The sequence below is a fragment of the Nyctereutes procyonoides genome, unplaced genomic scaffold, assembly GCF_905146905.1.
Source record: "Nyctereutes procyonoides isolate TBG_1078 unplaced genomic scaffold, NYPRO_anot_genome, whole genome shotgun sequence".
NCBI classification, from domain to species: Eukaryota; Metazoa; Chordata; class Mammalia; order Carnivora; family Canidae; genus Nyctereutes; species Nyctereutes procyonoides.
This window is the reverse complement of record NW_026575042.1, coordinates 45,967,985-46,040,073: the sequence shown is the minus strand read 5'-3', so window position 1 is coordinate 46,040,073 and position 72,089 is coordinate 45,967,985. Positions and strand designations below refer to the sequence as shown.

Below are 72,089 nucleotides of genomic sequence, written 5' to 3'. Positions count from 1 at the left end.
CATTTACATCAACATGGATGGAACTGGAAGGTATATGGTGAGTGAAATAAGTCAATTGTAGAAAGAGAATTATCATATGGTTTCACTCATTTGTGGAATATAAGAAATAGTGAAAGGGACCATAGGGAAGGGAAGGGAAGAAACTAAGTGGGGAAAAATTAGAAAGGAAGACAAACCATGAGAGACTTCTGACTCTGGGAAACAAAAAAAGAGTTGCAGAAGGGGAGGTTGGTGGGGGGATGGGGTAACTGGGTGATGGGCACTAAGGAGAGCATGTGATGTGATGAGCACTGGTGTTAGATGTTGTCAAATTGAATTTAAAACAAAACAAAACAAAAAACCACTGCCAAAAAGTTAAAAAAAATTACCTATTTGATGGTAAGTAGGTAGATACCACCAGAAATAGTCCTCTAAAGCTCCTGGGCTATTCCTGTATCAGTGGCATTTCAACATTTAAAAAGAAAAGAAAAGAAAAAGAAAGTGAGGCGATGGAGAAACATTTATCGTGCCAATGGATGCCAAAAGAAAGCTGGGGTAGCAATACTTCTATCAGATAAAATAGACTTTATAAAGATTTATTTATTTATTTATTTATTTATTTGAGAAAGAGAGAGCATGAACATGAGTGGGGGTGGGGGAAGAGGGTAGAGGGAGAGGAGAGAGAGAATCTCAAGCAGACTCCCTACTGAGCATAGAGCCCAAGGTGGGGCTCAATCCCATGATCCTGAGATCATAACCGGGGCTGAAATCAAGAGCCAGATGCTTAACTAACTGAGCCACCCAGGGGCCTCCAGATAAAATAGACTTTAAAGCAAAGACTGTAACAAGAGACAAGGAAAAACACTATATAATAATAAAAGGAATGTTCCAACAAGAAGATATAACAATTGTAAATACTTATGCATCCAATATAGGAGCACCCAAATACATAAAACAGTTAATAACAAGAAATAATCGATAGTAATACAATAATAGTAGGGGATCTTAACATCCCATTTACATCAGTGGACAGATCATCCAAATGGAAAATTAACAAGGAAACAGTGACTCTGAATGATACACTGGACCAGATGGGTTTAACAGACATATTCAGAACATTCCATCCTAAAACAGCAGAATACACATTCTTTTCAAGTATACATGGAATATTTTCCAGAAAAGAATCACATATTAAGCCACAAAATAAGTCTCAACAAATTTTAAAAAGTCAAAGTCATACCATGCATTGTTTTTTGACCACAAGGCTCTGAAACTAGAAACCAACCACAAGAAACAATCTGAGATGAGCACAAATACATGGAGGTTAGATAACATGCTAGTAAACAAAGAATGGGTCAACTAAGAAATCAAAGAAGAAATAAAAAAATTACATGGAAACAAAAGAAAATGAAAACACAATGGTCCAAAATCTTTGGGATTCAGGAAAAGTGGTTCTAAGAGGGAAGTTTATAACAACACAGGCCTATCTTGAGAAGCAAGAAAATCTCAAATAAACAACCTAGTCTTATACCTAAAGGAGCTAGAAAAAAGAAGAACAAATAAAACTCAAACCCAGCAAAACAAAGGAAATAATAAAGACTGGAGCAAAAAGAAATGATATAGAAACTAAACACACACACACACACACAACACAGATCAGTGAAACCAAGAGCAGCTTCTTTGAGAAGATTAACAAAATTGATAAACCTCTAGCAAGATTCATTTAAAAAAAAAAGAGAGAGCATCCAAACAAACAAAATTACTAATGAAAATTACACACAACAATCAAGACTACAGAAGTACAAACAATTGTAACAGAATGTATGAAAACTTACATGCAAACAAACTGGACAACTTAAGAAAAATGGACAAATTCCTAGAAACACATAACTTACCAAAACTAAAGCAGGAAGGAATAGAAAATTTGAACTGACCAGTAATGAAATGGAATCAGTAATCAAAAAACTTCCAACAAAATTTCAGGACCACCAGGCTTCATAGGTGAATTCTACCAAACATTTAAAGAAGAGCTAATATCCATTCTTCTCAACTATTCCAAAAAATACAAGAGGAAGGAAAACTTCTAAATTCATACTACGAGGCCAGTATCATCCTGATACCAAAACCAGATAATAAAACTGCAAAAAAGAGAACTACAGGCCCACATGTCCCATGAATATAGATGCAAAAATACTCAACAAAATATTAGCAAACAAAATCCAATAATACATTTTTAAAAAATCATTCTTCATCATCAAGGGGGATTTATTCCTGGGCTGTAAGGATGGTTTAATATTTGCAAAACAATCAACGTGATACATCACATCAATAAGAGACTGGATAAAAATCACATGATATCTTCAATAGATGCAGAAAAAGCATTTGACAAAGTATAACATCCATTCACAATAAAAACTCTCTGCAAAGTAGGTATAGAGGGAACATATCTCAACATAATAAAGGCTTTATATGAAAAACCCACAGCAAATGTCATACCCAATAGGGAAAAATGAGAGCTTTTTTCCTAAGGTCAGGAACAAGACAAGGATGTCCACTCTCTCTACCTTTATTCAAAATAGTATTGGAAGTCCTAGCCACAGAAATCAGACAAAAAAAATAAATAAAAGGCATCCATATTGGTAAGGAAAAAGTAAAACTCTATTTATATTTGACATGATCCTATATGCAGAAAACACCAAAGATTCCACCAAAAAACTACTAAAACTGATAAACAAATTCAATAAGGTCACAGACTACAAAAGCCATGTACATAAATCTGTTGCATTTCTATGCATTAATAATGAAGCAGCAGAAAGTGAAATTAAGGAAATAATCCCACTGACAATTGCACCAAAAATAATAAAATATCTAGGAATAAACTTAACCAAAGAGGTGAAAGGCTATATTCTGAAAACTATAAAACACCGATGAAAGAAATTCAAAACAGCAAACAAATGGAGAGCTATTCCATGCTCATGGATTAGGAGAATAAATATTGTTAAAACGTCCATACTACTCAAAGCATTCTACAGATTTAATGCAATCCCTACCAAAATAACAAGAGCATTTTTCACAGAGCTAGAAAAAAGAATCTTAAAATTTGTATGGAACCACAGAAGACCCTGAACAGCCAAAGCAATCTTAAAAAAGAAAAACAAAGCCAGAGGTATTACAATTCCAGGTTTCAAGTTACATTACAAAGCTGTAGTAACTAAAACAGTATGCTACTGGCATAAAAACGGACACATTTATCAATGGAACAGAACACAAAATCCAGAAATAAACCCATAATTATATGGTCAATTCGTCTTTAACAAAGGAGGAGAGAATATCCGATGGGAAAAAGACAGTTTCTTTAACAAAAAGTGTTGGGAAAACTGGACGGTCACATGCAAAACAATGAAACTGGACTACTTCCTGTCTCCATACACAAAAATAAACTCAAAATGGGTTCAAGACCTAAATGTCAGACCTGAAACCATAAAAATCCTTGAGGAGAGCACAGGCAGTAATCTCTCTGACATTGGCTGTAGCAACATTTTTCTAGGTACGTCTCCTGAGGCAAGGGAAATAAAAGCAAGAATAAACTATTGGGACTACAGCAAAATAAAAAGCTTCTGCACGGAGAAGGAAATCATTAACAAGACTACAAGGTAACCTACTGATTGGGAGAAGATATTTGCAAATGATATATCTGATAAGGGCTTAATATCCAAAATAAATAAAGAACGAATACAGGGGATCCCTGGGTGGCGCAGCGGTTTGGCGCCTGCCTTTGGCCCAGGGCGCGATCCTGGAGACCCGGGATCGAATCCCACGTCGGGCTCCCGGTGCATGGAGCCTGCTTCTCCCTCTGCCTGTGTCTCTGCCTCTCTCTCTCTCCCTGTGTGACTATCATAAATAAATAAAAATTAAAAAAAAGAAAGAACGAATACAACTCAATACCCCCAATACAAATAATCCGATTAAAAAATGGGCAGAAGACATAAATAGGCATTTCTCCAAAGAAGACATATAGATGGCCAACAGATACGTGAAAAAGTGCTCAACATTACTCATCTTTAGGGAAATGCGAATCAAAAGTACAATGAGATATTGCCTTATACCTGCCAGAGTGGCTAAAATAAAAAACGTAAGAAGCAACAGGTGTTGGCAAGAATGCAGAGACAAAGGGACCCTTGCTCACTGTTGGTGGGAATGCAAACTGGTGCAGCCACTCTGGAAAACAGTAAGGAGGTGCCTCAAAAAATTAAAAATAGAACTACCCTATAATCTAGGAATCACATTACTGGGTATTCACCCCAAGAATACAAAAACAGTAGTTCAAAAGGATAGATGCGCCCCTATGTTCATTGCAGCATTATTTACAATAGCCAACTCCGGAAGCAGCCCAGTGTCCATCGACTGATGAGTGGCTAAAGGACAGGTGTGTATACGTACAGTGGGGTATTACTCAGCCATAAAGAAGAATGAAATTTTGCCATTTGCAGTGACATGGATGGAGCTAGAAAGTAGAATGCTGAGTAACATAACTCTGTCAGAGAAAGATAAATACCAAATTATCTCACTCAAATGCGGAATTTGAGAAACAAAACAAATGAGCAAAGGAAGGAAAGAGAGAGAAACGAAGAAACAGGCTCTTAATCACAGAGAACGAATTGGTGGTTACCAGAGGGGAGGTTGGTGGGGGATGGGTTAAACAGAGGTGGAGATTAAAGAGTCCAGTTTTCCCACCACTTATCATGATGGAATAAAACCAAAATAATATGATTTAAAAAGTCTGTAAATAAGAATCTGCTCATCTCATCATTTTACAAAAATGACCTTCTCTGAGTATGAGGTGTGGCTATAATGCCAGGGTGTCCATTGGCTTGGATGCTGATAGCTTCCTCTAAATATTTCTTGGGACTTTACCCCAGTTCTTTATTGTGGTTATTTTTTGTTTGCTTGTTTGAAGGAACAGCTTTATTACGACCCAAACTAGGGGTACCTGGGGGCTCAGTCGGTTGAGTGTCCCACTCTTGATTTCGGCTCAGGTTGTGATCTTAGGGTCCGGAGATCCACCCCCTAGTTGGAGCGTGGAGTCTGCTGGAGCTTTTCTCTCCCTCTTCCTCTACCCCTCCCCCGGCTCACGAGCAAGCACACGCATTCTTCTCTCTCAAAATAAATAAAATCTTAAAAAAAAAAAAGATACACACACCCCCGCCCAGTGTTTACATGGTGCTCTTAGCTACCCTATTACCATCTTTCAACTTGATTACTTCCTTAATCCCCTTGTTTCTAGAAACTCTGGAGTTCTCAATCATGTCATGGGTCCCTAAGACCATCCCTACGTTCAGTGATTCACTAGTAGGACTCAAAGAATTCAGCAAATAATCACACTCGTGGCTACTGTTGATGATCCTGAAAGCATACAAAGTCAGCAAGGGGAAAAGGCACTTGAGGTGAAGTCTGAGGAAAAGTAGGCTCAATCTTCCAGGCACAAAAGAACCTCTCTCAGTGGAGTCACGCAGGATGCACTTAATTCCTCCCACAATGAGTTGTGACGTCAAGTGTGAAATGTTTTCCAAGGAAGCTCGTCAGAGACTCAGTGTCCAGGTTTTCACCAGGGGCTGGTCACATAGCCACCCCATGCATAGCACATACCGAAATTCTAGACCACCAGAGGGAAAGCAGGTGTTCAGACAGTGGAGGCCTACCGGGCTCCTCTTACCACTTTGTTTTCCATCAGCGTAGAGAACAGTTTACCATTTAATTCCTAGACACCAGCCAACGGCTCACTTTGCAAGAGGTCTTTCTAAGCGTGGCAGCCTCAGACCTGCTACGATAATTCTTTCCCTTTTAAAGTTTATTTATTTAACAATCTCTACATCCAACGTGGAGCTCAAACTCACAAACTCAAGATCAAGAATCCCATGCTCTTTAGACTGAGGCAGCGAGGTGCCCCTATGGTAATTATTTTCTGCACACTAACCTCATGAAGATATTTATTGGTTATAATTAATTGACTTGGCGATCCTGATCCTAGGGGCCCTAATCACTAAAATTATAATATAATATAATATAATATAATATAATATAATATAATATATATATATATATATATATATATATATATATATATATATGCTCTTAGTTGCCTAGTTGTTTACTTTTCTGTCTCTCCCGCTAGGATGTGAGCTCCTCTGTAAGGAGGGTAAGGGGCTTGTCATATTCCCTTCAGGATATTTAGCAGCTTGAACAGGGCATCCCCCATCACAGACACCAACAAATACTGGCTGGAGAGACAAACGATCAACAGTTAGGCCTAGACCGACCCCCTCGGAATATTCAGGGAGTTCATCGTCTCCACCAGTGGCCATGACTGTCGATGGGGCAAGAGCCTAAGGAGTGCTTTACAAAGGCAGTATTGTCATAATGAGTCCTGGCCTAGTGCCCTTTAAAGGCAATCTCTGGAGATCTCACCTGCAGCTGTAGGAGGAAGAAGACATAAGAATGTTCTATATCTGCTCATTCCCTGCCCCGCACCTTCTCCTAATAAAGATAAACACGGTGCTGGTGTTTTTCCTGTGTTCCTCCCCACTCTCAGAAACATTTCTAATGTCCAGATTAAGTATTTCCTAAGGGTAGAAAACACTATATTCGTTTTGAAAAACAGCCATCTGTGCAGCCTTGGCGAAACCCTAAAGGACTCATGAATGGAAAGGGATCTCTGGATTGAAGATCAGTTCTCTCTTAATGTCTTCTCTGGCTATTGCTCTGGCAGTCGAATGGGGTCAGGTTTTCATCTTATGTAATATGATGGGACAATTCAACCTCCAATGAGTGCAGCAAATTTCCCTAGAGCTACATAGGACAGAGCTAAGTGGTTACATAAACACATATGGAAACTTTAAAGAGAGGCTAAATACTCCGAGGGACGTGTCACCCCCAGGGGAAATTCACAGCAGGGTCAACAAGCAGAGCTCTTTTGCAAGGGACGCAGCAAGCCCATACAGGTTTATGACCGTGCTATGAGCTACGGGAGGAGTGAAGGACTTTAAGTACAGTTTTTGTGACTCACTCTGTGAAGAAAATAAGCAACACCTTCTATGTCAGGGCACCAGGGGGAAAGAGAAAGCAATATAGCCACACAGGACCATAGGCCATAGTATTTGGGGTCAGAACAAGGTATCCATCCGTTGGGACTCCAGCAGGAAACAGACACCCAGAAGGACTGGCTCAAAGGATTTTGTGAAGGGCCTGGTTATGGACGTGTGAACAGGTTAAGGGAACCAACAGGGGAGAGTGAGCCTAACAAGGAGCCAATGGCAGGAGGAAGTTGGTACCTCCTCTGAGGCCTGATGAGAGCAGAAGGTGGAAGTGGCATCATGGTACCCATCAAACTCCGCAGCCCAAGGAGAGGAGCTGTAGGTGTATGCAGAAGAGTCAGCACCAGAAGAAAACTGGGGGGGGGGGGGACGGTGATAGGAATCCTAGACTGTCCTTCTTCTTACCAAACTCCTGCCAATGGCTCATGCTGGCCGAAGCCACCAGGAAGCCAGGGCAAGGAAGTGTGTGTGTAAGGACAAAACACAGGGGTCAGCTTTGTGGGTGTGGAGCAAGTCAGAGAAGGGTGGAGAAGGTGTGGGTGAGCCGGAGAGGGCATGTGGACAGGAATCAGCACAGGTGTCTCTACCACCTGCCTTGCAACTCAACCGCCAACAGTGGTTATCATTGGTTGGATGGGTGAGGCACGGTCTTTTGTCCTCCGCAAGAACAGCATGCAATACTTGTGATTTACTATGAAAATAATCAGCTTGAAGCTTCAGGGCCTCTTACCTGCAGAGACATCTTTCAAGTTCCTTAGGGGGAACCTTCCAAAACTCATACTTTTGAAAAAATGTGCAAATGTTAAGATATATTGACCTTAATTCAGATTAGTATCTCTTTCCATTCAAACTTCCTTACCATCATGTATCCCCTCTTATCAGGGGGCACTGAGTGATCGGTGGGAATTTTCTGGATCTGGCTAATAAGAAGCTGAGTTGGATCACACTTAATTTGGAGCCAGTGGGATATTTTTGGGTGGCTTACAATCATCCTGGTGTAAGAAAGGCTTCCGGGAACGCCCCTTCTATCCACTGTGCTGATTGATCACGAACAAATCTTCAGGGACAGGGATCAGATCATGATGTGACACTGACCTATAACACATCACACTGGAGATGTGGCCGTTGGGGAGAAACAAGGGTTGAAAGAAACGGAGCCAAGGCTAGTTTCTGGAAAATTCTTCCAGTCGTCATATGTGTAAGATTGTAAGGGGAGGATTGAATTCTCAGCGATGCCTAGACACAATGGAAGAGGCAAGAATATAGCGTGTGATTCATTGCATTCAATTGTAGCATCATCATACTTTCCCCCTCTTTTTTGATGGGAATTGTGTGAAGCAGAATAGTAAAATTTTGTTCCTGTGGGGCATAAAACAGTATCAGCTCTGCTTACACGCAAGTGATTACAAATCCAATATATTTAAATGTATTTTGTAAGCCACCTCGGCAAAAACTAGAGAAAAATATACATGTAAATATATTCCAAAATATGTAATAACATTTCACATTTATGAGCATGTACCATGCATTCTGGTACTGCGCTGAGCATTAATAGATAATTTCTTTAGTCTTTACAGCAACCTTTTGAGGTAGGCATCACTCAGCTTTTCTGACCATTATTTGTAAAAGCCTAAACCCCTTGTTGAGACCAAAATTTGAGGTGAGAGAGGACTACTTTCCTGGGAAGCATGATTAAAGAAGGACTTTGCTTAGAATAAAGGCCCCAGGCACTGGAGCAGACCTCAGTGGTGGGGCCCCAACCTTCAGCCATGGTGTGCCAAGGGGCAGCAAGGCCAAAGCACGGTGTGGAAATAGCTGCATGCGTCCCTGGGGGACACACTTGGCCTGGGACGTGAGCACTTCAACAGAAATTAGCAGGATGCCTATCAGGATGGAGGCTTAACATAGGATTAAGTTGATGTATAGAAGTGATCGGACCTCTGAGTTTGAGGACTAAGATTTCTATCTGTATCTAAATGTGACTCTGTGAAAATTGAATCAAAGGAATTATATGCCTTGGCTTCACTGCCTTCAAAATCTGGGTTAACCACCAGAAGGAATACTGGCATTGGAGCCAGAAATAACTGGCTTTTTATCAGCCAAGCGCCCTTGAAAAATGTACAAAAATCATCACGAGTCTCTGTTTCCTCAACTGTAAAATGGGTATTGCTGTGGGAATTAACATAGGATGGTCTATCTGAAACTCTTAGCCTATTATCACATAACAGACAGTATCAGTCCTCTTTTCAAATGAAAATAAAATCTGAACACATTTTCTGGAAGAAAGTCTTGCAGAAGCACAAATTACACAGTCATGTTCCAACGCCGCCGAGCTAATGTGTCCTGTGAACAAACCCAACCATAATTTAAAAAATTTACAACTCGTCCAACATTTTGCCCCCGGCTTTCTGAAAACTGGAAAGCAAGCAGGTAATGTGCACCCATCTGTGCACCCACACCCTGCTGAATATGAAACTGATATAAGAGCTTTCTCGGTCTGTTTATACAGGCCTCGTTGGCTTTGAGGCAGATAGAGCTGCTTCAATTATAGAACCTAATCCTGCTCACCTCATACTTGTAATGCTCTCACTAAAACCAGTGAGAAAGAAAAACAATAGTCCATTTAATTAAATTATGCTAAAGTCTGGACTTAATCCATCGGTGAATTAAGAAGTAAGATTTTGAATATTGATTACTGTTGTCTGCACAAAAACTCCATTCCCTGCTCCCTACTCTCATCCCAATAAAAACGGTTTCTTCTTCCCTAACCCTCACCCCAGCAGTTTTTATGCTATTTAAAAACAAATGAAATAGGTCCAGTTTGGGACAAAAAGGAATTACATTGTCTCCCCTTTCCCATCCTGAAGCTTTCTGTTTCTGGCTTCTGGGACTTTCTGTGCTACCCTAACCACCCCATCACAGTGGCCACTTTTCTCCTGCTGCCCACTGTGGCTTCCATTCTTGGGGCAGCACTCTGGGCTGCCACCGTCTCTTTCTCTCCTCCTGCTCTCTTCCTTCTGCTAATAACCCCTAAGGGAAAGCCTGCTGTTGCCTGAGATCTCTTTTGAAGCTACAGCAGGCATTTCCTATTTTGGGTCCCCTAGAAGTTACACAAAGGGTTGTGTATGGAAACCGGAGGTGACTAATGCCCCACGTCTCATCTATGGGGATGATGATTTGGTGGCCCTTCTAGAATTGGCATCCCAGGCCAGCTCTGAATGAAGGTGCTCAGCAAATTTCTGACTCCATACTACTCTGCGTGGAAAGGTAAAGCCTACCCACTGCAGTAACTGGCTAAAGAGGAAGAATTGGGCTGACAGATTAGATTCAAGATTAGAGAATAGGACAGCTACTTGGCAAACCCGGCTGTACCATCAAATCATCCAGGGAGTCCTTACATAATATTGAAGTCCTATCCCCACCCTACCTGATTTAATTAATCCAATATGGGACTCAGGATAGGTACTTTTAAAAACTGTGGTAGAAAACACAATTTACCGTCAAAGCCATTTCTAAATGTACAGTTTCAGTGGTGGTAAGTATATTCACATTGTTGTGAATCAGACCTCCAGAACTTTTTCATCTTGCAAAACCAAAACCCATTAATTAATCTATACCCATTAAACAACTTCCTTTCCCCCCTCCTCCCAGACTCTGGTAGGTAATCGCTCTACTATTTTCTGTCTCTACGAATTTGACTGCTTCAGAAATATTATGTCCGTGAAATCATGCAATATTTGGTTTTTGTAATTGGTTTATTTCACCTAGCAGAATGTCCTCCAGGTTCACCCATAGGATAGCATGTGACAGGATTTACTTCCTTTTTGACACTGAAGAGTATTCCATTGTATGCATAGACCACATTTTGCTTATTCATTCATTTTTGGATGGACATTTGGTTTGCTTCCATCTCTTAGCTATCGGGGATGCTGCTATAAATTTGGGTGTGCAAATACCTCTTCAGAACTCTGCTTTGGATTTTTTGGGGGGTATATATCCAGAAGTGGGATTGCTGGATCATATATATTATCATATATTTTATTTTTAATTTTTGGAGAAAACTCCGTATCCTCTTCCACAGTGGCTGCACCATTTTACTTTCCCATCAACAGGACCCAAGACTTCCAATTTCTTCATGTTCTTGACAACGCTTGCTATTTTCTAGATAGTTTTGGTTTTTTGCTTCTGTTTTTGTTGTTTTTAATAGTAGAAATCCTAACGGGTGTGAGGAATTATAGAGATATCTCCCTGTGGTTTTGATTTGAATTTCTCTGATGATTAGTGATATTGAGCATCTTTTCATATGCCTGTTGGCTATTATATATCATCTTTGAAGAACTATCTATTCTAGTCTTTGGCTATTTTTAAATCAGGCTATTTGATTTTGTGATTATTGTTGAGTTGTAGGAGTTCTTTATATATTCTGAATATTAAATTCTTATCAGATGTATGATTTCCAAATATTTTCTCCCATTCCCTATGTTGTTTTACTCTGTTGATTAAATCCATTTTGAGTTAATTTTGTATAGGGTGTAAAATAAGGGTCCAACTCCATTTTTTAAAACACAGATATCTGATTGTCCTAATACCATTTGTTGAGGAGACTTCCTTTCTCCATTGTGTGGTCTTGGTACCCTTGTCAAAGATCAATTGACCAAAAGCAAGGGCTTATTTCTGAGCTCTCTGTTCTGTTTCACTGGTCTATATGTCTGCCTTTATGCCAATTTCACACTATTTGGATGACTATAGCTTCATAATATGTTTTGAGATCAGGAAGTGTAAGTTCTCCAACTATGTTGTTCTTTTTCAAAATTCTTTTGGCTATTCAAGGTCCCTTGAGATTCCACATACATTTTAGGATGAAATTTTTTATTTCTGAAAAAAATGCCTTTGGGATTTTCATAGGAATTACATTAAACTTGTAAATCACTTTGAACAGTGTCAACATCTTAATAATATTAAGTCTTCCACTCCATGAACACAGGATGTCTTTCCATTTATTTGTGGACCATCAGAGTTTGTATTTCCCCTGGGCACAGCAATTTCTTCAGAGATGGGCACATTGACTGGTTTGAGCCAATGAGACACAAGGAGAAATTTTTTTGAGATTTCTGGAGCAAATGTGAGCTCCATTCCCATGTCCCTTGAACCTGAGGGGATGTCTGAGAGACTGAAGCGATTGGCATCATGTAGCCATGAAGCCTGAGATGGAGGTCAACACGGTAAAAGGCTGAGACAAGGGATGGAGTGAAACTGAGCCAGGATGAGTTCCTCTGAACCCTGAAGCCATCGCTATTCCTGATAATTCCACTTATATGAGCCCAAACAATTCCCTTGATGCCTAAGCCAGTGTTTGGCATTTCCGTCACTTGCAACTAAGATCCTTGCTGATTTGGAAAATAAGACAGCTGGTCAGAGAGTGGGTGGCTAGGCAGTCACAACCCAACAAGCTGTCCTGAGCATGAGCCTTCAGCAACCATAATAATGCTGTCCCTGAGCAGAACGCTGGTTGAGGCCAGTCTGCAATTTAAAAAGTTGGCCCAGCTTGCAGCCTTGCAAAAAGGGCTGCATTCCCTGAATTGTCACATCTGACAATTCCTTATAAGCCACTCTTCTCTTCTGCCTCTGTCCCATAGGCCCCCAGCACCAACATTCTGCCCATTGTCACTGCTTTCAGGAGAAGATGTAGTTAAGTCACTCATTCTAAGGTTGACGTGACTTGTATGTTTCTAGTTGTTAGAACATCTAACACTTCGAAGGGACAAAGTATTCCAATAATGATAACATTTCTAGTGATGGAATTTTTTTAGACATATGAGCGTAGTCACTTAATATTTTAATTTGCCTTGGTTCACTGTACTGCTTTTGAAACCTAACTCATTGCAGACGATTGAATTTGTCTATGCTTATAAACCTCTATATTGATCATGTAACACAATGATACAGTACTTTATTAATCTTTATAGAATATAGCGATTCACAGTAGGCCTCACAGTACTTTATTAATCTTTATAGAATATAGCGATTCACAGGAGGATTTACCCTCCTCCTATGCAGAAAAGCGCCAAGTGCACTCAATAATGTCAAGGAAACATCATCACCATCATCAATATTTATTGAACATTTATTACATGTTCCATATGCTAGGCATTATTCTAAAAAGTCTCATACATTATCTGATCTAAGTCTCACCAAAACTCTATGAGGTAACCACATTATGCATCTCTTATTGCAGCAGCAGAGGAAGTTAAGGTGCAGAGAAGTTAGGCAACCTCTCAAAGTGGAACCATCACGAAGCTGAAGACAATAATGGAGCAAAAAAAGCATTAGTGGTGGCACTGGCCTCCGGGGTTGCTCCTAGGCTCCCCATGATCACAACATGGTGTCTAATGAAATGAGGAGCTGGAAAATAATGTTAGAATCACAGACCTTGGGAGTGTCCAGTGTGCCATTAAAGTGAGAGAAAAATAAGACCTAAGCCAGAATATTTGAAATGAAACTAGATCACATATCGAGTATTTTCTAGTCTATGCTGTCTAGATTCATTCCTTTACTCGCTCATTCACTCATTCATTTATTCAGCATCAGCATTCCAAAGAGAGTTCATCCCATTGGAAATGTTGGGCATGCCAAAATTAAAAACATAAACATAGAAGCAAAATAAACAAGACACAACAGTGTTGGGGAGAAGGGGTTAAGTCGTTATCATAGAGTATGAGAATACACTAATCAGTCACTTAGAGAAGGAGGAGTCAACTCCATCTCCCAGATGGAGGGAGGAAGACTTCACATGGGAATGAAGAGCAGGAGCTTTCAAAGGAAGCCAAGTCATGGAACAGCCATCAGGAAGACAAGTGAGACAGCGGGTAAAGCGTCCGGGGAACTGCCTGGTTGCAGAAAGTGAGGCTGGGAAGATGGGCACACAGGGTCGCAAGAGCCTCTCATGCCAGGCTGAGGAATAATTCATTTTCGGCGGCACAGGTGTTCTTGGTCAGATTTGTCATTGGAAGCAAATCAGAAAAAAATTTTAAGAGAAGAGAGAGTGGGTGGCACAGAGAGAGAGGGAGAATCTCAAGCAGACTCCCCACTGAGCATGGAGCCTGACTTGGGGCTCAATCCCACAACCCTGAGATGATGACCAGAGCCAAAATCAAGAGTCAAGACACTTAACTCACTGAGCCACCCAGGTGCCCCAAAAAATCAAAATTGTAAAAGTGGAGTAGGGGTTAGAGTAGGGTAGGCTTACGAGGCAGGGGATTTTAAGCATTAAAGGGACTTGGTCAGATTTGCTCTTGGGGTAGGGCCAGGTCGGGGTGTCTGTGAGGAGCTGAGAGGACACTAGATGGAGTTACAGGGAGTCAGGGTCAGAGCGTGCTGCATTGGAGGAGAGCCCAGGAGCACCTACCTTAAGCAGGACTGTGGTGATGAGGAGCTGAGGTGCATTTGAGAGGGATTTAGGAAAGAAATCCATAAGGCTTAATCACTGATCAGATAAGGGGATTGAAAGCAAGAAAAAAAAAAAGGCAAATCTGCCTCTCCGGTTTTGAGCTGGCCAACAGAGTGGATGATAGAGACTATGGTAGAGACTAGCACTTCTTTTCTGGAATAGATGCAGGTTGTAAACAATTCAATAATGCAGAAGAAGAAGAAGTAACTAGTGAAAGTCCTTTCTCCTCTTCCCCCTTCCCCCCAGAGCCATTCCCCGAGGCAAAGACACTGTTAATATTTTGGTGTGTTCCTTCAGATGGTCCTCCGTGCTCATGCCCAACTCAGTTAATTTTTTAAACACAGAGAGCACTTCTGCTACAAGACATCTTGCCAAATCATTCAAGATTCTAGAGAGAATGTTTGCAATCAACCATGAGTATTGCAGCACTGGGCAAAGTTTCAGGAAGCAGGACAGTTTCAGTGATGACACTTCTTCCAAAAACCACATCTCCGGGAGTTCATTCTGGGCTCTGTCACAGAGCCATGCAGCACAGTCATTCATAGAAACCAAAAAATTGCTGCCCAACATCCAAATATTAATGTACCAGCAATGAAATTGATAAACCTACCCTGTTAACAACTCCCCTATAATACAAGTACGTTCATCCCCTAAGTTAACTATAAGATATATTCTCTTTGATATTCAATGCCCTGGAAATGCCAACAGGACTATTTGTATGTGCATCAGCTTTCCCGTGGAGAATTAGCTACAGAAATTTTTCTTTCTCCTGTCACCTGGCTAATGTTACTTCTACAAACTAAAAATAAGACATATGTTACCGGATGTGAAGAGATGATTTTGATGGCATATGCAACTGCAGCTGAATGGGATCACTCACACACACACATACACAACTTTATATATATATATTTAAATATATATATAAATATATATTATATTATATATTATATGATATATGTTATATGTATTATATTTATATATAATATAAATATATAAATATATATATATATATTCGAATTTTCAGAGGAAAAACAAAGTCTACCTTGTTTTCAGGGAGGTAAAATACATCATATTGCACATAGCAAGGTCTTTCAAAAATGTAGGTCTATGTTAAATATGTTTAACTTGATCTAAAGATAGAAACTGGGACACCTGGGTGGCTCAGTGGTTGAATGTCTGCCTTTGGCTCAGGGCGTGATCCTGGAGTCCCAGGATCGAGTCCCACATCAGGCTTCCTACATGGAGCCTGCTTCTCCCTCTGCCTGTGTCTCTGCCTGCCTCTCTCTGTTTCTCTCATGAATAAATAAATAAAATCTTAAAAAAATAGGAACTAATATGTAGCAAATGTTAATTCTTGGTCTATTGGTTTTTCTTAAAATGTGCTTCATGTTTTAACTGTTTCCAATGAGGCATCTCCCCAGTTCAGAAAGTAATATGAACAATAATTATTAAATAATTAATAGGAATAGCTAACATTCTTGAGCATTTATTATGTGCTAGGCACTTTTTCAAGGTGTTCATGTTACTGTCCCATTCCACCTGCACAGTCTATTATTTCCCATGTTAAACATATGACCCTCCTGACTTCTGGTTACTATTGGGTAGTATAGATTCAAGGACTGCTTAACCAGGGTGTTGCTTTGGAGTGACAGGACACTGAATGATTTCAAAAATATTTAGGCAAGAAAATCCTGTTCAAATCAGATATTTGGAGCTGCTCCATAGCTGAGAGTAAATTGCCCAGATTGGTTATAGCACAAAGTAGATCGTAAGCTCTTGGTTCCATCCCCGGTGTTTGGGGAATCCAAACCTAGAAATTTTAGCCTTTTGTATCTTGGACTGGTGGTTGCCAGGAGAGGGTGTCCAATGAGGAAGCAGAGGAGAATTGCTTCTAGGTCTGGGATTAAGGAAAGAATGGGTACATCCTGGGAAGGTGCAGTAGGTGGCTGTGGCTACCTGTGTGGACAGGGCACTTGCATCGTCAATGAGATCCCACTCCAAACGGAGTTATTAAAAATTGAACTTGTTACTGTCAAACAATCAGATTCATTCATATGGATGTTTCCATTAGAATGTTCACAAAGACATTTTATTAAGTGAAAAGTCAGACGTAGAAGCCAGACGTAGAAGAGTTTGCAGGGCATATATCATTGGTTTATGAAGCAGGTGGTGGAGGAAAGATGTATTTACATCTATGCTAAGATGGCCAGAGGATATAACAGAAAAGTTGTATAAGAAATTACCTTGCAGGGATGCCTGAGTGGCTCAGCGGTTGAGCATTTGTCTTTGGCTCAGATCGTGATTCCGGGGTCCTGGGATCGAGTCCCACATCGGGCTTCCCGCAGGGAGCCTGCTTCTCCCTCTGCCTGTGTCTCTGCCTTTCTCTCCGTGTGTGTCTCTCATGAATAAATAAATAAAATCTTAAAAAAAAAAGAAATTACCTTGCAGAAGAGAGCCTGGGAGGCTAAAGGTCAGGGATAGGAGAACAATTGGTATTCCCTCTTTATACTTTTACCACTTAATTTTATAAACCGTTCATATGCTTTACTATTTCAGGTAGGCTAGATGGTAGGTAGATGGATAGATAGATATTGATAGTCAGCAGGATTTCTTAAATTTGCCCTTTCATATCCATTTTCTACTCTTCTCCAACTTTCTCTGTGCCTTGAGAGGCTAACCCTTGGTTTCCAGTTGGATTTGGCCCATGGGAGCACTAGGAGCAGATCGGAGGACAGGAAAGGAAGAGAGTCAAGGCAAAATAGTTATTGTCCCATCCCTTTTCCTGTGGGATCATGGCAGATTCCAGAAGTCAGCAAAAGAGCACAGTTGCTGTCTGGTGGCCCTCTCCACATGGCCTTCTCTATCTGTAGATTCTAAAAAATGTATCCTCCCTGGTCCCTTTCAGTTCTCATAGCAGATGGCATCATCCCTTGTCATTGCCCTAAACCCTGCCCGTACTTTTGTAAATGGTCTCTTTGTTAAAGTCTCCTGCTCAGATGACTATATTTGGGTGAGCCAAAGATTCCTTCTGAGACCCTAAGAAACAGATGATCATGATTAGATAGGATGGATGGATAGATAGATAGAATAGATAGATAGAAGATAGAAAGAAAGGGTGAGGAGGGAGAAAAGTAGAGGGAAAGAGTCATAACTAGAAGAAAATAAATGTGCAAGGCGGTGGTCCAGAGCTGTGATTTACCAAGGCACTATATTCCGGAGTCGGGTCCTCAGCACTACAGATGCATTAGCTTGATTTTGCTAGGGCTTTGAGAATACAGGTAGACTCCCACTAAGATCACACAAGACTGAAGAATAAAATCAACACACCAGGTTCCTTATTTAAAGCAAAAAGGCTAGAACTTCCAAAGGGACCCACCAATCGCCTGTGCCGGACAGCACCTTCTACTCAACAGAAGAATCCACACATACACTAGATTACCAGGACAGACAAGTGTGGTCAGAGAACAGAGTTTGCTGAGTCTCTTATTTAAAGGATCTAGCCATCCATCAGTCAGACATCCCCGAGTCAGGGACCCAATACATCAGGTTTAGGGACCCAAAGCTCCCTCTCCCAGGAACTGAATGTACGTTGCTAACTTTTTTCTTTCTGACAGTCTCTTCAATTTTTTTTTTTTGCTATTTCTTCTGATTGACACATTATTCTCTTTAGACATGTTAATGCCATTTACTCTGCAAAGGCTTTAGACAGACTATTACAGCCGGATTGCTTGCTCTTCTCACTTCTGATCTGGAGAAACATTTTGTCTTTAGGGGTCAGTTTGCATATATACATTCACTTATTCTGGCAGTTAATGGTATTTATTGATATGAGGGTCCACCCTGTGTCAGGAGATATCTGTCCCCTGCCCAGAAGGTATAATGGGGAATAAGGAAAGTTCCCTGTTGTCATGGAACTCACATTTACATGGAAAGACAGTAGTCACATTGACCAACAAATCAATCATATAATACAATTTTAGGTGGCAACATGAAGAAAATAAAACAGAGCAATGGGATAGAGAGCGGCTGGTCAAGGTGTGCTGTTTAGGTAGGGTGATCCAGGAAGAACCTCTGAGGTCATATTTGAGCTGAATTCTGCAAAGAGAGAAGGAACCAACTACTGGAAGTTCCGGGGGACAATGATTTCTAGCAGAGGGAAGGGCAAGGGCAAAGTCCCTGAGGTTGACCTAAACATAGAGTCCCAAAACAGAAAGTAGACTTATGTGCTGAGCCTATAGAGAGTGATAAGAGGAGATGTCTTGAGTAGATGGGCTGGACCACAGAGGGATTTGTAGACCATAGTAGAGTCCAGATTGCATTACCAGTGCAGTGGGAAGTCACCAGAATGCATCCATCAGGGGTGGGGTGGGATCTGATTTACATTTACATTTATAAAGAGCCACTGTGTCTCCTGAATTGAGAATGAATTGCACAAGGGGAAGATGTTAAGAAGCAAATGCAAGAGTCCAGGGCAGAGACAATAGTGATCAACACAAGGGTGATGGCAGGAGACACAGTAACACATGGTCAGGATCAGGGTACATTTGGAAGTGGCGCTGCAAGAAAGTGTTGATAGATTGTGGCGGAGTAGGGGGTGGTGGCAAAAATCAGGAACAACTCTTTAAGTCTTGGCTTGATCTGAACAGTGACAGGGGTGCCATTAATGAGAAGGGAAAGGCTCAGGATTGAGCAGAAGAAAGCTCTTCCCAATGACAGTGTCCCTTATTTGCACCCATACAGGCAGAGGAAAGGTTAAGAAATATGAATCATGTCGGGGTGCCTGGGTGGCTCAGTTGCTTAAGCATCTGCCTTCAGCTCAGGTCATGATCTTAGGGTCCTGGGAGCAAGCCCTGCATTGGGCTCCCAGCTCAGTGAGGCGTCTGCTTCTCTCTTTCCCTCTCCCCTCCCCCCTACTCATGCTCTCTCTCTCAAAGAAATAAAATCTTTTAAAAAAAGTATGAATCATGTCAAATCTACTTGTGGAAAGCAGGAAATATAAACACCAAAGAGGAAAGCTACTTGCCCATGGTCACAGGACCTACATAGTCCAACCCAGGTCTCCTGACTGTGCCACGTCTGCCAAAACACATTGGGTATTTATAGCAGAACAAATTTTGAAAGAAATATTTCTTGAATTATAATTCTTTTGGAAGCAGTGATTCCTGTGCATAGTGGTATACACAATAACTCTGTTAAGCAAAATATTAAGTTGACTAGAATATCCTGTTTTTCTATTCTAAGAAAGAGGTTAATTCATGTTTAACTTCTTGCATGAGAAAATATCTGGAGAGTTATATGCTAAGTGTTGGCATTGCAAGATATTCAAATGGTGTTCCCTTTTTTAGGGTCTAATTTACATGTAGTAGAATTCTCTCTTTTTAGGTACATGGTTCCGATTTTAACAAAAGTCAACAGAAGTTTTCAGGCATGTAACCCCGTCACAATCATCACCCCACGAAGTTCCCTCCTGCCCCTTAAGAGTCAACACCTTCCAGTCCCTTTTCCAGCCCCTGATGTTTATTATTTTTTTAAAAAAATTTTATTTATTTATTTGAGAGAGACTGAGAGAGCACAAGCAGGGTGAAGGGCAAAGGGAGAAGGAGAGGGAGAGGGAGAAGCAGACTCCCCGCTGAGCAGGGAGCCCAAGTAGGGCTCCATCCCAGGATTCTGAGATCATAACCTGAGCCGAAGGCAACACTTAACCAACTGAGCCATCCAGGGGTCCCAGTATCTGATAGTTACTGATATAATTTTTATCCCAATAGTTTTGCTCTTTCCAGGTGTCATAGAAATGAAGTCATACAGTTGAGTCTCTCTTCTGTCACTTGGCAAGACCAATTGAGATTCACCCATTTTGGTGCTTGTTAGTAGTTTGTTCCTTTTTATTCTTTTCTTTTTAAGATTTTATTTATTTATTCATGAGAAACACAGAGAGAGAGAGAGGCAGAGACACAGGCAGAGGGAGAAGCAGGCTCCCTGCTGAGCAAGGGGCCCGACTCTGGTCTCTATCCCAGGACCCTGGGATCACGACCTGAGCCGAAGGCAGACGCTCAACCGCTGAGCCACCCAGGTGCCCCTGTTCCTTTTTATTCCTGAGTAGTATTCCAGATGTACCACGGTTTGTTTATCTAGTCACAGTTGGTGGGCATTTGGGTTATTTCCATTTGGGGGCAATTACAAATAAAACCACTATAAGCATTTGTGTATATGTTTTTACACGGCCATATGCTTTCAGTTCTCTTTGGTAAATATGTGAAGTCTGATTACGGGTTATAAGTGAGTGTTTACATTTTTAAGGAATTCTAAAACTTTTCCAAAGCAGCTGTGCCGTTTTGCCATCCCATCAACATACAACATGAGTTCCAGTTGTTTTGCATTCTTGCCAGGACTTGGTATTGTCAGGTTGCTGTTTGTTTGTTTTAATTTAAATCATCTTAATAAGTGGGTTGTGGTATTCTATTGTGGTTTTATTTTGACTAATGATAATGAGCATATTTTCACGGGATTATTTGTCACCCGTATATCTTCTTTGATGAAGTGTCTATTAAAATATTTTGCCCACTTTTTAAAAATTGGGGTGTTTTCTGAGTTTTGAGTTTTTTTGTATATATTCTCTACACAAATCCTTTATCACATATGTATTTTTAATGTATTTTATCCCAGTCTATGGCTTATTTTTTCCTTTTTTTATAGTAGCTCTCAAAGAGCAGGAAATTTTATCAATTTTTAAAAAAATTTTACTGTTGATATTCTTTTTGTGTAAGACTCTTTACCTACCTTAAGTTCACAAAGATTTTCTTTTAAGTTAAATTAAAATAAATTTTATTTATATTTTACTTCAGACAAAGATTTTCTCCTGTTTTCATCTAGAGGTTTTATAGTTTAGGCTTTACATTGAGATCTATAATAAATTTCTAATTTTTTGATACAGTGTGGTTATTTTTTTTTCTTTTCTTTTCTTTTCTTTTGAGATTTATTTATTTATTTGGGAGAGAGAAAGGTGAGTATAAGCCGGGGGAGGGGCAGAGGGAGAAGAAGAGAGAGAATCCTTAAGTAGCCTCCCTACTGAGCCCTGAGCTTGACCCAGGTCTCAATCCCAGGACCCTGAGGTCACGACCTGAGCCCAAATCAAGAGTTGGACGCTTAACCCACTGAGCCACCCAGGTACCCCTGGAAAGAGACTTTAAAGATCAAGCATTCATAGCTCTCTACGTTGTTTTGTCTACAATTTGCCTTTGTTATTTTTCTCAAATAAGGACCATGCACAGAGAATATAGAGAGAGGAGTCAGAAAATTAATAAAGATCTTACATTCATTTCAATCTGAATTTCCTGGAAAGGGATTTTTAATCTTGAAATTTTGCTCTGCTTTATAAGTACTTAATGAAATGTCTTGGCCACCAGGTTTAAAATGTTTAGTTTTAACACTTCATGCCTTAATGACCAGCCTATGTTTTAGCATCCAAGGGGACAGTAGTGTTTTTTCTAAGGTGCATAAATATCCACTTCATTCAGGATCTTCTCATGCATGGATGAAATATTTATTTTTGCTGATTAAACTAGGGAAGAAAGACCAAAAAAGAGAGTGACAGAGAGAAGGGAAAATATTTGAAGGGTTCATTCATGTGTGATCTACCCTGAGTGGGGGCAGAAAGAGTCAGATCTGAGTAGGGCCTGCATACCCCTTGCAGATTTGCCGAAGGACACTGTTGTCTGGGAAGGTGAAGAAGAGGGAGGGACACAATAGTCAGGTGTGTTGGGAGCATCAGCTGGAGCTGGGGCCCAGAATGGCAGTCAAGTCCCATAATCACACTGTTATGCAGTCCTTCTCAGGGAGGCCAATGAGGCCCCCACGGGACAGCAGCCAGCACGCTGCCAGCACTGGACACACAGGAATCTGGCCTATCTGTGCTCCAGGACTCCACTGGGCCCTCCGCCTCCCCTCCATTCCTCTCCTAAAGTCAGTCCCAGGAAGTTCAGCAGTCCAGAGCCTTGTGATCCCTCTACACTGGGAGGGTGAGGCCCTGGGGAACCGTGAGGTAGCGACCTCAAGATAGGGAGTGCCCATGCCTGACAAAGGAGGGCCCAGACAAGACCAGCCTGAGTGGAGGCTCCCCACACAGCTAGGGCAGCGGTGGACACAGAGCCCCCAAGATTGGGGACGGTGGCACCGACATGTGGGTGATTGCACACCACATGTGGGGTCCGAGGCAGCCACCCCGTGTCCTTTGCTCAGATGACTGTCCAGCCAGCCTCCCCTGGTGCACTGCACCCACAACCAGATGGCAGGAAGAACTGAAGTCGATGCTTCTCAGGAGCTTTGTTCAGAAAACAAACAGGTAAGAGAGTAGGAATGCTTCGAAAGCAGAGCCCTACATTTGACTTCTGGGAAGAAGAAGGGTGACAGGGGGTAGAAAACCTGAGGAGGCAGCTTGGGAAGAGAGAGCAACTCAAGCCTTCTCTCTGGGACTAGACACTGCCTCCTCCTCCTCTCTGCAGACTGGCCTCCAGGTGCTTTGACCTTGCGTCTCTCAGGATCACTTGTCAACCTTCAGGAGATGGATTCTGAATGGCCCAGACATCCATTCCTAACCATAGCAGGCTGGGAAGCATGAGTTAGAGCGCAAAGGTAGCTGCCACAGAGCTCTTATCTGGGGGTATTAAAGGAATTTCACCAAGGAAGGACCCAGGGCTGGGCAATCACCCCGAAGGTGGATATCTCCCTGTAGTAACACTTGGCAATTGTCACTTCACACTGTTGGCTCCTGTCGAGCTCATTGTCTAGCTAATTGTCTTCTCACAGGAAGGCCTGCCAACCCAGATTCCCCCAGGCAATTACATTTTTAAACCTGAAGACATCTTGTTGCTTTGATCCTTAGGAACATGAAGACAATCTTGAATCTCCTTTTGGTCCTCCGTTATTTTTCACTGTCTCTGCCCATCGTCAGGGCTCAAATAAAGGTTTGATAGGAAGCTAAATTTTTGTATGAGATACAGGCTCTGTTTTTATGAGTCACTGATAATAATGCACGGGTGGATCGGTCCAAAGATGGCTCTAGCTAGCATAGCTCCGTAAGTCAACACTCCTCGCTTCCAGAGATTTGATGAGATATAAATCTGCCTCATTGTGCTATTATTCAGTTCTTCATCATGGGAATATTTTAGGAAATTTTGTAATCTATCTGGCTAAAAATTAAGCCATCCTACAGCCTCGTACATCTTAACAGAGGAGGGGCAGGTAACCCAGTAATTGCCCCGGTGTGTCTGAAAAGAAATGAGTTGATACATGGAGAGCACACAGGATTGAGTAAACCTCGATAGGGTTTATGTTTTTGTTAATATTGCTATTATTTTGATGTAAGTAATTAAAGAAATTATCAGTATTTCAAGTGTCACGCACCCACACAAAAGACAATATTTATACAATAATAGTGAGACAGAAATCAAACTGCTTCAAAGTTTGCCATCGCAACACATCTCCCCCAGGCCATATCAATGAGGAAAATTATCAATTTTCCTGTACTAGGAATCTGGTCCATCCTTTTTTTTTTTTTAATCTATTTATTCATGAGAGACACAAAGAGAGAGGCAGAGACATAGGCAGAGGGAGAAGCAGGCTCCATGTGGGGAGACTGATGCAGGACTTGATCCCAGGATCTTGGGATCACAACCTGAGCCCAAGGCAGATGTTCAACCACTGAGCCACCCTGGGCCCCTGGTTTATCTATTTTTGTTAAAGGAGGCGTCTCACATGGTGACTTCCTTCTCTCCTTCTTTAGGTAACTTTTCCTTCTTTCCTGTCAGGATGCTGGTAATTAAAGTTTAAGTATCACCAGAGCCACTGCATGAGAGACCAACAAGAAACCCAGAAAAATCAGAGGGTGTCACAGATCTTCTTTGATGGGGATGACAGCTTTCCTCCACCTCGGCTCTCTCCGTGGCTGCTCTGTTGTGGAAAGCCCAGCTCTTGCACTTACTTTAAAAGTCCTCACAATCATCATCAACTCTGAAAATCCCTGCACTGAATTCACCCTCTCAGTCCAAATCCACAGTGGCTTCATCTGTATTCCAGAAGAACTTTGTTTTCTTTTTCTTCCCTTCTCTCAACCCTTTTAATCCTCTAGTTCAAGCAATTAGCTCTACAAATATTAGCTGCAATCAAGGTCTAGCACATGTGGTAATTTTCCCCCTAATAAATCAATCAATTCTTTCTGTGGAGTGTTTTTTTTTTTTTTTTTTTACCCCTCACAGTCATTAGAGAATTACAATGCTACTTGAGGATCACCAGCAACTTGAATTAGTCAAGAAACGTCAATCAAATTTGCCAGATTTTGCTTTAAAGATGAGAGAAATGAAAGAGATTCACAAAGGCCTCTTGTCTTCGAATAGGAAGCTTGATAAACCCTTGTGGAATTCCTCTTAGAGAGGCCTTGGAGTATAATGATCCATTTGGAAGAAAATCAAAATCAGTATTACCGGTGACAAATTGGACAAAACCCCAGAAATTCTCATTTAAAAAATCTAAAAATTAGTAATTGGAATAATCAACCATCTAGTATCTCTAAGCAATACAATGTTCTATAATAGCGGCCAGTGTAGCAAAGAAAAAAAGAGAAATAATCTAGCAAATGGGCAAATTTGAAATCTTATCGCTTGCAAAAAAAAATTCAGTTTAAGGATCATCTGGCCCATGCTTATCATTGTGCAGCTCAGAGTTGACTTTAGGGTTGCAAATGGGGGCTTGTAGGGAAAAAGGAGTGAGGGGAGCCCATAGCACAGCTCCTTGATCCCTGCCCCTTCCAGTAGAGAAGCTCAATTTTTATCTCTTATTCTACCCAAAAGTTCAATTGAGGAAATGGTTTCTCTGGTTAAAAATAATTCAAGAATCACCTATGTAGCCAAGACCTCTCTTTTCATAAGGGAGTAAAATGAATGCTAGGGCGATTAGGGAATTCCTAACTTAGTGTTGGATCTGGAACCAGACCTTGGGTCAGTCACATCTTTCTCTCCAGTGCTCTTCCTCACGGCACTATGCTGTCTTCTTACTCTTGGGGAGCAAATCAGGTGAGAATTCCCACACCTTTGGATTTGGACCTTTTGTTTTTATTTTTATTTATTTATTTGCTTTTGTTTTTGAACAACCATAAGGAAAAAATACCAAGGAAGCCAAATTAGTATGAGAAGAGGCATAAATGTTATGTTGAAAGTAAAAGCATAATCTTCAGTTGCATTCCTTTGTCTATATTGTTTCCAGTCACACCGAAGAATCATATCATCAGCTAGCACCTGAAGGGGGTCATGAAGGAGGGTAGAGAGGCCTAGTTTCATTTTCTTATGTCACCAAATGTATTGCTGTTAAGATTGAGAGAAGTAAAGATTTCAGTAGGATACTTGGTGAAAACTTGCTGACATTAATGACTCAAATTCTCAGAGAGACTGCAAGGAAAATGGTGTCATCACTGTCATTCAAGACATTTAAGATGAAATTTCAAAAGGAGGCTGTCAAGCATAATGACTGCCAGGTTCTATTATATCATTCTCAGAGGGTGGATCACACACACTACTATTCAGCCTATTCAGCCTGTAGGTGGTTGATATTGAAGTTTGAAAGGAAGATGCAGAGAGGAGGTGGGGTGGGGGCGTAAGACCCAAGAGGGGCTGCTTCAGAACCCGGACACATCACCGTTGACATTCTCATGGTGACTTGGGGGTAAATCTATGGTCCAGGCCTGGTTTTTAGTCCTAGATATGCTGAGACCTGGCCCATCAGGGCATTTTTGGCAAGATCATGCTCTTGGTATGGAACAAAATTCAGGAGATTTGAGTTATAAACAGTAGCACCCATTTATTAATTTATAATAAGAATATTCCCCTCTAGTGCCTGGATGTTCATGTTTGCATGCACTGCAGGATCGAGATGCCTACAAGGCCTAGTTAGTGATTAGGAGGCAGCTGTGTGAGAAGAGCCCCAGTTTTCAACATTGACTGTCCACTGCAATCACCTAAGGTATTTTAACACTAGGCCTCACTCTAAAATCAAATAAATCTGAATCTCAAGGAATAGGATGCGGGCATTAGTATTTTTAAAATCTCCTCAAGTGATTCCAATGAATGCCCAAGTCTGAGAACCACTGGATTCGAGTAGAGGCCATCCATCCAGTTACCATGAGCCAGAGAACTCATCCTTTCCACACGACGGTCCATGCCTTTGCAACCAGTGGGATGTTGAAACTTGGAACAGATAGGCTTTGCAATTTTTTAATTTGCCAAGTAAGGATATTAAAAGTTCAACTATTATTATCTCATTAAAGAAGGGATTTTTTTAAAAAAAATCAGATTTATCGTTCAAAGCACAACCCTAAGCCAGCTGTTCCTCTGCTCAAAAACTTTTTTTTAAAGATTTTATTTTATTTTATTTTTTCATGAGAGACACACAGAGGCAGAGGAAGAAGCAGGCTCCATGCAGGGAGCCTGATGCAGGCCTCGATCCCAGGACCACAGCATCATGACCTGAACTAAAGACTCAACCACTGAGCCACCCAGGTGCCCCTCAAAAACTCTCTATAGCTGGGTATTTGTCCCCTGAATGAAGTCCAACTTTTTATAGCCGCATCAATGACCCTCCATGATTTGATTCTGGCTTACCTGTCCTGACTCGTCCCCCACGTCCCTTCATGCCCTAACCTGGGCAACCAGCCTTCATGTCCTCAAGGCTGTGGCTCTTTTCATCCCTCTACTGAGAAACCCAACATGCCTGCCTTTCATTCCCCACAGAACCTGCTACGAACCCTTCCCCGCTTCAAGAAATTTTAAGAACAAAAATTAAGGACACAATTTTATGATAAAAGAACTCACTATGTTATATTTCTTTTGCTCACGTTTCTCCAGATCCCAGGAAACGTCACCGACTGATGCACACAGAAGAACTGGTGTGATCGAACTGCTCTCTACACCCAGAGGCAGGGCTTTTTTTCTTGGACCTCTCTACACACACGTGGCTGGGTCTGGTTCATGAATCCACTGTCCTGTGTCAATGACTCCTCTCTTACCATGTCCTTTCTGTAGACGTACTAACAATATCGATTAAGTTGTGATTTCTGCTCCCAGGCTTGGAAGTGTTCGGTCTCTTCCAATTACAGAATATGTTGATTTAATTAGCATAGCTCTTCTCAGACATCTTACACTAAGGTTTCGGGACGGGGTGCAGCATGTGCATCCCCAGATAACTATTTACTGGGGCCATCGCTGCTCCCTTGTTTTGCTAGTGGACAATGATGGCAATTATTCTAAATCCAGTGGAGACTTCACTGGGAAAGCAGATAACCTGTGGTGAGTTGCTTATTGTGTGTCTCAAGGGCCATGACATAAAAAACCAAAAACTTACCTATATTGTAAACCTAATTTTGGGTGCCCATCTGGAATCTAAGGTGTGTTCTCTTCCTCTGTGGTCATGGTTAGTGTTGCCCCCTTTTTCCTTTGAAGGGACATTGGTATTTGGGGATCAGTTCTATACTTGGTTGTCTTTTTTTTTTTTTTAGATTTTATTTATTTCTTCGAGAGAGAGAGAGAGAGAGAGAGAGAGAGAGAGAGGCAGAGATATATACAGAGAGAGAAGCAGGTTCCATGCAGGGAGCCCAACATGGGACTCGATCCTGGGTCTCCAGGATCACGCCCTGGGCTGAAGGCAGTCGTTAAACTGCTGAGCCAATCAAGGGATCCCTTGACTGTCTATCTTTAAGAAGACAGACTTTGGCACCTAATTTCTCTTAAGCTGACATGCTTAAGGTGGATCAAGAGAATAGAGACAATATGTGCTTTTGACCAACTGGGAAAGTTCTGTTCGCAGATGTCGATATTCTCTAAGCACCAAGATACACAGTGAATAATGGGCTACTCTGCCTTTATTACTCCCAGGCCAACACAACCCTAAATGAAGAGCTTGTCTTCTCAAGGCCAAGGATTTTGCTTAGAATAGCGCATAAACCTCAAAATTAGAAGACCCAGATTTGAGAGCTGCCTGGGTGGCTCAGCCGGTTAAGTGTCTGACCCTTTGTTTCAGCTCAGGTCAGGATCTCAACTTCGGGAAATGGAGCCCTGCATCAGGCTCTGTGTTCAGCTCAATGTGGAATCTGCTTGAGATTCTCTCCCCTCCCTCTTCCTCCTCCTTTCCCTTACCCTCTGCTCCTCCCCCTGCTTGTGTTCTAATAAATAAATAAAAACTTAAAAAGAAAAGAAGAAGATCCGGATTTGAATACCAGCTCCAGTACTCTCTTGGGCAAGTTGCTTGGTCTCTCTGAGCCTCAGTTTCCTATCTATAAAATGGGGAGATCATTTCCATTCACCTTTCTCATCATTTTGTACGGTAATTGTGAGGACTAAATAAGATGATTTAGGTAAAATACTTAACAATGTACTATACATACCAAGTTCTCACTAAAAGTTAACTTTGTATGTCAGAGCCTAGCACAATAATGTGGCATATGATAGATATCCAACATACATCACACACACACACACACACACACACACACACACACACAACCTGTATCTGCAGAAGGAAAGATCTCATTGAGAATATTGAGTTAAAAAGCTGTTATGGGGCACCTAGTGGGCTCGGTCGGTTGACCATTGACTCTTGATTTCGCTCAGGTCATGATCTCAGGTCATGAGGTAGAGCCATGCGTAGAGCTCTATGCTCAGTGGGGCGTCTGCTGAAGATTCTCTCTCTGCCTCTGCCCCTCTCTCCAAATAAGTGAATAACATCTTTTTTTAAAAAAATAAAGAGCTATTACTAAATTCTGGACTTTAGTTTTCAGATCTTGACAATGTAACCGGACTCATTTTGCTATTTAATCTTGCTCATGACTTTGTCTCTTGTCTCCCTAACTCATGATTTCTGCTGGGATCCTTGCTTTTCTGTGATGAATTCTTAGAGCCGGCTATCTGAGCACAATCTCTTCTTTCCATGACAATGCTCTTGTCTTCTTTATAGGTTCTGATACTTCTCAGACCCAGAACCTCATTTCCTTGCTATAGTCCTGAAGCAGCCAAGCGTTGTGAAGGAAAGCTTTTAGAAATCTAGATATTTGCACCTGGGTGCCAGGAAAAATTGGAATCGACTTCTCTATTGACGCACTGATTCTAAATCATGGATCTGGGAGAAAAGAAGTTAGGATGACAAGCCCTGACGGTTGGTCTACGGCACCCACTTCAGTTTGAGATTTTATCCTGCTACAATGAACATTTTTCAAAATCAATTAATTGCCAATAAATAGACATCGGATCATCCTCTGTCCAAACTCCTCTTCAACCCCCCACCAAAAACAAAAACAAAAAAAATATGTCAATAAATGAGCTGCTCGAGTGGCTGAAAATTTACCATCAGAGCCAAGCCTTTTTCTGAAAGTCTCAACTCACCCAATCAGACAAAAGCCTGGGGAAAGGGGAGGCATTTATCAAGTTACAGGGAGGATTCCATCTGCTATCTTAGACCTTTGTTACCAAGTGACACAAGAGATACTCGAAGGCAGTGTGAACGCTCTGTTTCACAGATTCTTAGCCCAAAGATTCCAAATTAGAGAGAAGCAGCAGCAGGAGGAAAGGAGAAAAGTCAAGGAAGTGTGATGAAGCAGCCTCCATCCTCCAGGCGTTCTCCTGGCCAGAACCACCGACGCCGGTGAGGGTGCCTATGGGGCTGGGATCTGTCCTTTCAGCCACTCTAATAAATGCAGCCAAAGGGCCAGTCACTTCTCATCAGTCACCAAGGTCTCGTTTCTGAACCTCACCTTCACAGAAGCCATCTCTCATCATGCCAAACCAACAGAAGAAAGTCGTTTTTTGCACAGCTGGGGTGCTAAGCTTCGTGTGCGCCCTCGGAGTGGTGACAGCCCTGGGGACACCGTTGTGGATCAAAGCCACCTTCCTGTGCAAAACGGGGGCTCTGCTGGTCAATGCCTCTGGGCAGGAGCTGGACAAGTTCATGGGTGAAATGCAGTACGGGCTTTTCCACGGAGAGGGCGTCAGGCAGTGCGGGTTGGGAGCCAGGCCCTTTCGGTTCTCACGTAAGTAACAGTTGCATTTGAATTATTTAATACTTTAGGCGTACTCTTTCCACGGTTGCAAGGGATCTTTTTAAGAGCCTGGCCCTGTCTAGTACAGGCCTTCTAAAACAGACACGAACCTTTGGAAATGCCCAGGTCTTTTCCAAGCAATTTCCTCTCCCTGGTTTTTATGATTTTGTTTTTATTAATTACTTCATTCTGTTTTTATCATGACAGCATATGGTTAATGAGCCGCTATGGAATTCAACTTTGAAAGGATAAGCAATTTAATTCTGAAACATCAATATTTATGCTAGAAGTTTTGGTGTCATTTTAAAAGGGGAGAAGCAACTTAGAGGAATAGCTATGAGAGACGAGCTTCATTTTTTCCTTAAAAAAAAAAAAAAAAGAATCAGCGTCAAGGGCTCAGTAGCTGCTTTTCCACCTTGCTCATGACTTTGTACCCTGTCTATCTCTGTATGATCTCTGCTAGGACCTTTCCTGCTAATATTCTTGTTTGTTTGTTTGTTTTTTGTTTCCTTTTTTAACCAATTTGAATCACTTGGCCATAGAAATGTAAAATGATCTGCTATGCTAACTGGGAAAGAAATAGATGCCTATTTAGTATAGAAAATTTGCAACTGATTGACCTTCAAATCATGTAGGTACTATGGGATAGATTTTCCTGTTCAATTTTTGTGAAATGGAAGTGTTACCCACAGTATTTATAACCTGTTTATCTTAAGAAGGGAATTTTTAAAAATTACCATGTGAATAGGCAACTCATTAAATGAAAATTAATAAGAAGCCATTTGTTATATCTCTCACAACACACATTCAGAAATTATTATTATTTCAAAAGGGCTGGTTTGGAACAATCTTACGAAGAAACAGCCAGTAAATTACTGCATAAATCACTCTTCAGGAAAGGAGGTTACCAATTGAGGCATTTAAAATGAATTATTATTTGCCTGGGTATTTTTTTTTCTCTAGCATAGGTAGAAAGCTAAATTAATTGAATTTATTATTAACCTATGCGGTGTCTAATTAAATTTCAGTGCTGGCCTATTTCTATTTCTGCAGCATTCCTTGTATCTTCTTAACAGTCATTGGACACCAGCCTTCACTCACGTTGGTTATTAGGTGATATGAATTGTCACAGGGCTCCACAAAAATCCCCAAGAATTAGTCTTCAGCTTTTCAAAAAATTATCATCCCTAGATTTGATGAAATGAATACCAACTCTTTTCACTGAATGGCTTTAGTTCATTAAGGTAATGGGGCTGTTAGAGTTGCTTCGCTTTCCTTAGGGGGGGAAGAGAACAAAGCAGACTATCACATGATTTGCAACTGTATTAAAAAATAAAAAAGGAAAAAAGATGAGTGAAATGATTTAACCATGAGTCATTGGCAGCTAAAGCGCGAGTAAAGCTTCTCACAAATGAGTTTAGACAAAAGCAGGGAACAGACAGTGAATTTTCAGGAGCTTTTGCATTTGGTACAGTGAAATAGAGATGAACTTTACTCATACCACAGGACAGGTTTTGAAACAATACGTTCTCCGAAAACTTACTAGACACTACACATATTTTGTCTTATTTAATCCTCACACAGCTACATTCCTCAGCAGTTTGATGCGTGACTTTTTTATTTATGTGTGTGTTCTCTGCTGGCTCGGTCTGGGATGCAGTTGTTCTAATCAGGTGTCCTTCCCTTTGCTTTTGTGAGGATTCAGAGTCAGGTGAAGGTATGGTTTAAACCCCACTATCACAGAATTTCATTCGTCCCTATGACACTCTGAACATTTTCCCCCCAGCCTTGTGAAGAAGATCTGACATTTGTTTGTTGGTTCTGTAACGACAGCCTCTCTATAGACCCTCTCTAGGTGCTGGGCCTGTCAAAGCCTCATTAGTTTCAATGAGACCTAACAAGGTGTACTTACAATATCACTTTTTCTGCCTAAGCGTAGAAGTATTTCTTTCAGTGGAACAGAAGAGAAAGTGGGGAAAACTGAATACATCCAAATGATTCCCAAAAAGCATAATGTTCATTTAAATAAACAGCTTCCACACCACACCCTCCAAGTTTACACTCGTATTGCAAGATAGCTTCGTGGTCCATATCTTCCCATTTGAAATGCCGTCACCCTTCCAGCGATGTTCTAACAGCGTATTCTTGAAGGAAGGGAGCCCTCTGATCATCTCCCCGAGAGAAAAGTAGAACTTCATTAATAGAAGAGAAGGAGAGGCCTAACCCCGTTTCTCAATAATAGCACCCTTTGAGCAAAATCCAGGACCCTCAAATTGCTCAGGGAAGAAGATTTTCTATTTCTTGGGCCCAACTTATTATTAGGGCCCAACTCATTTCCCAGAATGTCCTCCTTTCTCGTTTTCCCTTTAGAAGGTTATGAAGCAAACATGTGGATTTTAAGAAACTTTCCAGGGTAGGAGGACTGGAAAAGGCAACTCATCAAAGCCTCAATCACTTCATGGCCAGTTTTCTTCATGTTGTCGTGTTATTGTCAGTTGATATGAATTTACATTTCAGTTCTGCGGAATGGCTAAATGCTACTTTGCTTACCAAAGTTTTCACTTAGATCAGTATTGGTCAACAGAAATACAACACGAGCCAAAAAATGCAAGCCGCATATGAGAAGCTTTAAAAGGTCTAGGAGCTGTATTAGAAGAGTAAAAGGAACCAAGTGAAATGAATTTTAATGATCCATTTCTTTTTTTTTTTTAAGATTTTATTTATTTATTCGTGAGAGACACACAGAGAAGCAGGCTCCCTGCAGGGAACCTGATGTGGGACTCAATCCTGGGACTGCAGGATCAGGCACTGGGCTGAAGGCAGGCGCTAAACCGCTGAGCCACTCAGGGATCCCCTGATCCAGTTCTTTATCCCAAGATATCCAGATGCCATTTTAACACGCAGGCAACGTAAGATATGAGATATTTTACCTTTTGTTCTTTTTTCTGATGCTAAGTCTTTGAAATCTAGTGTGTATTTTACACTTACAACCCCTCTCAATCCAAACTAGCCACATTTCAAATGCTCGCTGGCCATTTCGGTGTGGCTAACAGCTCACAACCGGACAGCGCCGATTTAGCTAGAGATTTACTCTGAGTAAATTGGGCATTGACCGTGTCCATATCCATATTCTAAATGAATTTCTGCTTGGTTCTGCCGTACAAGTTTACGTGTTATTTTTATGGGGAATGCATGTGTCACTTCTAAAACCCAGACACATAGTATAACATGAGGATAAAGAATGGACCAGAAAGATAGTTAGGCAATGTTGTCATGTTTGTTCCTATTAAATGTTCCCTGTTGACCACTCCATCTCTTTTAATTATAACAAGAATCTTCTCTGCCAGCATGCACAGTTATGCTGGGAAAACGTTTGCCTCGTTTACTCTGGCTGATTCTCATCCATTTATGGGTCAGCGCTTCATTTTCTAGAGGTCACTCGCATTCATACCTAGCGGACAATTTCATTCGTTATAATGAAGGACTGTTTTCCTTTCAAGGAAACACAACTGGTGGGCTTAATTTTTCCTGATATGTCACCTGTGAAATTTTAATGATGCTGTTTAAACTCTAACTGTAGCCATCAAGACAAAAAACTGCCGGTTTTGAGCTTGGTATGTGTGGGTGGGTTTCCGTCTTGGTGGTTTGAAACACCGCAGAACATCAACTATGATACCCAAGAATCATATGGTATCAATCATTCCTAGATATGCTGATCTATTTATTGCCAAGATAGTTCAATGAGCTGGTAAAAACATATGGAGTGTGTGTGTGTGTGTGTGTGTGTGTGTGTGTTTGAAACGTGAAAACTAAAATCTAACCAATCGTGTGTCACAGCTTACAACTTTAGTCATGCTTCTAAAGCATTTTAATTGGGACCTTATGATTGAAAATGTGTTAAAAAAGCTTAACAGAGATTTAGCCTACTTTATATTTTTAAAAAGCAGGCTTTCTTTACCAAATGAGGTACCTCACCCAGATTACACAGGGGATGTTGAAACTACTTGTGTCAGCAAGCAGGTAGCTTCTCAAACATATTTTGGGGTAGAATAGTTGAGACTGGGGTCTTTGCCACCACCACCGAGAATTGGCATTGTACCTCCGTGGTCTCCGGTGAGCGTGACCCCGCCACCTGCCCTGTCACCATCCGGCACATCCTCTTCTCTGCTGTCACCCCAGGTCTTTAGGTACCCTTCTGATAACACCGCCTGCCCTTCCTCCCTTCCTTAATGGGTGGTCTAGTTGGAGGGGAACCTACAGAGTTGACCAGGGAAGACTGATTCCCTGGTGGGAGGAGGGGGGAAAGATGGTCTCGTCATTTCACCTAGTTAATGTGGGCCTTCCTGCCTTTTAGCTCAGGATCCTCTTGTCTAGTCTCACTCACCCATTCAAATAGTCCAGCACATAGAGATTTTGTTTTCCTTCCACTGGGGGGGGAGGGAGGAGGTAATTGTGGGATAAAAGATAGTAATGGTTGAGGAACACTAACATGAAGAGAAAAATCTTCAACTTCTCTCAGCTAAATAATTGTCTCCTACTTTGTCCTTCGCTGACCTTGATGTTTACTCTGTTATTTCAAGTCACCTTGGATTATAAGTATTTGAGAATGTGTATTTCTCTGCAAGGAGATCCTGAGGCCTCAGAATACCCAGGGGCTGGGTATTATTCATTCTAGAACTCCCTCAAGCAGGACCGAGCACAGCGCATGTCACAAAGAGGTGCTCAATAAATGTTGGGTCAACAGACACTATGGAGGTCTGTGTTCCTCACTGGGGATTAGACTTGGAACAAATCACATTTCATTGGTTTTCCGTTCTTGCATCTGTAAAATGGGAGGTGAAACTAGGTGATTTTAACATTTCTTCTAGTTCAAACCTTTATGATCTATATATAATGAGGGGGCAGCTGTCCTAGACAAGGTCCTTCCAGCTTTAAAATCACTTGACCTTCTGCTCCGTCGCTTGAAGCCTCTGCTGACAGATTCCAGCCACTATCATTGAAGTGGTGAGTTTTGTGTGCCTTTACACTTTCCTCAAAGCTCATGATTTTTAAAGTATTCTGAAATGCCCACCATTCATCAGGACCCAAATGAATTTTATTATCAAAGCGAGTGCTTCTCTTCTTCCCCATCCAAACCTTTTACTATTTGTGTGGGAAACCACAGGTAAGAGGAGGAGAAAATGAAGAATGGAATGTTCTGGAATTCTAGGGACGTGGGTTAGCGGGTTGCAGAGAGCAGGGGCAGCCATAAACCCCCACATAGTCTAGATGGTATTATTCAGAAAGCAAAAGAGAAGATCAAAATACAAGGGAGAGGCTGACCTTCTACTTCCTCCATTTTTTCCTGGAAACTTCTCTTCTATCCTCACTGGAAAAACTCCTCTTTCCTGCATTTGATTTCATAAACTGATAATAGCAAGAAATTAGGAATGACCAGTATGTTTAACACTCAGGGTTTTCTTTACCCAAAGGAGGAACTGAGCAGACATCGTCCTCAAAATCATGAGAAATATTGGGAAAAGGCCACGGAGGAAAGGAACTTCTGGCTCTCCTGGTCTCAGCCAGGAAAAGATCTTTCTCCTTCCTTCCTAGCAACTACTTCCGGTAGCCTTACCAGGAAAAATTCCTCACAGAATCGGCTTCGTTCGACAATTATAGTTTTGCAAATATGCACGCACACATGCACGTGCACACACACACATACACACTCAAGCACTCACCTTCCGTACCTCGAAATTACTCTCTACTCTAAAAACCATTAAGTCACTGACCTGGGCTCACCTGAGACATGAAGCATGGAGCTTCTGGAACTTAAGCCTGGTATGTGTGAACCTCACCCCTTGGAGGAGGACTCCAAATCATTCTTACAATTTGCTGCTGTGCTTTCTCTTCTAATCTCTGAGAGTAACTTATCTTTCCCAAGGATGTTCAGACAACTCAGAAAAAAAAAAAACAAAAACTTATTTCAGCTGCCCAATTACTGGGTGCCTCAGAGGTGCCAGGCATGGTGCCTAGATCACCTCCAGCCCTTAAGTGGGAGGTGCAAAGATTCTATTCCTCTTGAATAAAAATGGAAACCATAAACTCAGAGAGGTCACAACTGTTTCAAAGTCACAGATCAAGTAGGTAGCCATCCTGAGATTGAAATTCAGACGCATAGGATGTGTATGACATCTGTCTCCTTACAATCTGCAAAAAGGATGCAAAGAAATGAAAAAGCATAAGAGTAAACTTCAGTTGCACCAGCTATTTAGACAATGATGCCGCTATTTTCTCATCAGCTGGATCTTGTATATCCATGTGCTAGCACTTGGCTTTATGAGTTGAGTTCATTTCCGTGTCCTTGATGTCTATCTAAGCCCTAATCTTTGACCTTTGAAAGGAAAAATCATCAAGTCAAGCCTGTTTAATAATCTAGGTTGAAAAGAAAAAAGTCTAGGTTGAGTGGGTCACATGCTTATGGCTGATCTTTGGCTTATGTGAGCATATTAATGTTGATAATTCATGCTGGACGTGGAAATATCTGATGCCACATGTGGCTAGCTGATGTAAGCTCCCTGCCAGTGAAAATCTTCATGGTATGATCTTCAGAGTTCGTTACCTGGACTGCAACCATTATTTTTCCGCAGCAATGACCAAAATGGCAGGCTCTTTCCTGAGTTGTCATGAGTGGTTTCAAAACAGGCAGGAACAAAAAGAAAAGCAGGTACGCAGCATTTGATTCACTTCAGAATCTGGTGTTTTATTTTGAGCCAATGGATCAGAATTACAGCGTAAATTAAAATCTCATTTAAAAAAAATGAAAAAGCTCATTTTTATCTCTGAAGAAGATCAGAGATTTCATAAAGTTAAAGACCTTTTTCTAAAACAGAAGTTATTTAAATTAAACAGTGACAAATTAGCCTTTCATCTAGTCATGCACCTAAACACCCAGGCTGGTTGGGAGATGATACACTTTTATTACAGGTATGATAGAGCTGAGTAATAGCAAACTGTACCTGGCAGTCTAATTTATGCAGGATTCGTATTTCGCTCCCTCTCAGCATGTTATAACTGTAGCAAAGCCATTCTCGGGAGTTATTACCCCAACGTAATCATACCCTGTGGATTTGGAGCAGTTAAACGGGTTCTGTTATCAGAGACACATATGCACCAAAGCAGCTGTCGTCCTGCAGCCACCATGGGTGATTAAGACTCACTGGTGGGGCTGCCTCTGAATCGGGTTGAGTCAGGTAGATAGACTTTGGCTGAGAGGAATTCAGGCAAGATACTGGAAAAAAAAAAAGGTATTTTAAACAGTTCTATCTTGCCATCACATCTCCTCCTCTGAAGTGCTGGGGTCACGGATTTCATTCTCCCTGACTATGCAGCCATCAGAAGGAAGCCTGCCTCAATACCTGGGTGTGAGATTATGGGGGATATTAAAGGAGGTGGATGCATTGAGCTTATGTCAGGAATGTCTTTTACTGGATTTTCATAATGACTGGCTGCAGATGGGCTGAGGGCAAAGTCAGATCAAGAGCATTTCTGATAAGAAGAAAGAAATCTTCCTTCTTATTCCCTTTCAAGAAAATGAATAGCTGAGCACCAAGGGGCCAAATACAACTTCTCTTTTTACACATCTTTTATGTGGAGGACGACAAGTTGAGAAGGAAAACAGGACCTCTGAAGCTACCATATGGCTTTAATCTAGGAATAAGTTGCTGCACCATTGCTGACATCATTATCAGAGGCTGGCTTCATTCTGGGAGCTTCCCAGATGGTGTTACCTGCATTTTACATCTGGCCAGCTGAAGGTGAAAAGGGTTGATGAAACCTACACCATTAGGTCAGTGGTCCGTAACCCTGGCTGCGCTTTAGAATCACCTGGAGAGTCTTTATAACTACGATGCCAAGGCTTCATCCCAGGCCAATGGAACCAGGATCTTGGGGTGGGGGTGGAGGGCATGAGAATTGGAATGGTTTAGAAGCTCCTCGGGTGATTCTAATGTGTATCCAAGGCTGAGAACTACTGAGGTGGATGATGGCCAAGACGGGTGGAAGTCGGTGAGGAGTCAGGAGTCTTCCATATTAGGGAAGGGCAAGACCACCAGAAGGAGAGCAGGAAGGAGCAGAGGTGTTTAGCATGGTTTCCACACATGCTAAGGTTTGGGGATCCTTAGCTTTACTCCTTTAGCTGCATATTTCCACTTTCCTTACACCTTTCTGGCCTCAGCAGGAATCAGAGATGTGATCGATGAGTTTGAGTAAGAAACCACATACTTGGCTCTCAGCCCTAGAGGCTTCCCCTCTTTCCGAGTCTGCCCACCAGTTATAGGAGCCTGCTCTCCACCTGGTCGGGATAGGGGAGGCAGGTTGGCCCTGGACTGGGAGGCTTTCAGCTGTCCAGCCCCTCCTATGCCTGGGTGGATGAGGCTGTCTAATTCAAAAGAACTTGATGGAAGATCTAAGCCACACTTTCCAGCACTTTAGCAGAAATAAAGCTAACATTTTGACCTTTACCTGCCCGTCTTCTGTGGAAGGGCTCTGGTCCTTCCAAAGAGAATATCAGGGGTCCTCTTTAGAGGTGTGCCATCAGCCTAAAAATCATTCAAGATAAGTCATTACAGAGAATGTCCAAGAATTGCACAAGGGAAATAGAAATGAGAATGAGAACGGTATATCAGATGCTGAGGAAAGTGTGTGACAGGTACCAAATAAGTAATTAGCTATAAATCTAAAGTTCCTGGATTATGTACAGAAATAGTCACCGCCTGGTCAGGGAGAGAAGGAAAAAGTAAAAATTTGAGCTACAAGATAGAAAGTTTGCCTGAATTCCATGTATCTAGGGACTCCTATGGAGGGATCTTTGGCCTCAGTGAACAGATAAGTGCTCTGACCACCTGTGAGCCACAGGAGTCCCTCCTACCCCCAATGACTGATCATGAGATTTGAAAATGCTGACACTCTCACAGCACTGGGCTCTTAGATCTCCTGTTGCCCTGGGTGGAAATACAATGCTCCTGCCCTTTAATCATGTTAGAAAAAATATTTAAGCAATTCCTTACAATTTACATAGAGCATCCATATAAATGACTTCACTTGCGTCTCTTGAAAGTTCTGTGACTTATTTCTGTCGCAACTCACATTTACACATAAGGAAGCTGAGGCATACAGAGGTCCACGTGAGAAGTAAATGGCAAAACCAGATTAATCCCCAACTTTCCTAACTCCAAATGCTATGCTTTTTTTTTTTTTTAACCTGCCATGTTGCCTTTCAGCTAATGCCTATTTGTCTCTCTTCCCACTAGCATCTCCGTTCTTCTTGTTTTGGCATTGCATGATATTCCAACTACCTAATATTCTTGGTTAATGCCCAAATACGGGTTTAGATGGGACTTACTAAATTCCTATTTAAGAAATTTAAAAATGTGACTGTTAGACTGGAATCCGTAATGGCTAAAAATGAGAACAAAGTTTCAGGATAAACTACAACAGAGGAACCCAGCAGATAGAAATAAATTTTAAGGCCACCAAAATGAAAGCCATACATTTAGAGATATCAAATAAAACATGGATTAATGGCAAGTAATAAAGGAACATACTTAGCAGTTTGTAAAAACAAATGATTTTTTTATCTTATTCTTGTTACTCTCCAATGATCTATTGAAAACAGCATGACTTTATACAAATTCTTTGTAAGTTAGGGTATGTGTGCCCTTACCACCCCAAGGCGGGGAAACTTCACTGGGGCCTATTATGTGCCTAAGCATTCCAGACTTTGCAGATATGAAGGGAGTGAAAGAAGGTACTTGTTTATAAATAATGAAGAATGTAGCAAGAGTGTTTTTAAATAACTGACAATTTGTAAAAGCCACACAGGTACGTCAGTCAAGATGGACTACGTTATGCTTTAATTACAAGTAAGTTCATACGTCATGGGGAAATCAAAGATCGATCTCTTGCTCATAGTACATATGCATCAGAGATCAGCTGCAGGTCCTTTCAAGGATGCAGCCACCATCTGGAATGTCGCCAGTTGTTATAACAGAGACCGAGGATTGTGGAGGCTCTCACTCTGGCAACTAAATCCTCTGACCCAGAACTGACCCATGCCACTTCCACTGATACCTTATTGGGCAAGGTTGTTACACAGCCACATCTAACTGCAAAGGGGCCAGGATGTGCAATCCTATCATGAGCTCTGGATGGGAAAGAACTGGAACTGTAGAAGGTTGAATAGCACTAATTACGATTGCAATTATTGTTTTTATTCAGGAAGCTCCAACAAGGAGATTTACTCTTTGTCAGGGCAAGGCACAGGGAAATTGGAAGAAAGTTCTTCAGAATTAGAAGTAGAGTTCACTTGATGGCATTGAAGAAGCCATTCTCAGCAAAGGAATATCATGAGCAAAGTTACAAAGAGCCTACTGTGGCCGGAGTACAGAGGATACTAGAGAAAGAAGAAGAAAGACAAGGCTGGGGAGAAGGCAGTGACCAGAATAGGAGAGACTTTGCTGTCCCGAAGCACTTGATTTGACCTTGTAGGCAATGGGAAGCCACTCAAGGGAAGTAAGTGGGTATGTGATGAAGCAGAAGATGGATTCAAAGACCAAAAGAGAAGTGAAGAGGCCAGTCAAGAGGCTCCTCCATCCAATATTTGGTGGCCCAAACCAAAGCATTGCCAGAGGGCTGCAAAGGAGGGGACATATTTGCAAAATAATCAGATGCAAAAAAAAAAAAAAAAGAAAAAAAAATCAACAGAACTTAGTGATAGGAGATGGGCCCCATTTTCTGCAGGATAGAGAGCTGTAGCAACTCCCTGAGATAAGGAATGCAGAAGGTCTAGAGGGAAGATGAAATTGTGTTCAGTCATATTTAGTGAGATCCATGTTTGGCCAGCAACCCGTGATGTCCATCAGTTGGGCAGATTTGGAGGTCATGTGAGTGGCCTGGAGTAGAGGCGGAGAGGTGGGAACCAGCCGATTAGAGGTGGTAGCGGGAGCTTCAATGCAAGGAGAGGTTCCTAGGGAGGCGAATCAAATAAGAAGGTAAAGGGGTGGGTTCTAGAAAACACCAATACTTAAGGGTTGAGGAGGAAGGACTGGCAAGGCAGGCTGAGGAGCGGAGGATCAGTGAGCTGCAGGGGGGACCAGCAGAGGGGAAGCCAAGGGAGGAGAAACTTTCAGAAGGCAGGAATTGTCAGCAGCCCCAAATGCCACTGAGATGTCAACTAAGAGATGGTGAAAATAGTCCCTTGAATTTTAACACTGTAAGGTCACAGGGGACCTTTTCTCAAGCAGTCCTGATAGAGGGATGGGAAGAGAGGCCCTTGTAGGAGCTGAGGAGGGAATGGAAGGCAAGGACTCAGAGCAAGGCTGTGGCCAGGCTCCTAGAAGAGAGGCCCATGGCTAGGAACATATGCGTGCATGCCTGTGTGTGTGTGTGTGTGTGTGTGTGTGTGTGTGTCCACGTGGATTGTGCATAGAAGGGTCTCGAGTGTGAGTCTATCCTGAGGAGATAAACTAGTAGGGAGGAATATGTTGAGGAGAGACAGGGGAGGTAATGGGCTGAGGAGGGACCCATGAGGTAGAAAAGGAGGAGTCTGACAACACAGGGAGAAGGCCAAACCATGAACAAGAGGAAAAAAATTTTCCTAAAACTGGCAGTGGGGAGCTGCAAGGTGAGGCAGTCCCCCTGATAACCTCACTTTTCTCTCTGAAATGGAGGCGTTCCACTCACTGGATGTTTTGGGGCCTTCTGTAAGCCAGGCGCACAAACGGGGGGGAGGAAATGGAGGCAGGGCGGCATGAGCGGAGGAGGCCCGGAATATCTGATGGGGGATGGAAGAGCCAAAGACTGGGGAAGACTTTGCAGAATGGCTGGGCTGTGGTAGGCCACAGGTCAGGGGCCCAGGTTGGAATGGGGTCACAGAGGTAAGGGACGGAGCCCAAAGAACAGAAGCCACCCCCAAATGACTGTGGGAGGAGGGTATGTTTCCTACGGAGAGCTCCCCTGGGGCTGCGTTTTCACTCCAGGCCATTCCCTTGTGACTTAGCTCGGTTTTGTAATTGCAAACTGTAGAACTGAGGGTGTGACAGCCTTGCTCTGTGCACTGGGCTGGTTATGCAATGTGGATTTCCTGCCCCCCTCCTCCACCCTTCTGTGACAGGTGCCTTCTATTCTGCTATTAGGAGAGTGACCTCAATGACTAGTTTCTTCTAGGTTTCTGTTTCTGAATAGCTATCTTGTCAGAAATCTCTGCCTGCAGACTGCAGGGAAGAGAAATCGAGCTTTGAACCAGGAGTTTAATGCGGATGTTATAAAATATAACCCGCCTTCTTGAGGTTATGTCTTATCAATACATGTACAGCATTCTTTTAGAAAGCACTCTGATCCGAGTGATTCCTTGCCTGGAAGTTCATCCAAAAAAGTTGGTCCTGCTCATCGTCCACACCCATGATTAAAAAAAAAAAAAAAAAAAGAAGAAGAGGAAGGAATGTGCTTGGAGATGTTCGCTACAGCGTTAGCCAGAACACTGAAACAATGGAAAGACAGCCTGACAGCAGCCTACAGTTTGATGGAAAAATCCATATTGGTACCTACATGAGTGATGAAGGCAACATGCCTGACATGAAAAAAAATGCTTATATGCTTATATTCGATATAGGAAGTACAGAATATAACCTCAAAACTGCATTATTATAATATAGGAAATGAATATTAAGATGGACAAAGATTTGAAGCAAATAAAAATAAAGGAAAATCTTACTTTTCTAGTGGTAGAATTATCTTAACTTCCATTTCATTGTTATAATGTTGCTCATTTATTTTTAAACAGTTCTCTATGAATAGTTGGACATTTGAACAGAAACACAGTGAGGAGCATGTCCATCTTCTCCTAATCCTCCTGCCTTGCTAACAAAAAAGGGCTTTGCTACATTCAGGGTTGAGATGAATTCTCTTACAAATCCCAAACTTTAAACCTTGTTATTAAACAGCCATCAGTTTCCATGTAACAGGTTGACAATCCCCCAAATATGTTGGATTAAAATTTTTCTTTTAATAAAGAGATTTGAAATTCTATTCCAGTTACCAACTAGGTCTTTCAACTTCTTTAAAAAAAAAAAAAAGGTTCCTATTATCCCTCTGGTGACTACTGTATTTTATCTCCATTGCCCCAGATTCTCTCCAAAAACTCTCTCAATCCAGTTTCTATTACCATCGGCAGCTTACATCAAGGTCAACGGTGACTGCTTGACTCTATGGTTAAATTCAAGTTTGTAACCAGAAATTCCCATTACACTTAAAGCAGTCAACCCCCTTTCTTCTCCTCTGGCCCGGGGTCACCAAATGGAGTATCCTCTCTTCCTCTTCTTCTTTCCCTTTTTTGACTTTGTGGCACTAATTCCCTTAGTAGAAACCACTGACTTCTGCCAAGAAACCCCAGACCTGCTAACCGCATCAGACTCCATCCCCACATCCTACTCCAAGCAAAATATATCCATCCAACATACTTGTGTCCAGCAGTTACATCATGTATTCTCAATGGCTGCCATAATCCCCCTAAGGGGGTGAAAATGGGTTCTTGGCGGTGAGAAAAGCTCTTACTCTTTAAAAAGTGTGTATGTATATTAAGCACAGGTATAAATCCAATACAGAAATCAATACACAGTATAACTGCGGTATTAAAATTTCACTGGGAAAGGGTGATTAGGAGAAATGTCTGAAAGGACTCCTGGAATGATGAGCAATAGTGAAATTAAAAAGTTGACAAATACTGATCTACACTGTGCCAGGCATGCTTAGGGGCTAGGAATACAGCAGTGAAGAAAACAGACCAACAAACAAGTCATGAGAGAAACAAGCAAAAATATAGAATTGGTCAGGTGATTAATAATTGCTAAGGAGAAAAGGAAATGCAAGAAAAGGGGTTGGAGAATTAGAAAGGGGAGACGTCTGGGCAGGAGGTGACAACTTTAAATACGGTGGTTAAGGAAGGCACTCCCAACAGAGTGGCATTTAAGTCAAGGCATGCAGGCGAGGGAGCAAGCCATGAGGATACCTAGGGGAATATCCGAGGGAACAGTATGTGCAAAGGCCCTGAGGTAGAAATGGTCCAGGCATGATTGAAGTACAGTAAGGAGGCCAGTGGCTAGGGCACACTGCTTAAGGAGATGGGTGGCAGATGAAGTCAGAGGTCTGGCAAGGAGTCCTACCATAGGTCCATTGTCATGAGTTGGCTTATACTCTGAATGGAGAGGAACCCACTGGAAGGGTCTAGGCAGGGAATTGACATACACCTGTTCAGTTTTTAAAGATCTCTCTGGCTGATGCACTGATAGGAGATCGTAAGGAGGAGTGGAAGCAGAGAGACCAGTCAGGAAGCCCTTGGGTGGGAGCTGATGGGCTGGACTGGAGGAACAGTGGGGATGGAGGGGAGCGGTCAGATTCTGAAGGGAGTGCCAGCAGGTTTTCCTCATGGACTTAACGTGAGGTGCGAGAGTAAGACTCCAGGACGACGCCAAGGCAACTGAGGCGAGGGAGGCTGAGGGAAGAGAGTGTGAGGAAGGGAAGACTATGGGTGTGGTTTGGGACACAGTGAGACGCCTCATATCTCCATCAAGATGTTCAGTAGGACGTTGAGGACCTACAAGTTTGGGATTCAAGGGGAATCCAGGCTGGAGATACCGGTCTGAAAGTGTTCCCATTAAAAGCCATGCTACTGGAGGAGCTCCAAGGAAGTGAGCCAAGAGGGAGAAGAGAGAAGGTACAAGAATGGAGTCATCCTCTAGAGGGATCCAGAGGTGAGGACAAACCCACAAGGTGGGTCAGGACAGCAGCCAGTGACATAGCAGAGCCCCAAGCGTGTCATGTCTGGGAGGCCGGGGAGGGAAGCATTTCCAGGAGGAGGGAGTGAGCCATTGAGCCAGATATAGATCAGGTGAGAGGGGAACAGAGACTGCCCCTTGGGTCTGGCAGCTTGAAGCTCCTCGGGGCCTCGGGAGATGCAGGGTGGGCGCAGTGGATTCAAGCGGGAATGTGGAGGGAGGGGAGGAGATGCTCAGAGTGCAGCTAAGTCCTGGGGAGGTTTTGCCAGAAGGGGAAATAGGAAAAAAAAAAAAGAGTAATAGCTGGAGGGCTTTGGTGAGATTTGCTTTTATGATTTTATTGATTGAAAGAGAGAGAGAGAGAGAGAGAGCGTGCAGGAGGAGGAGCAGAGGGAGAGGCCAAGGCCAATGCAGGGCTGGAGCTCACAACCCCGAGACCAGGCCCTGAGCTGAAATCTCGAGTCCGACGCCTAGCCGACTGAGCCACCCATCTTATTTAAGACGAGAAAAGGACAGTGAGTTACCTGCGTGCTGATGGGACTGATCTAAAGAAGGGGCGAGACTATGAGGCGGGGGGGGGGGGCACCTGTGCACAGGTGGGAAGGGAGGGCTTTGAATCCCGCAGAGCCGGCCCCGGAGGGGGCACCCCGCCAGACGTCCACCCAGCACCTGCCCTGAGCTAGTACTGCTCGCTCCGAGGCCGTGGAGGCCTTGCACAGTTGAGAGAAAGGTAAAATTTCATTTCCAGACAAGGAAATCAAGGGTTAGGGCGTAAGACTTAGCTAAGGAGCTGCAGTGTGAAGCTCTCCTGCATTCCAAGTGCCCGGTCCCTTCCCCGGTGGCCCCGTGGAACACTCTGTCTTCTAGGAGAAACAGGGACCCTTGCACCTGCTCAAGGTCACACGGTGGACTAGGCCCCGGCACCTGGCTCTTGGGCCTGTGTTACTTTTCTTCTCTTTTACGGAGCTTGTCCCTCTCTGGGCCAAATGGTCACAGTTGCTGAGGCCCCTGTTCACGTCTGGAAGAGCCTACTCAGCCCAGGCCTTACCCTCCCATTCTTTTTTGGCTTTACTCTGGTTTATTGAGGTTACACATATGATTACATACAGTGAGATTCCCCCTTCTTAGGTGCACGGGTCCATGAATTTGACTAATACATAATAAAGGCGAGTAAGTGCCACCACAGTCAAGATATAGAACACTTCGGGTGCCCGGGTGGCTCGGTGGTTGAGCATCTGCCTTCAGCCCAGGGTGTGACCCTGGGGTCCCGGGATCAAGTCCTGCATTGGGCTCCCTGCATGGAGCCTGCTTCTCCCTCTGCCTGGGTCTCTGCCTCTCTCTCTCTCTCTCTCTCTCTCTCTCTCTCTCTCTCTCTCTGTGTGTGTCTCTCATGAATAAATAAAAATCTTAAAAGAAAAAAAAAAGATATAGAACACTTCCATCACCCTCAAAATTTCCCCTGTGCCCCCTTTGTGGTCAATGTCCTCCTTTACAGCCAACCCTGGGCAAAAGCGGATTCTGTTTTCCATCCTTATTATTTCGTTCTTTCCAGAATGCCATACATATGGAATCATACAACATGCAGCCTTTTGAGTGTAGTTCATTTCAGTTAGCATGATGCATTTCAGATCCCTCCACGTTATCGTATGTACCAGTAGTCTGTTCCTTTTTATTACTGAGAAGTCTGTTATGTTACGGACAGGCCAAAGCTTGTTTATCCATTCACCAGTTGATAGATATTTAAGATGTCTCCAATTTGAGACAAATACAAATAAAGCCACTGTAAATATTTGCATACAGGTTTTTGCGTGGACCTATGGTTTTTTTTGTTGTTGTTGTTTTTTGTTTTTTTTTTCTTTTTTTGATTGCTCTTAGACAAATATCCAGAAATGTGATTGCTGGGTCATATGTTAAGTCTATGTTCAGCTTTTTAAACACTGAAACAATTCAATATCCATATGCAAAAAAAAAAAAGAAAATCAGCCTTGACCCTGTACAAAAAATAACTCATGATGGATCACAGACTGAAGTGGGAACCTAAAACTAAAAAAATGTCTAGAGGAAAAACACAGGCAAACCTATTTGTGACCTTGCATGAGGCAAAGACCTCTTAGATTTGACATCCATAACGTGATACATAAAAGAAAAACGACTGAGAAACTAGATTTCATAAAAATAAGAGCTGCCTTTCAAAAGGCACTGATAAGAGAATGAACAGACAAGCGGCATACTTGGAGAAAATATTTGCGAATTACTTATCTGATAAAGAGCTCATATCCAGCATGTGTAAAGAATTCTCAGAACTCAATAATAACAAGAAACAATCCGATTTAAAAAAATGCACAAAAGATATGAATGCACTTCACCCAAGAAGATATATAGAAGGCAAATAAACTCACAAAGTGACGCTCGGTATCATTAGTCACTTGGAAAACGCAAATTAAAACTCCAAGGAGGTAAACTACACACCTCTTTAAAGGGCTACAATTTTAAAACGCTGCCAAGTGCCAGCGAGGATGCGGAACGACGGGGACTCCTACACGGCTGGTGGGAGGGTGAAACGGCACAGTCACTCGGGGAAAACCAATTGGCAGTTTCTTGCAAAATTACACGTGCAGGAGCTGGTGGGGGAGAGGCGGCAGGTGGACTGCAGGGGGGAAGCTGCAAGTTTGGGGAATGGGGAAATTGTTCTCTGTGTCGATTGAGGTGGTGGTTCAGGGCTGAGTGTCAAAACTCACAGAAATAGACACTAAAAAGGGAGAATTTTTAAAGAAATAGACACTAAAAAGGGAGAATTTTTTTGCTGTGTTAATTTTACTCAAATCTTAAAAATGGGGGGGGGTTGGAGTCAAAAGCAAAGAAAGCAATGCCATGTGTGCCTAGGCAATTTAACTTCTCGATGCTTCAGGCTTGTTGTTGTTGGTTTTTTGTGTTTTTCTTTTTTAAATCTATACTGTAAGAATTAGAAGATTTAAGTCTGTCGTTTAGGTTTCACTGTATCTTGCAAGAATGAAAAGATTTGAGTCTCTATGCAATACAGCTAAAGACCCGGAACAGAGCAAGTGCTGTATCATTGTTGGCTGCTTGAGTCCTATCATCATTAGTCATGCATTGTTCTTTGAGGAAGTTGGGCGATGAAAGGACAGAAAAGAAGGGCTCTGGGGGTGTCTGAAGACGGGGAGAGGGAGGCCCTCTGCCTCCTGCAGAGAGCGGAGGAAATCCCGTGATAGGAGAACGAAGGCCGAGGACTGGTTCTGAATGCGCAGGCCAGTCCTGTACTACTACTGTGGCGTGGGCTGCCTGCCTCAATAAATAACTCCCTTTCACTTGTCAACAGCTAATTAAGTAATTTCTGGAGGCCAGAAGTAACTTGCCGGATTTAATGACAGCCCCTCCCCACCTCAAAATGTTCAAATCCTTTCTCTGCATTATAGCCTCCCAAACCCAAAAGAACAAGACCAAACCAATCCAGATACTCCATAGCCCATAGGGTTCAAGTGACACCTGCCCAGGTTTGTTTCAAAGGTCTGCTCTCAGCTTCCGCCAAGCAAAGTCACCTGAGCGTTGGTCGGAAAATGGAGGGTTATTACCAGGGTTCTGGGGGGTCAGTATAGACTCAGGGGATTTTCAGCAGAAATAGAAACCTGAGGGCGCTTGGGAGGCTCGGGTCATGATCCCAGGATTGAGCCCCACATGGGGTGCCCTGCTCAGTGGGGAGTCTGCTTCTCCCTCTCCCTCTGCTGCTTCCCTGCTTGTGCTCTCTGTCAAATAAATAAACAAACAAACAAAAACAAACCACCCCAAAAACCTGAGAAAATGTAAGTAACTATAACTCGCAGGGATTAGTGCCCCGCTGGGTCACTTTCTCACCAGAGTGGAAATTGGAAGAGACTTCTTAAGAATGGGAACACTCCATGTGACTATTATTTTACCGCCTAGCTTTTCTTTCTAGGAGGCAAAGCGGTGCAACTTTTCTTTCTGCCTTTGCTTCGTTTTGGTTAACAAGCCTGCGTTTTGGGACAGGCTTCCCCCAGCTAGCCACCCTATCAGAGACACGGAGGTTGCCACGGCTTTTAGTAGGTGGGGAGATAGATGGAGGCGGGTTTTTTGGTAACTGCTGGTAAGAACCAAAATCAACAGCTGATCTCGAGCCAAGAATAGCAGGTTGGGTCGATGGTGTGGTCTCAGCAGCTGGAAGCTCAGGAGGGCAGGGCACCGCAGAACAAGACCAGCTACCTCACTCTGTGCCCCCCAGAACATAGAACACCCCGTCCTGTGTTCTGGGGGGAGAACAGAGGCTCAGCACCTGCAAACTCTAAGATCTATATTGCCACTCTGCCATTCCTCCAAACAGCTGAGGAATTTCCTTATTTCACCCATCAACCTACCCATCTACATCATTTAAAATTGGTCAGGACTTTTAAAAGCACAAGCACGAAAAAGAAATAATTTAAAAAAAATTCCAACCATAATACCATGAACGTAACCAACGAAATCAATAATACTTATGTAATATCATCTACTATCCAGTCCATGTTCAATTTTCTCTGGTTTTCTCCAAAAATGACTTTTAGAAAGCATTTGTTCAATTTTTTTTTTTAGCAATAAGTCTCTGAAGCCGCCTCTGATCTAGAAAAGTCACAGAAGTTTTCAATCATTCATTCACTCATTCATTTTAGGTATTTCTGTTTTCATGGGATAGAGAATGCTTCCAAGGTGGTAGAAAAAAAAATACAAAAGCTACATAATGACGTATCCCTCAGTCTCCTTCTGCAGGAGCAATGTTATAAGTTTTGTGTGTAGCCTTCTAGAAATGGTGTCTGCCTGGATAAGCATGCCTGTCCCTGGAGCTGCTGTAGCACGGGGGTTAAGAGTACAGACAGGAGTTCAAATCTCTGCTACTGACTAAGCAAGTCAATCTTGGGTGTGTTACCTCACCCCTGAGCCCTGGTTTTCTCTGAGGTAGGTAGGTCGTTGAGAGAATTAAGTCAGGTAATTACATTAAATTAATTAATTATTTGTTACTATATACATTTCCCTTTGGCTTTTTCCCAAATGGTAGAATGGTACGCATTTCTATTTTTTCCCCCGAACATATTTTGATGATAATTCCATACCTGTTCTCATAGATTCACGTCATCGTGTTTGGAACGTTTTCTTCCGTTGGCTTCTTTGCTCTTCCATCTGTGGATTTGTTCCTAACTCAAAAATCTCTGTTTCTCAGGCTCCTTGGTTGGTTTCTCTTCTGTCCCTGGGGAGTATATGTAGGCGAGCCATAGGGCCCTTCTCCTCTAGTTACAGTTTCTCCACAGGTGGTGTCCATTTCTCTGGCTTTCCATATAAGGAGGAGGCTAAGGGAGCCCTACATCATAAAATCTAAAGAGATACTCACTCTCAGGGCTCATGCAAGAGGAGGTTAACCCCAGGGAGTGATGGTCCCTTTCAATTGCATGCCCCAGGCACCTTGCTCGCCTCAGCCTATTTCCACCTCCCTAAATACTTCCACCTTCTCCCTGGACCTCTGGACACATAAATCCCGTTTGGCACCTCTACTTGCATATCTTAGCTGCAACTCAAACTTTAAATATATAAAACAGAACACCTGCCTCACTTCCCACTCCCATGTTCAAATCCACACCTTCTACTTCTCTGTGTCAGTTAATAGCATCACCATTTATTCAGTTGCTTATCCTTGATTCCCTTCTTTCAACAAGTCCTATCTTCTATCTCCAAGATACATTCCAAATCTGATATCCACTCACCACCTCTACTGCTGCACATTAGACCAGGGCCCTGTCTCTTGCCACTGGGAATGCTCTTCCCCCCACACCCAGGTCTCCCTGCCCTCCTTCCTCTCCCTACCCCCTTCTACCTGCTAATCAGCAACCAGAGCCATCTTTTCACATCATTAAGGAGACTGGGTCCCTCTCTTACTTAAAACTCCCCACTGGCTTCCCAGTGAATTTAGAATTAAAAGCCAACTCCTTACCTTACCTGGTCAGGAGACCAGGACCCAGTGGATGCAAGAGTCTGATCTCAGACTTGCAATCACACGTCACCTCCTCTCGCTCACTAGACTCACCAACTCGCTGTCGCCCCACCTTACGCTCCTAACCCTGGAATGTTCTCCCCCAGATCTTTATACAACCAACCGCTCCCTTCCTGGCATTTAGGTTCCAGCTCAGGTGTAACTCTGCTGACCACCCACATCCATTCACTCAATCACTCAAAATTCCATTACCCTGTTTAGTTTCTCCATTAACAGCTGCGTTCTGTGAAAGTGTCTGGGCCAACCCAGGTTCAAGAGAATTGGGGAAAATAAATTCCTCTAAAGGGAAGTGACGTACATAGAAGGAGGGAAGGAATTGACGGTGGCCATCCTTGGAAATAAACTATGGAATTTATTGGTTTACTTGCTGTCTGTTAATTCCCATTAGGTTCTAATCTCCACAAGACAACACGGACCTTGTCTAATGGACCTTGTCTAATCTTGTTTTATGGCTCTATTTCCAGGGCCCAGAACAGTGCCTGGCACATACTAGGTGCTCAGTAAATAAGTTAAGATGCACTTGATCAATGTTTGGGAAACCAAAATGGACTGAACGAAACATCCCCAGGCTGGTCTTGCCAGGTTTGCTGATGGTATGCATACCGATGCCTCACTGGATAAGAGAAACCCTACATTTATAAAATATTTCATTTCTTCTGCAAACAAGAAAAACTTGCCCTGAACACAAAATCTAGAAATAGATTTGGCACATTTTCTAAATGGAAAATATTTCTTGTATCACCAGAAATTATTTTCCCACAGCTTGTGTGACATCAGAATATTGAAGTTGACCGAAAAATATCCCATTTTTAAATCTTGGTGTGGACTAGAAACATTTTTTTTCTTTTTTGGTAGCAAAGGAAATAGAAATACCTCCTGATGTTTGAACTAGCCCAGATAGCCCCAAACTGAAAATCTCATTTCAAGACAGATTAAAAAAAAAAAAAAGACAACTGAGAAAGGACAGTAGAAGTTTGGTCATCAACATGTACAGGTTTTGGCTACAAAGCCAGCACTTGTTTATTTAAGTAATTATATGTAACCAAGGGCAGAAAAAATTCCCTCCAATCTCCACTTTGTTGGTCTTTACTGGCGAGTTCTATAAAATAATCCTGTGTTTAAACCTTTTTCTAAATCCCTTGTAAATTAGTAAGTGACAATGTATTCATCTGAAGGCTTGTAGTGATTTTTGAAGTTGAAAAGAAGGATTTAATTTTTGAAATTACATTTGCAGACTACCACTAATGAAATTTCTTCTAAATTTGTTTTATCTTTAGTTTTCCCAGATTTGCTCAAAGTGATCCCCGTGAGCATCCATGTCAACGTCATCCTCTTTTCTACGATCCTGGTTGTTTTAACCATGGTGGGAACAGCCTTCTTCATGTACAATGCTTTTGGCAAGCCCTTTGAAACCCTGCATGGTCCACTAGGGTTGTATCTTTTGAGCTTCATTTCAGGTAAGGACACAATTCAACTTCTATTTCAAAGTACTTCTACTTTGACACAAAGACAAATGTGCTTTCCAAGGTGTCAAAAGACAGGGCTACCTAAATGGAAAATTACAGTACGTATACCTGGATGTCCACTGTAGCATTATATATGATCGTGAAAGTAGAGAAAAATGTAATTATCCAACAATAGGGAATTCTAGTTGTACATTGTGATAGTCTATATGAATAAATGACGCTGGAATTAAATTATATCTTTGAAGATGTAATCAAAAGGATGCATCAAAAGGTTAAGTGAATAAACAGTGTATAAGATTTGCTAAATATAAGATCTATAATCCTAAGATTTTTATGAATCAAATTCGACTATAGATAAATATTTATATTGTACATATATTCCTTTTAACCTCCATATAGATACACACTGTTCGCAGTAGTTACCGCCGAGCAGTGAAATTATGGGTGATTTTCACTTTTTCTTATACTACTTAATGTTTTCAAATGTTCAATAATGTGCATTTATTTATTCATCATCAGGAAAATAAATGAAAATCATCGAAAAAAAAGTAAAGGGCCAGTGTTCTGCCCACATGAGTTGTCACATTCAGGCCTACCGGTAGGCTAATGATAGGCGTAGCTGAGAAAAAATGAACTCTAAACTCAAAATCAGCTCTTCAATAAACATATCCTACTCAAAAACTGTTACTGATGGAAAAGAATATAGACTCCAGATGGTGCCACAAGGTGCTTAAGGTCTATTTACGTGGAGAAGAGAAACATGAGAAAAATCAAAACTGTACACATAACTTGCATGTAGCCATTCTTCTATGGGAGGGCTCTGGCTTCACCCCGCCTCAAACTTGCAAAAAGACTTCGTGTTTTTCTCACATTCCCAGGAGGCATCCATGGTTCTCTTAATGATCCCAGGGGGAGACATGGAGAGATTACAACCCACGCCAGCAAACGGTAGATTCAAGATCCCTATTAGACTGTTTCCTTCTCCTCCGACATTGCCCTTTAGCTGCCACCAGACCCAAGACCCCTCCGTGTCTGGACACCAGTCCCCTCCCGCAGCACAAATCAACTCCAGCCACCAACCTGCAGAGCTCCCTCTCTATAAAACAGAGCCTTGGGTTAACAGAGGGTCCCTCACCTCGCAGCATGATATGGCCTTTATCTACTAGTACTTGAGCACACTTCTGGGAGTCTTGCCTCATCCACATCTTGCTAATCAAATAATTCACTTCACTAAAGCAGTCCTCTCTCGAGTGGGGGTTCTGCTAATATTTTCCCCATGTCTTTCATGAGCGCATAACACAGTTTTAAATTGTACAGAAACGGTGACCCTAGGAGGGCAGAGTATGAGTCTTGCTCAGCCTGGTACCTCCAGCGAGAGCCTCTAGCATGAGGCTCTGCAAACAGCAAACAATTCAATACATGTTTGCGGACTTGAAAAAGCAAACCGAGAAGAAGGTGTTAGCTTGGGCACTTAGCACAGTTGAGAGAAATCAGAATTCAGATGGGATGGGATTAGCAGAGCAAGCCCACCGAGGTAGGAGGACATGAGCCGGAGAGGGGTGGGATGAAGTCTCTACAAGAAGGCTGAGGGTTTCGAGGTGAGGGCAGAGGAGCAAGGGCACAGGTACAAGGCATGGACAGACAGAGCGAGACAGTGAGTCAATGTCATGGTGGGTCTGGGTGAGAAGTGGATATTGACATCACCTCCCGCTCCCCCTTCACCTCCTACCAAACTGGTAGGTCTGGGTGGCATCTGTTTTAGTGAAGACCATTAAGCCCATCAGAGGCCAGCCAGAAAACAGACTACACACTATTTTGACCGAGGCAATCTAACGTTCAGCAGTGGCTTAAATGGGGTCCCCAGACTAGCAGCCTTTGCCTCACCTGGGAACTTGGTAGAAAAAGCAAACTCTCAGCCCCATTCCCCCCTTCCCCCCAGACCTGCTATGCATCAGAAACTCAGAGTTGGCAGGGGGGAGGCAGAGGGAGAGGGGGGTGCCCGCAATGTGTCCAATGAGCCCTTCGGGTGATTCCGAGACGCAAGCTGAGCTTTGAGGACCAGGGTTGTCAGGAACTGATTCAACAGGTGTTAGAGGACGGGCAACACGAAAGTGAGACCCTAAGGTAGCTCAGAGACGGGGATCTCAGGAAGGCAGCTGCCGGTCCCAGGGCTTCAAGAACCAAGGGAAGAGCTTGGAGTGAGCAGAACCTAGATGCTTGAGAGAGGCCGGAGCCCCGGGTCTCAGACCTTGGAGGAGATGACACTGTCACAGCCCCGGGGAGGGGCAGGAAGGGCTGGGGAAGCCGCCCAGGCCTGGATCCCACTCCTCTTCCCCTCTCCGGCGCTGTGCTTTGACAGAGCATAAGGGGAAGCTGCTGACAATGCAGAATTGGAGCCCGGGGAGTCTTGACCCAGCATCACAAAGCAGAGGGAAAAAAAAAAAGTGGGTTTGAAGCTGAGATACAACAGCTTATTAACTGGCACAGCCATCTCACACTCCAGCTTCTGAATGAAATCCAGAAGAGCAGCCCATTTGGAAGACAAATTATTTGACAGTTCTAACGGACGACTGAACTAACGGTATTTGAAAAGCAAGATGACTCAGAGAATGCAGAATTTAATCCAAATCCCAGATCTTATCTCGGCCCTTGGCCAAGTCGAATGCAAAGAAAACCTGAGCGCAGAAATGTATGCGGGAACGCGCTTACATTATATCTTATTTATCTTTGAACTTGTTGCAAGAGCAGGTCCTCAATAAAGGTGTGTGGATGAGGGCAGGAGGAGAAGCGGAGAAAGGAAAAGAAGGAGCCGGCTCCCGGTCTGTCTTGCAGAAGAAAAAGGCGTAGTATTTGCACATGATCTGCTTTTTAAGCTCTAGATTCTTATTTTTTAAAACAAAAAATACCAAAAGTCTCAATAACTTTTTAAAAAACTGTGCATGCATTATCCCAGAGAAATAAAGACTTGCGTTCACACAAATAACTATGTAGAGGAGGAAAAATTAAAAAAAAAAAACTGTGCATGCCAACAAAACATGTGTAGGGGTCAAAGGGACTGATGGTTTGTGACCTTTGGAGATAACAGATCACTCTTGAATCTTCTTCTGCTTCAATCTAAGATCTATAATTAGATCAGTACAGTCACCAGAAGGCTCTGGAGGCTTGGAAATGGTTATCTGACGTTGTAATACTCACGGAGACCTCAGCTCTACACCCTCAATGTGGAGGGATGGAGACGTATAGCCTTATCACAAACCCTGTAACTCTGAGCCAACAGATCCACACACAAAGAGGGAGAGCTTGTATTAGGGAGCCCTTTTGTTCCGGTGTGAGTCACTCCACTGGAGACCCCCTTCCTGGCCCACGGGGTGCAGGGGGCAGTTGTGGGGAGGGGCAGCTCTCTTCCACTGAGTGTCCTCTGCTGTTTCTCTACTCAGGTGGCCTTCCTCATAGCACAAAACTCCTTTCTCCTTGGACCTCCTTTCTCTCCTCTCATTCACCCCTGGGCTCCTCAAGATTACCCCTTTCCTTGTGCTGAGATCATTCAGGTTGCCTATCTGCTCCCCTGCTGGATGGGGACCCAAGGCTTGGCATCCTGAGGCATGAAGATAGGGAGAAGAAAAGAGAAGGGGTCTTCCTTTCATACTCCCAGAGTAGCAGTGCTCTGAGCATCCCCTTATGTGTTGCAATGTGCACGCCAGACCCTGGAGACACAGAAGGAAAGGGAACAGACCTTCGAATTAGGCCACCAAAGGTTTCAGGCACTGCGGCTGGCTCATGCGATGACCGGATAACCTTGTTGCTGTCCTGGACCAGATGTTGCTTCCACTTCTCAGGGCTTCCAGTTTGGTTCATCATAGTCCTCAGCCTTCTTCGTGCAGCATTTCTGTCCACTAGCATTGTCCGTGAGATACATGCAACTCAGTTCATTGGCTCTTTCTCATCTTGTCGATTGTAAATTAGATTTGAGAAATCTTTCCCCGAGTTAGGATGTTAGTAATACCTTAATGGTCCCCCTTAGTTCATTTTGGGCTGTGATTCTCTTTCTGGACTCTACAGTAGAATCACTTGAAGAACTTTTTAAAAATGCTCACCCCAGGCCCCATGCTACACTAATTAAATTGGAGTCTCTGGTGGTGGAGTCTGAGTGGTGTGTTTTTAAGCTCTCTCAGTAATTCTACGGTGTGACCCGTGTTGAGAACCACTGATGGAGGCGCATACGTTTCCCTGATTCAACAAACCCTGATCGAGAGCCCACTATGTGGTAGCCATTAGAATAGGCACTGGGGATAGACGCCACAACCCATCCGGCACACAGTCCTGCCTTCATGGAATCCACAGTTTAGTGGGAGAGTCAAACAAAAGCAAACTTAAGTAATTAAAGATGACAGTCACTCCAATAAGGGTGATAAATGTGCTGCTAGACTATAAAATGAAGGAAAAGGGAGGATGGGTAGCAAGTAGTACAGTGGTCAGCAAGTAGTTCTAAGGATACAAAGGAGCTGAGAACCTCCAGAGACTTTCCCAAGAAGAAGAGAAAGACACATAAACACCCTAAGGGAAGAGGTCAGCTCGCCATAGGAACTGGAAGAAAGCTCTTGTACCTTGGGGTGGGTAGTGAGGGAGAAATGGGGAAAAAAATCATTAGCAAGACTTGTTGATGCCTATTAATGTCAGGCCTCAAAAACCATGGTAATTCTTTTAGAATTGACTCTAATTGCATTGAGAAGCTGGTGAAAGATTTTAAGAAGATGTCAGAGGGTTGATTTACCTCTCTGGTGAGAGACTAGGCTATTGCCTTGGACATGGAGAGAGATGGATGGACTCTAAAAACATTTTGAGAGTAAATCCAAAACCTTACGCAGGCAGGCTTAAGCAAGTAGACAGGGGTGGCATTAACCAAGATGAATAAGACAAGTGGAGGAACAGACTTAGTCAGATTCGGTCAAGGAGAAAGAAGTTGAAGGAGGAGCTTAGCACTCGAAATCAATGTTCTATTTGTGGTACGTCAAGTTTAAGGCCCTAGGAGGTACCCGAGTAGAGATGGCAAGTAGCCAGTGGGATATATGAGTCTGGAGCTCAGAGAAGAGGTCTAGACAAAAGACATAAATTTAGGAGTTGTCAGGATATAGATATTATTTAAAGCAATAGAAATGGATGACATCATCTAGAGAGAGAGTGTGGATAGAGAAAAATTGGTCTGGGACCAATCTCTGAAGAACACCGTCAGTTCATTTTGGGGGTTGAGGAGTGGCCAGCCAAGGACACCGACTAGGTGTGTCCAGAGAAGAGAGAGGAAAACCAAGAGGCCATGTCGTTCCTGAGGCTCTAAGACAGGGATGTTTCAAGAGGATTGCTGAACAGTGAGCTTTGTGAAAACATAAATGGAAGAGAAAATGGGAGGGGAAGGCAGGATGGGGCAAACAGGGTGGGAAACACTTCCCTCAAGGTGTATAATGCAGCGGGGGAGAGAGATGTACACACCTTAAGGAGGTAGAGAAAGAGAGGGACCGAGAGAAGAGGCAGCTGAGCCTAGGAGTAACTGGATCCATAGTCTCACACTGGGGCGCTGATCCATGAGTGTCCATCTTCCTATATTCCATTCTAGAAGTTTCCCTGTTGATGGTGGAATCCCAGGTCTGCAAGGAAAAGAGAGCAGGCTGGGTGGAAGAGTTGCCATGGATCAATCACAGAACATCCTGTAGAGTTCAGTGGAGACTGAACACGATATGAAAGCTATTGACTCGGGCCTTTTAGAGGTGATGAGAACCTCCAAAATGTGAACTTGCTGCAAATTGTATTTATCGTGTCTGCTCTTCCACGTAGCATCATGTTATGGGTTATACCAAGCAAGGCAAACGGATGCAATGACTGCCTTCCTCTAAAAGGTGGGGGATGTTCCCCGGGCTCCTGGGTGGCTCAGTCAGTTATGCATCTGACTCTTGATTTGGGCTCAGGTTGTGATCTCAGGGTCGTGAGATCGAGCCCTGCGTCGGGCTCTGAGCTCAACGTGAAGTCTACTTAAGATTCTCTTTCTCCCTCTCCCTCTACTCTTCCCCCCACTCCCCTCCCCTCTCCCTTTCAAATAAATAAATCTTTAAAAAATAAATAAATAAAAGGGGGTTGTTCCTAGGACGGGTCTAATTCATTACGCTAATTACAACTATGGGTGGAAGATAAATAAGCACAGTCCCACGTGAAACACATGGACAGGAAAATAAAGAGGGGCACAAAAATCGAACACGGCTTACATTACACATCAGGTTTAGCACTCCTACTGTCCCGGCCTCTGTCATATGTCCAGGGCATATGATTTGGCAACTGACGGTCACACACTCTCTGTGCCTTATTTCCACTTCCATCCTTACAAAGAAACTGTTACCTAAAGTCCAAGAAGCAGATGCAGGGATGTCCAGGCATCAACGCCACCAAACCTGAGGGAGGATGGGCAATGAAAATATTCTGCTAGTTTCTTAGCCCAGATCTTAGGAGGTCACAGAAGGCAAGAAGTAAGATGAGCCGACCTGTGATGGCTTGGCCAGGGACCAGGGCTTCTGCTTTGATGCGCAGGTGGCCCGCAGATTGGCCAGAGGACTGTACTCCAGGTTACTCACCTTGAGGGTGCCAGAAAAGGACTGGGTGTTTTTTGTTTATTTTTTTTAAAGATTTTATTTATTTATTCATGAGAGACACACAGAGAGAGGCAGAGACACAGGCAGAGGGAGAAGCAGGCTCCCTGCGGGGAGCCCGAGGCAGGACTCCATCCCAGGACCCCAGGATCATGACCTGAGCCAAAGGCAGACACTCAACCGCTGAGCCACCCAGGTGCCCCCAGAAAATGACTGTCTAACTCACTGGGCCCCCGTACCCGGCCATGACCCTGTGCAAGCAGATGCTCAATCTTGTTCTATCACAATTGCAAATAGATTCCCAACATTTTTTTTTTAACAGACTCTCATCCTCTTCAAAACGTGCACGTGTGTTTGATCTGGAGTCAAAGCCCAAGTCCTTTCTATGACCTCCAAAGCACCACCCGCCCACCTACCAGCACCCTGCTGTGCCCTCCACCCCAGAGCCCCCATCCCTCACTCCCGACCACACAGCTCACCCTCTTACTCCTCTCTCCTGGCTCTCTGCCTCTCTCGGCCCAGACCACCTGGGGCCTCTGCACAGACTGTTCCCTCACCCCCCAAATGCTGTTCCCCTCAGATAATCTACTTTCTCATTCCCCAACTTCCTTTAAGAGGCACTAAAACGTCATTTTCTCCCTGAAGCTTCCCCTGGCCACCCCCTTCCCTGCTTTATTTATTTTATTCTCCTTTAGTGCATGTCACACTCTGCTAAGCGCTGGAATGTTCCTGCTTATCTTGTCATTTACGGCCACATTTCCACCGTCAGCTCCCTGGGGTAGGGATTTCTGGCCGCACACCCAGGGCTGGATCCCAGTGCCCGCAACAGTGCAGCAGGCACCCAACAAATATTTGTTGAATGAGTGAGTAAAGCCGAAGCAGCTCTGTGTATTTCCTGGCAGCAAAGGATATTTTCCTTTTCTGAAAGTCGATTCAAATTAGAGGAAGATTGTGTTTTTAGATCATCTCTTCTTTGCGCAAATCCGCGCTCTCACTATTTGTAAGACTCAAGCCAGACGTAGGCTCCTCCGCTCTCCAGTACAGAAGACAAAGAGAAAAAGCTGAACCGCACTGGTGGTGTTCCTTCATCCACACCTGCTCTTTGGAAATGCGTGACTAAATTGCTCCCTTCACACCCCCAAAATCTACTTTTAGGTATTAACTTGCTCTACTCGTCCCTCTGCCCCTCTTCTAGATGGCAGCCCATGCTTGGTCTCCCCAGCATGGTGGAGTCAGAACTGCTATCATTTGCGGAAGAAATTATTGCTGGAGACCTCACCTTTGCTGGCTGGCTCTCTACTGAGATTGCATGATTTCACAGAAAATTAGTACCTACACCTGCAAAGCTGCAGCTTTCCCACCCCCATTTATCATCTTTCAAGACTCCTTAAAGAAGGAAATTATCAATTTATCATTCTGTAGAGGAAATGGAATGCCTCTAATATTTGTCATCTATGAGAGAGTTTAAGGATGACGTGCTAGCTTTCTGGAAATGTTGGCCATTACTTCAAATGGAATTGAAATTCTAATTTATTATTTCCCAAAAATACAATCTTAGTGATAATAAGAGAATGTATCAGAGCTTTTTTTTTTTTTTTCCACCTGCAAGGATGCATTTTCACTGAAACCCGTGGTACCCTGGACTCCCATGGATCCTGGCAGGATGTTTCCCACCCATAACGCCGTGGTCACCCTCAGGGTCAGCCAGGGATGAAGAGGCAGCTTTCTTGTTGGCTGTGACCTTTGTTCCCTCTGCTGTAAGGGCTGGAGGAGAGAGGCCGTCCCAGACAGCTGCCAGGGGACAGTCATGAGTGTGCAGTGTCTAGCACATTACGAATGTTTGTTAATTGACTGGTAATTCATTATGTGACAGCGCTATAACTCAGCTATCCTTTTCAGCCAGGGATTAACTCAGTAATCAGTCATTAAAGGGGTAAAAAAATATTACAGTACCAGCCAGATGGCAGGGCAATCAAACACATAAAGGAAAATGGCTGGTCTTTGAGTAAGATGCAAGGCAGCAAAGCCTGGGTCCTGGGCCTGGTTATGTTCCAAATTCTAGCTGGGGCGAGTCTTGGCAGGCTTTCCTACGTCTAGTGTGCTCTAACCTTTCTTATGAGCAGGAGCAGGGTTGGTCAGACAACCATGTGAGGCATCTGTCCAAATGGCCCCAGCCGAGTTTGAAGAAGGAAGAAGGAAGCACGCGGGCCCGATCCTCACATTTGTGAGGCCTTGAGCAAGAGTATTAATGAAAGCCCACATACCCCATGTCTAAACATTTAAAAGTTACAAGCTAATAAACTAGCCAACAAGATGTGTTTTATCCTTCTGCCTTGATGAACGTCTCTCCAGAAGGACCTGGAAGGTCAGATTCAGGTTTAGAATTCTGTACTTGACTGGGGTGATGGAGGACAGCTGGTCTGTGTCTGTCCACTTCCCTCCCCCTGCCTGGTTCCACTGACATGGTAATGGGCCTCGAGTATCCCTGTGTGGACACTCCCCATGCACATCCAAGCTCTGATCGTGCCCATGCCCTCGAGATAGCTCCTCCTTGGCCATCCTCAGGCCTCAGCGCTGTGCACCACGAGCTGGAAAGTCTGCCCTTGGGAGGACTGACCCAAAGAAGTAGATGCTCATGCAGTCCTGCAAATGTTCTCAGAGCTGTTTGGGGAAGGAATTCCCAGGCCCCAAGAGTATGGTCTAGAAGGTGGGTCAGGGACCGAAGATGGGCTCATCCCACTGACTTGAAGGGTTCCTCTCCTGTGGGAAGGGGTCTCTCTAGAAAAGAGAGAGCAGCACCCTCCAAATGGGGGAGCCATAGCAGGAGCCCCCTTGCTGGGGACTAAAGGACATATTGGAAAATTGCTGAGCCCTACTTCTGCCGTCACCCCCATCCCTTACACACCTCTCTCCATGTGCCTCGTAGCCAGGCCACAAGGAGAAGGTACACTCCGTGTGTATCTTTTGGGCCATAACTCATAGTCACCCTTGGTCCCACATCTCTTTTAGAGCCGTGGCCAGAGGGAAGCAAAGATGTCCCAATGTCACCATGAGTTGTTTCCCTTCTCATCTCTTCGTAGTCACGAGGGTGGCAGAGACTCAAGCTCAGTTGCTATGCTCCGTCTCTGCAATGGCAAGGGTGACCTCGTGGTCAGCTCCAGAAGCCAGAGCACAATCCCCAGACCGTCCTCTCAACTACTGGACCGTGCACACTGTTTTGGGAGCCCACACGCTTGGGTGATTAGCTATGGGTAAAAAGCTGTGAGTCTCAACATACCCCAAGCAACCTTTACTTTAAGAATTTGAAATACAGTCTCACTATGACGCTGTCTCCTTAACAAAGTAGTGCCTTTAAAATATTTAACAACTTGAAAAGGAAACCAAGCTTGAATTTTCCTTTCAAGCACGGAGGAAACGCAGTGTTTCGCTCCTGTCTGAAATCCACCATCTCCTCAGACAAAGAAGGCTCTTTTGGTAAAAGCAATGGCATTTTCTCCACAATTTTCAAATAAAAGATAAAGAGAAAACAGCATTGCAGCCTTTTTTGTTGGATCTAACAAGAAAGGAATAATACGGTTTTGCCAGCGGAGAGCTCTGGCTTTAAGTTCAGAATACAAAAATAGGCTGACAAATTTTACAAAGGAATATTCTCAACTACGGCTCTGAGACAGGTAAAAAGTGAAGTTTCAAGAAAACTAGATCATTTGGTTATTTGGGGCTATATTATCATGATGATCAAGCTGATGGGCCAGTCCTATGTGATGTTCTAAAATGGAAGGAATGTGATTTCTCCTGCCCTGCTCACCCCACCCCTCACCCCTCACCCTCACGTGGTCCATTTTCTCCCTTGATCCCAATCTAAACCTGGATTTTGGGAAAAGGAATGGGGGGGCCATCATCTGCATTCCAGCTCCTCATGTCCAGCCTGCTCCCCCCACATGGTCCAGCCTCCCTTTGCTCAGCTGACTTTTCCTACCGCTACTTCCAAAGACCCTTCCATGCTGCTGCCTACCCTCTCGGTAACAGCCACCTGTACCTCCCTAGTGGTTACACTCACTGCAATTGGCTTACAATTGTCTTACCCCATCCAGTTATACTCTCTGCTGGCGCAGAAACCATATGCATTTTTTTTATAAATTTATTTTTTATTGGTGTGCAATTTGCCAACATATAGAATAACACCCAGTGCTCATCCCATCAAGTGCCCCCCTCAGAGGGTCACCCAGTCACCCCCCACCCCCGCCCACCTCCCCTTCCACCACCCCTAGTTCGTTTCCCAGAGTTAGGAGTCTCTCAAGAAACCATATGCATTTTCTTTAAAAATCTCCACCACTGTCCCAGTGCTGGGCATGTAACCAGTGGGATGAAATAAATGAATGAGTGAATTAATGAATGGGAACTTAAGCCACTAGAATGCTGTTCCCAGGGTGTTTGAATTAACTGTAATTGAGGAGCAAACAGCACTTACCCCTCCTAAAGGAGTCCTAAACTTAATGGGCGAGTATTTGGAGGAACAAAGCACTGTAACGCGGTCTTTGGGTGGTCTATTTGATATAAGGTGTTTGAGTGTGTGGTGGGGTGGGGTAAGGGATTATGGTAAAGGGCTTGCAAGATTTGAAAGGAATCCATAGAATTCAGAGGACCAGCTACCAATTAGTAAGCATTTATATGTGTCAATTGTACTGGCAAATGCTACTCGTGCACCATCCTTATTATCCACATTTTATAGATGAGAAAATTGAGACTTGGAGATGAAAACTGTCTAATTTCACAGAGTCAGTGGAAGAATTAGGGTCTGAAGCTCAGTTGGTTTGACCTAAATCAGAAGACCATCTCAGCAAGCTTCCTACCAACTGGAACCCAGATGTGGTGGCTTGGGATGCAACTCTAGCCATGGGAGTCCTTGGTATCCTGGCTACCCACTGTGCTCCTGATCTTCCTGCCTGCCTCTGCCCCCTGTGCCATCCGCTCATCTAGGGGTCTCCATTCCCCATCCTCAGTGGGAGAGGGCCTATCAGGGTTTCCAGGCGCCACTCAGTCTGTCTGTCCTGCAGAGAGCTCACCCCAGACCTCAGTCTGGTTAAGATTAAGATTAGGCTACCGATGATTGGTCAATGAGGGGGAAATAACAATAGTGGATTAAACAAAATAGAGGTTTATTTCTCTTTCACACAAAAACCTAGAATTTGAAGTCCAGGGTTGGTCTGGTAGCTCCAGGTGTCTGGGATCCAGACTCCTTTCTTATTTTTCTATAGCGCCTGGCTTCCATTTCTGAGGCCACCTGCTCCAAAATGCCTGCTGGAGCTCCAGCCATTGCATCCACATTTCAGCTACAGGACGGAGGAAGAGGTGGATGGGGGGAGAAAGGGCAGACTTCAAGGAAACGTTGCTGCGCCTACATCTCACACACCCCACCCCCAACCACACAATGTAGCCTTTATTCAAGGCGGCCACACGCCCAGGGAAAAATCTTGTTTTGTGAGAAACGCAGAGAACAGATACTGTCGGCCTCGACACCTCATCTAAGGCTCCCTTTGCCCAGAGACTCCAGCCGTGGCCAGGTGGGAGCTGGGGACTGACAGCTTTCTTGCACGGCCTGTGAAGGGCAGAGAAATTTCTTCTCTTCAAGCTGCATCATGGCAGCGGCTGCTTTGGGGCCTCATCCCACCTCTGTGCTCTTAAGGAGGCCAGCAATTCAGCCTTCTTGTCAGGCAGAGAGGAGCATCTGCAGTCTTTGTGAGAAGAGCCACCCCGGCCCTACCGCCCTCGGTTGGAGAATCAGGCTCATGATTACCACTTTTTTAGAAACAGATTTTATTTTATTTTATTTTATTTTATTTTATTTATTTTATTTTATTTTATTTTATTTTATTTTATTTTATTTTATTTATTTTATTTTATATTTTTTATTTTATTTGAGAGCCAGAGGGGGAGCAGCAGAGGAGAGAGAGAAGCAGACTCCCCACTGAGCAGGGAGCCCAACACGGGGCTCCATCCCAGGACCCTGGGATCATGACCTGAGCCGAAGGCAGATGCTTGACAGACGGAGCCCCCACGATCACCAATTTGAAACGGGGTATTTTCACAGAGGAACGCAAGTGAGGACGCTAGGCAGGGCATTGTTGAGTTTGCACGCTGACCCTCCTCCCTGCCCCTTGCAATCAGGACAGATGGGTGCCAACGCGTTTGTTCTTCCGTTGCAGGCTCCTGCGGCTGTCTGGTCATGATACTGTTCGCCTCCGAAGTGAAAATCCACCACCTCTCAGAAAAAATTGCAAATTATAAAGAAGGGACTTACGCCTACAAAACGCAAAGTGAAAAATACACCGCTTCGTTCTGGGTTGTTTTCATCTGCTTTCTTGTTCACCTGTTGAACGGGCTCCTGATACGACTTGCTGGATTTCAGTTTCCTTTTGCAAAATCGAAGGACACGGAGACAACTAATGTGGCTGCGGATCTAATGTACTGAAAGGCAGATATCTCTGTGATCCTCCAAGTAAGGGAGCAGCCCTGCTTTGGTCCTTGGAAAGGGTGCATTTCGTCCGTCCTTTCAGATGCACAAATTAAAGCACCCAAACCCTCTGTGGCGATGCTTATGAATGATGCTTACGTAGGGCACAGGCTGGAAAGGAAGGGGAGCAGAGGAAGGTCTTGGAAGGTTGATTGACTTGGTGGGAACTGGGTTCTTCTTCTTCTTCTTTTTTTTATTTAAGATATTTATTTATTTATTTATTTATTATTCATTCATTCATTCATTCATTTATTTTTTTTATTTGAGAGAGAGTGTGAGCACCTGCGTGTGAGGGTGGAGGGGGCAGGTGGGGAGGGGCAGAGGGAGAGAGAATGCCAAACAGACTCCCCTGCTGAGCCAGGAGCCCTGTGTGGGCCTCAGTCTCACCACTCTGAGATCAGGACCCGGAGCCAGTGCGCAACCCACTGAGCCACCCAGGCGCCCCTGGGAACTGAGTTTTAAGGCAGCTGAGTAGAATGGACAAAGTTTCCAGATGCCTGTCCCTATGCCCTCATTCAGGAAATACACCTGGAAAATTTCTTTTTTCTTTTTTTAAAGATTTATTTATTTTTTTTTATTTATTTATTTTTTATTTTTTATTTTTTATTTTATAAATTAATTTTTATTGGTGTTCAATTTACCAACATACAGAATAACACCCAGTGATCATCCCGTCAAGTGTACCCCTCAGTGCCCGTCACCCATTCACCCCCACCCCCCACCCTCCTCCCCCTCCACCACCCCTAGTTCATTTCCCAGAGTTAGAAGTCTTTATGTTCTGTCTCCCTTTCTGATATTTCTCACACATTTCTTCTCCCTTCCCTTATATTCCCTTTCGCTATTATTCATATTCCCCAAATGAATGAGAACATACACTGTTTGTCCTTCTCCGGTTACTGTGGCCAAGTTCAAAAAGGGTGTTGCCTGAGTTCTTCTCTGGGATTTTGATGGAATCTTGTCTCACATTTAGATCTTTCATCTATTTTGAGTTTATCTTTGTGTATGGTGCAAGAGAGTGGTCCAGTTTCATTCTTCTGCATGTGGATGTCCAATTTTCCCAGCACCATTTATTGAAGAGACTGTCTTTCTTCCAGTGGATCGTCTTTCCTCCTTTATCGTATATTAGTTGAGCATAAAGTTCAGGGTCCACTTCTGGGTTCTCTGTTCTGTTCCATTGATCTATGTGTCTGTTTTTGTGCCAGTACCACACTGTCTTGATGAACACAGCTTTGTAGTACAACCTGAAATCTGGCATTGTGATGCCCCCAGATATGGTTTTCTTTTTTTAAAATTCCCCTGGCTGTTTGGGGTCTTTTCTGATTCCACACAAATCTTAAAATAATTTGTTCTAAGTCTCTGAAGAAAGTCCATGGTATTTTGATAGGGATTGCATTATACGTGTAAATTGCCCTGGGTAACATTGACATTTTCACAATATTAATTCTGCCAATCCATGAGCATGGAATATTTTTCCATCTCTTTGTGTCTTCCTCAATTTCTTTCAGTTCAGTGGAACAATCCACAAAAACAAGGACTAAATAGATATCATGATGACACTAAACTCATATCTGTCAATAGTAACTCTGAACGTGAACGGGCTTAATGACCCCATCAAAAGGCGCAGGGTTTCAGACTGGATAAAAAAGCAGGACCCATCTATTTGCTGTCTACAAGAGACTCATTTTAGACAGAAGGACACCTACAACCTGAAAATAAAAGGTTGGAGAACCATTTACCATTCAGATGGTTCTCAAAAGATTTATTTATTTATTTTGGCAGGCAGGGTCACAGTTAGAGGGAGAGAGAGAATCTCAAGCGGACTCCCCGCTGAGCCCACGTAGGGCTCAATCTCATGACCCTGAGGTCGCGACCTGAGCCTAACCGACAGGCCACACAGGCCCAGCCCCAGACCTGCAGCATTTCTAGAAGACCACAAGTCAGGCTTGCAACGAGGGGGACGTTTATTTTAGCTCGGGCCGCTGGAGCCCAGTGCTGGAAGTCTTCACGCAACAGTTAAACCCAGAAGCATTGGCAGCTGGGGGTGGGCAGGAAGGCACGAGGACCTTCCCCGCCGTGGGCAACTGGCGTGAGATCCCAGAAGGCCGGGTCCCCGCATTCTCATGTGACCTCTCTCTCTCTCTGCTCAGAGGTTTGAAAAAAAAAAAAAAAAAAAAAAAAAAAAAAACTTCTAACACCAAGCTTTCTTCTTTAGGAAACAAGTCCCCGGTTGTTCTCTGTTCTGGAAGAAGAGAAAACTCGCAGCAGCGGCTGAAAATCTAATGAGAACCTAACAGGCAGACTAACAATGGTCCCTGGATGGGAAGTAGAGGCAGGGCGGCTGGTCCTTGCAAATTGTGCCACAGACACAGAAATAAAACAGGACACCATCCGGGCCCTCGGAAGAGGGCACTTAACGACGTCTTCCTTTCTGGTCTCAGATGAAACATGTGGGGACGGTGGCCTGCATAACCTCTATTTATTTTTTTATATATATAATATTTTTATTGAGGTTCGATTTGCCAACATATAGGGTGACACCCAGTGCATAACCTTTAGAAGAGGGATCTGGACAGGACGGCTTCTGTGGCTCTAGGAGGATCCAAGGTGCCAGGGAATGTCACCCGTGATGCCAGGACCTGCCTCCCTCCCCAGGTGGCAGCCAGCAGTTGCACGTTCTCTCGGGGACACGGGGCCCCCTGCTGGCTCCGGGGCTGCAAACACATCTCCCTGGTCGGGTGCAGGCAGCTGCCCTTGGCTCCCAGGATATCAGTGCTCATCACACGGGGGAAGGGAGGGGGAGAAGGGCAAGGAGCTGTGAAAGCCGTCCCCGTCCCAGGTCCTCTGGGGACACCTGCCCTGAACCTGCGAGGCACGCCCGATACCACAGAAGGAGGCTCCAGCGCTAAGCAGGTGCACCCGGCGCGGGCTGCGGGGCCGAGGGCACCTCACCTGCGCGCACCTTGCGGTCCACCGAACATCTTTTGCTCCCTCCCATGTTCCCATCTGCTCCCAAGTCACTTTGCGAGCCTTCAAGGCTGAGCAGGGGCCAGGCACATTACAGATCTCAGGGCAGCTCCCCCCCTCCCCCATTTCTCAGGAGAGGCTGGTGTAGGGAGGATGGGCCTGCCCTGGCGGCGTTGGGCTCCACCACGTGGAGGTGGGCATGACTTGCCGTCAAGGTGGACACTGCCCCGGGCCATGCAGTGACGGGATCCTGAACCAGAGGTAAGGGAGAGACTGGGGGCTGGGAGCCGGGAGCCCTAACCTCTTTCTCAGCTGTCCTCAGCCTCTCTCCTTCCAGTAAGATCCAGGACAGGTGACAGTGTGGTTGTTACAGAAATGCTCCTTCAAGACCAGTCCCAAGCCGTCTGCCCTGCTTTTCTAACTGCCTCGCTGTCCCTGATCCCTTCTGTTTAGATATTTCGAGCCCGCGCTATGGGGGTGGCAGTGTGTGAGCTGGGGGCATGCCAGCGTGGAACCCCTCCAATGGGGCAGTCGTTCCTGGCTCAGGCTGAGGGCTGGTTCGGCAGTTGAGCGCCCTCCTCCAAGTGACAAGGGACGGAGCAGTGTGGGTCCATTTAGAGAAACAGGCACCTGCTCCTTAAAACTAGAGAAAGACTGGGCAGGCATGGGGCCCTGGCTTCAGGGATGAAAGTCCCCCTCAGGAAACACCCTGAGATAAAATGCTCGTAAAAATGCTCCTGCAAATTTAATAAATTTATCCTCTGACTTATGAGCATTGTCACACACACACACACACACACACACCACCACCACCCCTACCCCTGAGATAACCAGCTACACCTGCAGTGTCACACTCAGGGCGAGGACTCACCGGCTCTATTGGGAAAGACGGGATGAGTCTGAGGCTGAGTGGCGGATGAGCCAAGTCGGACGTCTCCAGGGAGTGTTTCCTGCAGAGCCTAAAGGACCGTATCAGACAACAGTTGTAGAGAATAGCCTGGTTGTCGGGAAAACCACCCAACAATTAAAAGGCAAGTGTCTTAAAGGATCACGTTTCTTTGCTAGAATCTTGGTGTGAGGGGTTTCCATCCGCTCTCAATGTGAACAGAGTGGTGTAGACGTGTCCTCCCTGGGGGAGGGACATGAATCTAATTCTGGAGGAGAGTGAGACCCGGGGGCCGTTGTCCCCTCCGTCCATCGGTTGGCTTTGTGAAACAGGTGCACTCAGTGGTGACCTGGGTCCCTCAAGTAATTTGAGCCCGGGCACTACAGAAACTTGCCATCTCGGTGCACACAGGCTGCTCACCCCGCACCTGCCATGTCCTTGGGTTTGGATCTGCCGTGGACCATACCTGTGCAAGAAAAGTGTATTGTATCTAATTCACAGGTATGGGCTCTAGGATGCCCCAGCTCACTGATTTGCACGTAAATTGCTATCCTTCCGTGTAGCCAAGAATAAGGAAGGACGCCGCGTGTTGCCCATCCCAGGCCAAACACCCCGGGAGAAGCTGGCATGTACGCTGCTTTCCTGCCACAGGGGTGCTCTCTTCGCCCTGCCCCTCTGCTGTCAGCCTTTCCCCCTGACTCTCCGTAGCAGACAAATGCTATGTGTTCTCCACCACATTAACCTTGGGCGCGCAGCCAGACCACATTTCCCAGTCTCCCTCGCAGCTGGGGTCATGAAAGAGTGTCTGGAACGATGGGATACAGGCTGACGTGACTCATGCCACCTGGAATCCTGGAAGGAAGAACATACTATCCAATCTCCAGCCCTGTCCTTGCCTGGTCGTGCAGTCGGGAGCTCATGGGATCCAGACGGCGAGCCTACAAAACAGAGGAGACAGGTTTCCTGACCTACCCTAGAGTATGACAAGAGTGGTGAATAGCCTTCCTGGAAAGCCACTGAGTTTGGGTGGTTATTCGTTGCTGCAGCGTAGCTTAACTTAGCCTGGCCAACAAAGCCCGCCTGTCCAGCAACGCTCTTCTGCCTTACGCCAACGAAACACTTCTCTAGGCCTCTTGAGTGGTAGCTTACAGCCAGGGGCGTCCTCCTCTTCCACCGCCGCCACCACCACCACCACCACCGAGCTTCTATCTGGACCACTGTCCTTCAGGAAGCTGTGGCCCAGTGGCCACATTACCCCCCAACCCACTGAAATGAAGACCAAATGGTGCATCTTCTGCACAAATATCTAGAGAGGGAGTGAACACTTTGCTTATGCTGATATCCGCCAGGATTCTTTCCAAATGACAATTAATGAGCCCTTTTTCATCCATTCAAAACCAGCTTGTCTTGCATCTACACTGGAGCTATCTGTGTAGAAGGCACTGAGGATTGTGGGGAGGAAATGTAAAGAGGATGAGAAAAAATATGAAAAAATCTTTTGTTGATTTTTTTCAACAACAACAAAAAAAGAGATGAATATCCTTCAAGACTCTCCATTCTTGTTTTCTTTCTAAGGCTTTAATTTATTATTAAAGACAGAGGTTTTTTAAGGTTGCTGGTAAAAACCCCAATCCAATGACATTCCTTAACTACATTGGTTACCCGAAAATCAACAATTATCCTAGAGTTTCAATTTTCATAAAACGGTAAGGAACTGTGTACCTAATTGAAGAGGGCCAAATAAAGTTCTTCGATGTGACTGAAAGAGCAGGGAGGGCGGTTCCAGCACCATGTGGGTTTTGGAGGTGTCACCTGGGTGGCACCTGTTCCCTCCACACCCTCCACACCCACCACTTCCCCTCACTCTCTCCTTCCTGAGGGGTCAAACTGTTTGGAGGAGGAATATTCCACAGTTCTGGGTCAGACAAAGCCTTAGTGAAGTCTTGGGGCCCAGAATAGCATCCCTCCTACAGGTCAGTTGGTGGGAGACCCACTCCCTGCTGTCATCTTGGGCTCCACCTGGATGGCAGTGAGGATGACAACTGGGCATGAACTCAGTTTCCCCAGTGTTCTCTGGTGCTGGAAGAAGATGGTACTTGCTCTAGCACAGATTCTAGGTTTAATCGAAGAGTACCTCCTCTCCCTCTCCCACCCATCCCCAGCTCTAGGAATTTTCTAGCTAGTT

The 72,089-nt window shown here is 43.7% G+C and overlaps 1 protein-coding gene across 1 annotated transcript; it reads left to right on the top strand.

Annotated features, from left to right (window-relative positions):
• The first annotated feature begins 30,327 nt into the window (after positions 1 to 30,327).
• On the top strand, positions 30,328 to 66,012 carry CLRN1 (clarin 1). Its single transcript, XM_055321739.1, has 3 exons — positions 30,328 to 30,580; positions 52,726 to 52,905; positions 65,747 to 66,012. Exons 1-3 carry the CDS (start codon positions 30,328 to 30,330, stop codon positions 66,010 to 66,012), a joined length of 699 nt encoding a protein of 232 aa, XP_055177714.1.
• Positions 66,013 to 72,089: the final 6,077 nt, after the last annotated feature.

Coding starts and splice junctions, on each gene's coding strand:
- CLRN1 (XM_055321739.1), top strand. CDS start 30,328: ATGCCAAACCAACAGAAGAAAGTCGTTTTTTGCACAGCTGGGGTGCTA. Junction 30,581..52,725: donor CAGGCCCTTTCGGTTCTCAC/GTAAGTAACAGT, acceptor TTTTATCTTTAG/TTTTCCCAGATTTGCTCAAA. Junction 52,906..65,746: donor TCTTTTGAGCTTCATTTCAG/GTAAGGACACAA, acceptor CTTCCGTTGCAG/GCTCCTGCGGCTGTCTGGTC.